This window comes from Scyliorhinus torazame, chromosome 6 (genome assembly GCF_047496885.1).
Source record: "Scyliorhinus torazame isolate Kashiwa2021f chromosome 6, sScyTor2.1, whole genome shotgun sequence".
Taxonomy (NCBI): domain Eukaryota; kingdom Metazoa; phylum Chordata; class Chondrichthyes; order Carcharhiniformes; family Scyliorhinidae; genus Scyliorhinus; species Scyliorhinus torazame.
In genome coordinates this window covers 79637809-79706378 of record NC_092712.1, presented here as the reverse complement: position 1 = coordinate 79706378, position 68570 = coordinate 79637809, and the positions used below count along the sequence as shown (strand labels likewise).

The 68570-nt window shown below is 47.4% G+C and overlaps 1 pseudogene; it reads right to left on the bottom strand.

Annotated features, from left to right (window-relative positions):
* Nucleotides 1-12462: 12462 nt before the first annotated feature.
* LOC140425716 (cell division cycle-associated 7-like protein pseudogene) lies at nucleotides 12463-13996 on the bottom strand (annotated as a pseudogene).
* Between the last annotated feature and the right edge of the window lie 54574 nt (nucleotides 13997-68570).

The following is a 68570-nucleotide window of genomic DNA, read 5'->3' as shown; positions in this document are numbered from 1 at the left end:
CAAATTTCATAAATGAAACATGGGAGCATACAAATGAGCAGCATTGTTTCCTGGATTACAAGTGTGGAAGGTTAAATTCAATCATATACTTGTCTATAAGAAAAACTTTAAAAAAACTAGAGGAACAAATGGATGGAACTGATAATATAGACATTCTATCATATTTGTCATTATATAATATTCATAACTTTAATTATTTCAGTTAAACAAAACTTGGAAGGGTGAGTATTGACCATATATGTATTATAGGTTGTCCTAGCATCAAACCTAGATTATGGGGGCGATTCTCAGGCATCGTTTCAATTGAGGGAGAGCACAAGGCCGGCGAATATTGGGAGAGGTCAAAAACGACATCGGCTCCAGGCGGCCGCCTCGGTTGGGGGTGGGCCGCCATTGAGGGCTGGGGGTATCGGGGTTGGGGAGGGTTCTGTTGGTGGGGGGGGGGGGGGGGGTTGGGCACTAATGGGGGTGAGGGATCAACCGTGCGCGAGTCCTCCATGCCAATCCCTGGACCGTGTGTTCCAGCTCTGGGGCAACCCTAGTCCCTGCGATCATCTATAACTCCCACTGACCACGGAGGCATATGGCCAGTGGAGATTGGCAATCGTGGTGAATTAAGCACTTCAGACATGTGATCCCCATGGGTGGGCGGGCCATGTAGCATGTGGGGCTCATTGCCTAGCATCCCATTCATACCCATTCACACCTTGATGCATGGACATTATGCTTGAACTCTGTGGGAGGCAGATTCACTGATGCAGCGACCAAAGTTCAATCACCCAGGGGATGGGCCCGGCCCCGGCACATGTCCACGGCCGGGTGTGCATGGGCAGGGGTTGTCAGATAAATGGCGGGGGTCATGTCTGTGTGGGATGGGGCATGGGATTGGTAGTCGGCCTGCATCGTGGAACAAAGAGCCAGAGGCATCATGCTGGTTGTGGTGAGGATATTTTAATGTTCATCGTACACGTGTTCACCACTTTCCCTCTCCCCACTTTCCCCACCCTCTCCCTCCTTACCCCCAAAATGATCCCCCCCCCCACTCCACTCCTTACCCGCCCCCCCCCCCCCCCCCCCACCTACCCTCACCCACCCACTGTCCTCTCAGCGATCCTCGACATGCTTGGCCTTCCTTGCTCTACTGCTACATCTAGGTGTAACCCCAGGATGCACATCAGAGGAGCAGGCAGCCAGCTGCTTACCTCATCCCATCGCCTTCGATGCCCCTGATGATCAGCCTCTGGGGGCTCTGGGGCCGGAGGGCCCCGGCGCATTTGACAGCGGGACATGCATAGCTGTGCCACCCTGTTCCGGGTGCTGGCTGCGAGATGCAGCCTCATCAGAGAGGTGGAACTCAGGGGAGCTGGTGCCACTGTCGCCAGTCCATAGGATGGGTCTGGGTTGCCACCCAGTGCCCCCTGCTCCTGCTCGGTGCCCATAGGGCCCTAGCGACAGAGAGGCAGCTGGATTGAGCCCTGGCTGCCCATGCATCATCTGGCTCTGCCAGTCCTGGTGGCTCCCCAGTGTCTTCACCTTGGTGTTGACACTCTTGACGATGCTTCTCAGTGATTGGGCCATGCTCTGCAGTGCCTTGGCAATGCCCACCTACGACTAGTGCAAGCTCTGCAGCGCCTTGGCCATTGTCATTGGAGACTGGGGCATGTCCCTCAGTGCCTCATCAATGTCAGCCTGGTACTGGGTCACGTCCACTCTGCCGGGGTTTATAAGATGATTATGTTTTGGGGTTGTATCTTTAAATTTAGAGTAAGGGAATGGAGTCTTGTGACCTGCTCCGTAGTTTCCCTGACAATAAGCCTGGAAGGTTTGTTTGTTATAGATCAAAGGAAAGCTTAGACTGTTTGCCTGAGAAGAAGGTACATTGGGGGCGATTCTCCGATATTGAGGCCAAGTGTTCTCCCGTGTTTTGGGTACAAAGAGCTCAGTTCTATACCTTCATGGAGGAGCTACCTGTGCACGACCACTCACACTATGGCCGCCAACAGAAGTAATATTCAGCCAGACCGAATGGATAATTGATCTCCATCTCCTCCCAGATGCCAGTCTTCAGCCAATTCAATTCACTCCACATGATATTAAAAAATGATGGAAGGCACTGGCGACTGCAAAGACTATGGACCCTGACAACTCCAGAACTAGACGTGCCCCTAACAATTGCCCGGGTGTGTTCTGTCCACAAGCAGAGACGATGGCATATTGGTAATGTCACTGAACTAGAAACCCAGTGCTCTAGGCTTATGCTCTGGGGGCACAGGTTCAAATCCTGCCATGGCAGATGGTTGAATATAAATGCAATTTTAAAAATCTGGAATTAAAGGCTGACCTTAGTACTGTGACTGTGAACTTGTCATAAAGACACATCTGATTCATTAATGTCATTTAGGGAAGGATAATCTGTCATCCTTAGCCGTACTTGCCTGCATGTGACTCCAGCCACATGACAATCAGAGATGGGCGATAACTGCTGACCTTCCCTGCAACGTCAATATCCTGTGGAAGAATAAAGAAAACAAACTAGACCAATCCAACATGGTCAATCAGCCTACTCTCAATCATCAGCAGTCTGATGGAAGCTGTCGTCCGCAGTGCAATCAAACAGTACTTACTCAGCAATGGTCTGCTGCCTGACACTCAGTTTGGATTCTGCCAGGGAAACCCAGCTCCTGACCTCATTACAGCCTTGGTCCATGCATGGACAAAAGAGCTGAACTCCAGAGGTGACATGGCTGTTCTTGACACCAAGATGGCATTTGACTGAGTGTGGCATCAAGGAGTCCCAGCAAAACTGAAGTCAATTGGAATCAGGGGAAATCTCTTTGCTGGTTGGAATCACATCAATACAAAGGGAGATGGTTGTGGTTGTTGGAGTTTAATCATCTCAGCTCCAGCACACCACTACAAGAGTTCTTCACGTTAGTGTTCTAAACTCAAACATCTTCAACTGCTTCATCAATGACCTTCCTTCCATCATCAGGTCAGAAGTGGAGATGTTTGCTGATGATTCCATAATGTTCAGCACCATTCATGATTCCTTAGATATTGAAGCAGTTTGTGTCCATATGCAGCAATACCTGGACAATATCCAGGATTGGGCTGGCAATTGGCAATAGCATTCACACCAGCCAAGTACCAGGCAATGACCATTGCCAACAAGAGAGAATCTAACTATCACCCCTTGACATTCAATGGCATCACCATCGCTGAATCCCCCATTATCAACATCCTGGGGTTTACCATTGACCAGAAACTGAACTGGACTAGCCAGATCAATATTGTGGCTATAAGAGTAGGTCAGATGTTCTGCATAGAGTAACTCACCTCCTGACACCCTCCACCCAAAGCCTGTCCACCATAAACAAGGCACAAGTCAGGAATGTAATGGAATACTCTCCACTTGCCTGGATGAGTCCAGCTCCAACAATACTCAAGAAGCTTGATGCCATCCAGAACAAAGCAGCCTGCTTGATTGGCATCTCATCCAACACCTTAAACTTTCACTCTCTCCTCCATTGTGCACAGTGGCAGTAATGTGCATCATCTGCAAGATACATTGCAGCAACTCAGCAAGCCTCCGTGGATAGCACTTTCCAAACTCGACCTCTACCACTTAGAAGGGCATGGGTGGCAGTTGCATAGGAACACCACTACTTGCAAGTTTCCCTCCACGCCACTCACCACCCTGACTTTAAAATATTTCACCATTCCTTCCCTTTAGCTCGGTCAAAGTCTTGGAACTTCCAAATGAACAGGATTGAGGGTGTACCCACACCAAGTAGGCAGCAGCAGTTCAAGAAGGCAACTCATCACCTTCTCAATGACAATTAGGGATGGGCAACAAGTCCTGGCCTAGCCAATGATGCCAACATCTCGTGAAGGGATAAAAGAGAATGGACTGAGACTACTTGGATATTGCTGCTATTTTCAGCTTTGTGCAACTAACACCTTCTTTCAGAAGAAACCATACTACAAGGTGTCCAGGACATTGGTACCAGATGGACCTGATCATCACCAAACTCTCTGTACAGTGGCACAAGTGGTTAGCATTGCTGGCTCACAGTGCCAGGTTCGATTCAGGCCTGGGTCACTATCCGTGTGGAGTTTGCACTTTTTCCCTGTGTCTGCACGAGTTTGCTCCGGGTGCTTCAGTTTCGTCCCACAGTCCAAAGATGTGCAGGTTAGGTGGATTGGCTATGCTAAATTGCCCCTTAGTGTCCAAGGATGTGCAGGTTAGGTGGACTGGCCATGCTAAATTGCCCCTCAGTGTCCAAGGATGTGCAGGTTAGGTGGAGGAGTGTGTCTGGATGGAGTGCTCCTTTGAAGGTGTGCTGCCTCCTTCTGCACTGCAGCGCTTGTATGGAAGTAAGATATACACAATACACGCATCTCCCACAGTGCTGGCTGTGATCACCCCCTGGTCTGCACTAGGATTGAGATGAAGTTTTTTCATTCGAACCAGAAAAACCATCCTCGTATCAACGTTATCCATACTGCCAATCCAGATAAATCTTTACTCAATTGAAAAGTTGCTCTCCAGCTTTCCCACACAGAATGCAGAAACGAAATGGAACACATTTTGAGACACCATCTACAATACCACACTCAAAAAGTATGGGAAGCAGGTGTGGAAAAATGCTGACTGGAGCTCGTCATTGAAGCCAAGTGGTTTGCAGGTGGACTGGGAAAATCAGGTTGGTAGTGGATCCCAAGAAAAGGAATTTGTGGAATGTTTAAGAGATTTCTTTTTGGAGCAGCTTGTGGTAGAGCCCACTAGGGAACAGTCAATTCTGGATTTGGTGATGTGTAATGAGGCAGGCTTGATTAGGGATCTTAAGGTGAAGAAACCCTTAAGGAGCAGTGACCACAACATGATAGAATTTACCCTGCAGTTTGAGAGAACTTACCCTGCAGTTTGAGAGGGAGAAGCTGGAATCAGATGTAACGGTATTACAATTAAATAAAGGTAATGACAAAGACATGAGGGAAGAGCTGGCCAGTGTTGATGGAAAAGGAGCCTAGCAGGGAAGACAGAAGCAATGGCAGGAGTTTTTTGGGTTATTCGGGAGACACAACGGAAATTCATCCCAAGGAAATGAAATGAAAATCGCTTATTGTCACAAGTAGGCTTCAAATGAAGTTACTGTGAAAAGCCCCTAGTCACCACATTCCGGCGCCTGTACGGGGAGGCTAGTACGGGAATTGAACCGTGCTGCTGGCCTGCCTTGGTCAAATACAGGATGCATCGGCGCACAGCAAAATATGAGATTTTGACAATGTCACAGGTTGTGCTTGGTAGGATCCTGAGGTGTAGAAATTGAAGGTTATATGATCCTCACAGCCAATGCTCGGAGCATCCTTGTCTTACTCTGCTGCTAAAGCTGAGGTTGGAGTGATTGGCACAGTGAGTGACCACCTCCATAGTGAATTGTTGATACCTCAGACAATGCTCCTGGTTGAGGAAGAGGGAGAATTATTCACAGGATGGATTAAGGACGTCCCTTGAGAGCCATCTTCAACTCTACTGAACTCCCTTGGAATAGCCCAGGATCACTTCCTTCTGACCGCAACAATATTTGAGAGTTCTTCTAACAAGTCAGTGCACAGTAATGGCAAAAGAGAGTCTGAAGCACCTCACCTGAAAGTCCCATGCTGAGCCCCTTAAATAATGCTAGTGGCCCCTAGTGTAGCTAAACACACGTTCAACAAGGAGTGTTTATGAGGGTGTTAACAGGACCTGCAAAGGTTGGGCTACATTAAGATCTGCCCAATCTGCAAGACTCTGGCACACATACACCATGTCCACTCTGGCACTTTTCCAGACATGCCATGCTGCACAGGCCACGCCAGAAGTGGATCAGGCAGCATTATCAGCACCTCCGACACCAGCAGTGCCATTCAGCCCAATTTTACAACCTGAAAATGACTGGTCTAAGTGGTAATTCAAGTTGATTCAACATTTGTTACAAAGTTACGAGATTTATTTTCTCACTGAGCTGATCTATACACAATTGAACAATTATGCACAATGTCTACTTTTATCAACCCAAATCTGATGTGTTCCTTAGCTTTACACAAAGAGCTCCACGCACCTCACTTCAATGAAATACTATTTGTAATCTTTATTCCACTCAGTTGAATGCAATTTTATTACTTAATGTAAAAAGCTTAAATATTCAAATATCAGGACGTTATGCAGTCCGACACTGATTAAAATATGAATACTTTAACAGTCAGGATTTTTTTATATTACCCATTTTTGGAATGATGATTTCATTTTCCATGACAAAAATCATTCCTCCTTTGAAATGTATTTCATTTTCTGTTGCAGGATATGTTGTGCACATGAATATTTGCAATGGCATTTGTGCTTCAGGCATCCAACAAAGTGATAGAGTAGTTCATTGGTCTTACAATGGATAGACATCATAAATAGATAATACTTGGCATTGTTTAACTCCTTTGCTGCACACATTTACTGATTAAAGTTATTTCTATTAACCTAAAGCAACATGAGCTAAGTGTCACGAGCACCAGTTATCAAGGCTATCAAGGTCCATCACCCCTACATTGAAACGAGGAAGACATTTATTAACAATATAGTAAATGTAATCAAGTTACTCTTAACTGGCAGCTATTTAGCATATGGTGACTCCAATTATATCAAAACACACCAGCAGGTTTATCAATATTTCTTATCTGAGAATAGAACTAATATTACATCGAAAACTATCTGAGCCCCAGTACAACTCAGTACAATAGCAAAATATTGAATTGATGGCCATGTACTCCAGAGGGTACTATGGTCCTTTGTTGCTGGGCCAAGGTAAAGGAAAATAAATAAAGAACAAACTTGCATTTAAATTGCACCTTTCATGACCCATAAGATGCTCCAAGACACTTCACAGCCAATTACATTTGGGTGCAGTTCCTGTTGTAAGAGGGGGGCATTGTTGAAGGACATCATGACAGCTTTGCATAGTGTAGATGTGGGAATAGTTTAATACAGAAGAGCTTTGCTTGAGCAACTTTAAGGATCTTTAATAATAATAATCTTTATTAGTGTCACAAGTAGGCTCACATTAACACTGCAATGAAGTTACTGTGAAAATCCCCTAGTCTCCACACTCCGGCACCTGTTCGAGTACACAGAGGAAACATTTAGAATGTCCAATTCACCTAACAAGCACGACTTTTGAGAGGAAACTGGTGCGCCCGGAGGAAACCCACGCAGACACGGGGAGAATGTGCAGACTCCGCACAGACAGCGATCTGAAGTGTAAGTGCAAAACTTGTCCTCAGGAGCTTTGGGGGCAAATTCGCCAATAAGTGCACTCTGAATGGAATGCACCCAGTAAAAGGTGGGGCAGTTGAGGTGGAGTACAAATAGTGGCACTGTTTTTCATAATCAAAGTCCTTTCGAAAGCAACATCCCATTGACCACAGGATTGGTAACTTTAACTTTGTATCAGATGGATAAAGTCTATGACAGAATAAGTTGTACTACTGAAGGAGTGTGTCTTTTGAGCCTAATTAACCTTTCTTTATAATAGGTATGATATGGAGTACTTAACACAACGAAGGCTATATATGCCATGTGGTTTAGTCACAAGTGGGCATTTATGGCATTAAATTTAGGAAGTTGTGAAGGTTTCTTAAAATAATTTTATTCGCAAAATATTACTTTAGTAATCAATTCACAGCGCATGAGCATCATTGACAAGGCCAATGTTTTTTTGCCCATCCCTAACTTCCCTTAAAAAGGCAGTGGTGTTTTGTCTTCTTGAACCGCTGCAGTCGATATGGTGTAGGCACACGCACAGTGCGATTAGGGAGGGAGTTCCAGGATTTTGACTCAATGACAAGTGAAGGAACAGTGATATATTTCTTAATTAGGATGATGCGAACCTCGGAGAGGAACTTGCAGGTTGTAGCATTCCAATGCTACCCTGATCCTTTGAGATATTTGTGGTGGCAGGTTTGGGAAGTGCTGTCAAAGACACCTGGGGCGAAATTCTCCGGAAACGGAGCGATGTCCGCCGACTGGCGCCCAAAACGGCGCAAATCAGTCGGGCATCGCGCCGCCCCAAAGGTGCGGAATCCTCCGCATCTTTGGGAGCCGAGCACCAACCTTAAGGGGCTAGGCCCGCGCCGGACGAATTTCCGCCCCGCCAGCTGGCGGAAAAGGCCTTTGGTGCCCCGCCAGCTGGCGCGGAAATGACATGTCCGTGCGGCGCATGCGCAGGAGCGATAGCGGCCGCTTATGGCATTCCCGCGCATGCGCAGTGGAGGGAGTCTCTTCCGCCTCCGCCATGGTGGAGACCGTTGGGAAGGTGGAAGGGAAAGAGTGCCCCCACAGCACAGGCCCACCCGCGGATCGGTGGGCCCCGAGCACGGGCCAGGCCACCGTGGGGGCACCCCCTGGGACCAGATCGCCCCATGCCCCCCCCAGGACCCCGGAGCCCGCCTGTGCCGCCTTGTCCCACCGGTAAGAGAGGTGGTTTAATCTACGCCGGCGGGACAGGCATTTTAGCGGCGGAACTTCGGCCCATCCGGGCTGGAGAATTGCGGGGGGGGGGGGCCCGCCAACCGGCGCGGCGCGATTCCCGCCCCAGCCGAATATCTGGTGGTGGAGAATTCGGCAACCGGCGGGGCGGGATTCACGCCAGCCCCCGGCGATTCTCCGACCCAGAGGGGGGTCGGAGTATCTCGCCCCAGATATCTCAGGCCCTTTTTTGCCTGTCCCAGTGATTCAGTTGTACTATTTAAAATGGCAATTCAAAAATAAATCGCCAAGGGTAGAGGCCGCATTATACACTTGACTAACAGCAACATAAACAATCTAACTGGCTGTTTATCTTGATAATGTTAGTAGGAACTTGCTGTGTAACAAAATAGCTTAAGCATTTGTCTACATAGCAACAGCCGCTGCATTTCATTCACAAAACAATTGATCCATCCATTTATGCAAAATATTTGGCCCATTCACTTCTGTGAAACACTTGGTCCATTCACGTACAACAGCAATGACACAACAACATATTTATATACATCCTTTATTGATCGCTTAAATGCCCCAAGATACCTCACAGCAGCATTATCAAACATAATTTAACGTTAAACCATATAACGTATTACACAGAACACAGAACATACAGTGCAGAAGGAGGCCATTCAGCCCATCGAGTCTGCACCGACCCACTTAAGCCCTCACTTCCACCCTATCCCCGTAACCCAATAACCTCTCCTAACCTTTTTGGACACTAAGGGCAATTTAGCATGGCCAATCCACCTAACCTGCACGTCTTTGGACTGTGGGAGGAAACCGGAGCACCTGGAGGAAACCCACGCAGACACGGGGAGAACGTGCAGACTCTGCACAGACAGTGACCCAGCGGGGAATCGAACCTGGGACCCTGGCGCTGTGAAGCCACAGTGCTATCCAAATTGAGGCAGGTGCACAAAGGTTTCACAGAATCATAGAAAAGTTACAGCACCAAAGGAGGCCATTCGGCCCATCTTGTCCATGCCAGCTCGAGGACACCCAGGTACCCTTTCTAATCCCACCTTCCTGCACCTGTAGCTTAGCGCACTTAAGGTGCAGATCCAGGTACTTGTTAAAAGAGTTTAGGGTCTCCACCACCAACTCAAGCAGTGAATTTCAGGTACCCACTGCCCTCTTTTTAAAAACTTCTTCCTCATGTCCCCTCTACATCTTTTTTCTTTTTCTTTTTTTCCACTGCAACAAGTTTATTTTTAACAGTTTTAATCAAAGATTGTGCATATATATTGGTATTTTCTTCCATGAAATGTCAACAGAAATTCTAACTTCCATGCAGCATTTTAAATTTTTTTTAAATCCTAAATTTTCTGTTTATTAATTTCTTTAGTCAAAAAGCACTAATGCTTGCAAGGATTCTTGAATAAACAGAGAATGGATTACCAAAACTAAATGTAAAACCATGCATCAACACCCGTTTGCTTGACCTATCTCCTTGTGCTTACATTGTATGCAACGAGACACAAAACAGCAGTTTGCATCTGCGCCGCTGCAGGGTAACACACTAGAAAAAGATTTAGTGTTAATGTGGTCCATGTAAACACGACATTACCTTAGAATAGCAACAATAAAAAATACTTGCAATATGTGTGATCCCTGACATTGCAATTAACATGGAATCATCCATTTGTGTAGAATAGATTCTTTGAGGTTTAGAACAAACAAACAAAGAACAAAGAAATGTACAGCACAGGAACAGGCCCTTCGGCCCTCCAAGCCCGTGCCGACCATACTGCCCGACTAAACTACAATCTTCTACACTTCCTGGGTCCGTATCCTTCTATTCCCATCCTATTCATATATTTGTCAAGATGCCCCTTAAATGTCCCTATCGTCCCTGCCTCCACTACCTCCTCCGGTAGTGAGTTCCAGGCACCCACTACCCTCTGCGTAAAAAACTTGCCTCGTACATCTACTCTAAACTTTGCCCCTCTCACCTTAAACCTATGCCCCCTAGTAATTGACCCCTCTACCCTGGGGAAAAGCCTCTGACTATCCACTCTGTCTATGCCCCTCATAATTTTGTATACCTCTATCAGGTCGCCCCTCAACCTCCTTCGTTCCAGTGAGAACAAACCGAGTTTATTCAATCGCTCCTCATAGCTTATGCCCTCCATACCAGGCAACATTCTGGTAAATCTCTTCTGCACCCTCTCTAAAGCCTCCACATCCTTCTGGTAGTGTGGCGACCAGAATTGAACACTATACTCCAAGTGTGGCCTAACTAAGGTTCTATACAGCTGCAACATGACTTGCCAATTCTTATACTCAATGCCCCGGCCAATGAAGGCAAGCATGCCGTATGCCTTCTTGACTACCTTCTCCACCTGTGTAGCCCCTTTCAGTGATCTGTGGACCTGTACTCCTAGATCTCTTTGACTTTCAATACTCTTGAGGGTTCTACCATTCACTGTATATTCCCTACCTGCATTAGCCCTTCCAAAATGCATTACCTCACATTTGTCCAGGTTAAACTCCATCTGCCATCTCTCCGCCCAAGTCTCCAGACAATCTAAATCCTGCTGTATCCTCAGACAGTCCTCATCGCTATCCGCAATTCCACCAACCTTTGTGTCGTCTGCAAACTTACTAATCAGACCAGTTACATTTTCCTCCAAATCATTTATATATACTACAAAGAGCAAAGGTCCCAGCACTGATCCCTGTGGAACACCACTGGTCACAGCCCTCCAATTAGAAAAGCATCCCTCCATTGCTACCCTCTGCCTTCTATGGCCTAGCCAGTTCTGTATCCACCTTGCCAGTTCACCCCTGATCCCGTGTGACTTCACCTTTTGTACTAGTCTACCATGAGGGACCTTGTCAAAGGCCTTACTGAAGTCCATATAGACAACATCTACTGCCCTACCTGCATCAATCATCTTAGTGACCTCCTCGAAAAACTCTATCAAGTTAGTGAGACACGACCTCCCCTTCACAAAACCGTGCTGCCTCTCACTAATACGTCCATTTGCTTCCAAATGGGAGTAGATCCTGTCTCGAAGAATTCTCTCCAGTAATTTCCCTACCACTGAAGTAAGGCTCACCGGCCTGTAGTTCCCGGGATTATCCCTGCCACCCTTCTTAAACAGAGGAACAACATTGGCTATTCTCCAGTCCTCCGGGACATCCCCTGAAGACAGCGAGGATCCAAAGATTTCTGTCAAGGCCTCAGCAATTTCCTCTCCAGCCTCCTTCAGTATTCTGGGGTAGATCCCATCCGGCCCTGGGGACTTATCTACCTTAATATTTTTTAAGACACCCAACACCTCGTCTTTTTGGATCACAATGTGACCCAGGCTATCTACACCCCCTTCTCCAGACTCAACATCTACCAATTCCTTCTCTTTGGTGAATACTGATGCAAAGTATTCATTTAGTACCTCGCCCATTTCCTCTGGCTCCACACATAGATTCCCTTGCCTATCCTTCAGTGGGCCAACCCTTTCCCTGGCTACCCTCTTGCTTTTTATGTAAGTGTAAAAAGCCTTGGGATTTTCCTTAACCCTATTTGCCAATGACTTTTCATGACCCCTTCTAGCCCTCCTGACTCCTTGCTTAAGTTCCTTCCTACTTTCCTTATATGCCACACAGGCTTCGTCTGTTCCCAGCCTTTTAGCCCTGACAAATGCCTCCTTTTTCTTTTTGACGAGGCCTACAATATCACTCGTCATCCAAGGTTCCCGAAAATTGCCGTATTTATCTTTCTTCCTCACAGGAACATGCCTGTCCTGTATTCCTTTCAACTGACACTTGAAAGCCTCCCACATGTCAGATGTTGATTTGCCCTCAAACATCCGCCCCCAACTAAGGATTTGAATGAACAAACAGCCAAAACCCAAACGTTTCAATTATTATGAAGTTTCTTTGAAAAACTTTACATCTCACTACAGACCGCATTTACATTATTTTTGCTGATTATTTCCAAGTTCTGGTAATTACCAGTAATTGTAATATTTAAATAAAATGTGCTTTTTATACATGTTGCTTAAAAAAAATTCAACGGTCATTTTACTGAACGAGCTGCAAGAGGCTTCTTAATTCTTTAAACCTGTTTACAGATCCCAGTAGTTGCTGTTTCAATCTTCAGCTCATTGCTTCTGTCAGCTTTCCAAATTGGCTTGAACATTGTCATACCCATAACATTTTGCCAGATGAACAGGGCTGCCAGTAGCACAGCGTCCATCCCGACGACGACAGAAGCTGCAGGTACAGATCCCTCTCCAAGGAGGGCAGACCCAGTCAGGGTTCAGAAGGGCTGACCTCACATTTTCACCATACCGATGGCGCAGACAGGGTCCACAGAATTGTCCTTTCACGCCATAGCAATCTTGACTACGGCATCTTGTTTTTGTATTGATTGTTTTCTGTCGGCACTGAAGGCAGGTGCTGCACAAACAACCATCATAAATGTTATCTTTAACGGCGATGGCAACATTTTCCAAATCCTCTTTGGTTATGTCATTGGCAGGCCTTGGCTTGCCTTTTGGAGATCTTCATCTCCCCTTGCTCAAATTTCCATCCTCAACAAAACAGTTTGTTAGATCAGCTCTCATGCGGAACTTTTTCACTCGGTTCATAAGTTTGGTTGGAGAAATTGCAAACTTGTCGACAGAGAAACCCTCAGGGGGGCCTTGCATTTCTGGTTGGATTGACACGGCGTTCAATCTTGCCTTCAGACAACGTCCTCTTTGGAGTGCGTTTTGGTTTCGGAGGTGATGATGAAGTGCATACTTTCATTGGAAAGAGTCCAGGCATTGTTTTTAATTCTGCCATTAGTTTAGCAAGCATTTCTTTATTTTCTTTGAAGTCCATGCCCCTCTTCAGTAATCCATTAGAGTTTTTCTTTCTGGACCCTAAATCATCATCTGATTCAGACTCAGAATCCTGGATCTCTTGCTCTTTTCTTTTCACTGGTCGCCTTGTAGAAAATTTAAATGCCACACACAGTCCAAAATGGCCTTTCTGTGGTGTTGCTTCCATCTCACTTTCTACAGAAGATTCACCACCTTCATCATATTCAGTGAAGCCTTCATCTTCAGTCTCCGTTTCCGAACTCTCAGACTTCAAATCCGTATTGCCATTAGATTCAACAGTACATTCAGGGAACCCTTCAACAACATAATCAGTTGACCAACCAACTTCAGTGAAAATTTCAATAAGCTCTTCTGTAATAAACTTGGACTGGAAGCTGGGAGCACCCGTGCTCTGGTTCAGTTCATCAGCATCATCATAAGGTGTTTTGGATTCAAGATCTTGAAAACCCCAAAATTCATCATCACTTGGTGCCTCAAAGGTGTCTGCTATTAATTTTGGTATATATTTAAGATGGTCACACTTATTCCTAAAATCAGCTTCTTGAAAACCCATAAATTCTTCATCATTACCCTGAGCATTAAAGATATCTGCAACCAATTTTGACATCCTCACGACCACCGCCGCTTCTGGTGCTCAGAGGCTGCAACAATCAGGGACACCTGTATTGCCTTCACTCCGATCCCCTCTACACCTTCTGCCTCTTATCTTGAATCGATGTCCGCTGGTTCTACAATTTACCACCAAGGGAAACAATTTTATCCTGTCCACCCTATCTCTTCCCCTCATAATTTCGTACACCTCAATTAAGTCACTCCTCAGCCTTCGTTGTTCCAAGGAAAATAACTCCAATCTAATCCCTAATAGTAGCTACACTTTTCTAGCCCTGGCAACATTCTTGTAAACCTCTTCTGCACTCTCTCCAGAACAATAACATCCTTATGTGTGGTTGAACAGGGGGATTTTGAGGAGTATCATAAAGGAGATAAGACGACGGAGAGACTTCGAGAGGGAATTACATCTTAGGACCTGGTTCAGCTAAAGGATACCTTTACCAATGGTAGAGAATCAAAATCAGAAATATGCAAAAGACCAGGGGCGAAATTCTCCGGAAACTGCGCGATGTCTGCCGACTGGCGCCCAAAACGGCGCAAATCAGTCGGGCATCACGCCGCCCCAAAGGTGCGGAATGCTCCGCATCTTTGGGGGCCGAGCCCCAACCTTAAGGGGCTAGGTCGGCGCCGGACGAATTTCCGCCCCACCAGCTGGCGGAAAAGGCCTTTGGTGCCCCGCCAGCTGGCGCGGAAATGACATCGCCGGGCGGCGCATGCGCGGGAGCGTTAGCGGCCACTGACGGCATTCCTGCGCATGCGCAGTGGAAAGAGTCTCTTCCGCCTCCGCCATGGTGGAGACCGTGGCGAAGGCAGAAGGGAAAGAGTGCCCCCACGGCACAGGCCCGCCCGCGGATCGGTGGGCCCCGGTCGCGGGCCAGGCCACCGTGGGGGCACCCCCCGGGGCCAGATCGCCCCGCGCCCCCCCCCAGGACCCCGGAGCCCGCCCGCGCCGCCTTGTCCCGCCGGTAAGGTAGGTGGTTTAATTTACGCCGGCGGGACAGGCATTTTAGCGGCGGGACTTCGACCCATTCGGGCCGGAGAATCGCGGGGGGTGACCCGCCAACCGGCGCGGCGCGATTCCCGCCCCCGCCGAATATCCGGTGGTGGAGAATTCGGCAACCGGTGGGGGCGGGATTCACGCCAGGCCCCGGCGATTCTCGCCCCAGAATTGGAGGAGTTCAGATATCTTGGAGGGTTTGGGGTAGGAGGAGGCTATAGATATATGGAGGGGTAAAGCCACGGAGGGAATTGAATTTTAAGATCAGTGCATTGCTTTTTGGGAGCCAATGGGCTAGATTCTCCAACCTTCCAGCCACTTGTTTATCCGCAGCAGGAGGCAGCACGCCATTCGATGGCGGTAGGAGTCTCTGTTCCCACCACTGTTAGTGACAATTTCCACTGAAGTTACTCAACGCTGCTGGGATACCCACAGCAGGGGTGCACAGTCAGCGGAACCAGAGAATCCCGCCACCAACAAACGGCTGGAGAATTCCGGCCAATGTAGTTCAGCGAGAATATGGCTGATGGGTGACTGGGATTTTGTGAGCATAAGGTCATGACATTTTATAATAGGTGAAACATTTGGTTTGTTCATGTGTTATGGATCCAGACCGGAACCCCAATTTGGGTTAAGATCCCAGATTAGGACCCAACTATATGGTAAAACTGTGAGGAAATGTTATTGCACCACAGGAGTAATAATATTGACCAGTACACAGCTTTTATATTAAAACAAACTTTAGTTAAGCACATTAGCAAAAAAGAAGTAGCATTACAATTAACAGGCACAACATCTTAACTTGCTTCCTGGAACCTGCCTCTACATTCCAATTAAGCGATCCACATATTTCAAATACCACTTTTGTGTAAAGTTGACAACCGGATTTTACTTGCTTAACTTGGTGCAGAGTCCTTGGAGGGATAAACCTTTGTTTCGGTCCAAGCTGAAAACCTGCTCAGCTCAGAGTCCTAGAAGCAACTGCTTTGGCTAAACAGACCTAGCCTCTCCAATTAGTTACATCAACCGCACTCAAACCACACAGCATTCTTTTGTCTCTTGTTACAAGATGTGCCTTGATTTGTTTAGCCAGGCTCAGGCTGTTACAACATTACATTAGCTTGTTATCTGCAAACAGGTAAAATGGCTTTTAGCAAATCACTTCACCTGAAAAATCACTGACCACCTCACTTTTAATCGTAGCTCTAGCAGACATACTGTCTGTACGTATTCTAACCTAGGTTTTAATAATATTACTGCAAAAATACAAACAATAAATAGTGGCAATTTATTATATTCATATGTAAGTGAAACATTTGGGAATCGATTGAGAAATACAATAAGGTGAGGCTTAAAGGAGTCTTTCTGTTCTTTTCCTCAGTTTTAGTTGCAAAATTTATCTCAGTTTTCTTCCTCTAGGTCAAAAACAGTTGTGTCATGAAAAACAAAATGTTTCTGCAAGATTCAGATTTTGGAGGGGTTTCCTTTCTGTTTTTGACCTGCACTTTAAAGAAACTTCCCAACGCTTAGCAGCTCGAAGCTATCAGGTCATTTTTATGATTACTCCACTTGCTCAGGAGGATCTGCCAAGGAGGTGGGTGCATAAAATAATTTAGTTAACTTACAACAAATCTTCTGCTTGAGGATATTCAGATTCATACAGGGTTGCTTCCACCATTAACCCATAAAAAAAACATAAATCAATATTGGTTAAGGAATCAAACAAGTTATTTATGCAATTGCTGCTTGCAGACAGAAACCTGAGACACTGGCAGATCTGTGGCCACACAAGCGTGACAAGCATGATCTACTTAACAAAGCATCCCCAGAAATTTTAATACTTTAAAAAGGTTATGCACAAGCTTTTCTGGTTTTATTTTGAGAATCTAATCCAGACATTTGGGAAAATTTTAGCCCCCCAAGGGCTGGTGTGTGGGAAGATACAATTAGCTAAGATCTCAAGCTCTCTTCCAAACCGCCAACTTAATGGAGGCGAGTCAGTATGGGCACAGAGGGTAATCAATCTGCCCTCAGGAGACAGATCGGATAATGTCAAGAACATGAAATGAAAATCGCTTATTGTCACGAGTAGGCTTCAATGAAGTTACTGTGAAAAGCCCCTAGTCGCCACATTCCGGCGCCTGTTCAGGGAGGCGGGTACAGGAATTGAACCGTGCTGCTGGCCTGCCTTGGTCTGCTTTAAAAGCCTGCGATTTAGCCCAGTGAGCTAAACCTGCCCCTTGTGGAACATGTGGTTAGATATGATATATTTTAAGGACAACTGTTTTAAAAGCACATTTCTGTTCTCAAACCTTTACACTGAGTTTAAAAAGCCGCTTTCAAATTAGAAGCATGTACAGTCGACACGGCATCTTAGAACATAAGAGCATAAGAACTAGGAGCAGGAGTAGACCACCTGGCCCCTCCTTTCAATAAGAATCATGGCTGATCTTTTTGTGGAGTCAGCTCCACCTACCCACCCCCTCACTGTGACCTTTTATTCCTTTACTGTTCAAAAATCTATCCACCTTTGCCTGAAAAACATTTAACGATGTAGCCTCAACTGCTTCACTGGGCAAGAAATTCCACATTCACCACCCTTTGGGTGAAGAAGTTCCTCCTCAACTCAGTCCTAAATCTGCTCCCCTTATTTTGAGGCTATGCCCCCTAGTTCTGCTTTCACCAGCCAGTGGAAACAACCTCCCTGCTTCTATCCTATCTATTACCTTCATAATTTTATATGTTTCTACAAGATCCCCCCTCATTCTTCTAAATTCCAATGAGTATAGTCCCAGTCTACATACTCTCTCCTCATAAGCTAATCCTCTCAACTCCGGAATCAACCTAGTGAATCTCCTCTGCACCCTCTCCAGTGCCAGTGCATTCCTTTCTCAAGTAAGGAGACCAAACTGTACACCGTACTCCAGGTGTGGCCTCACCAGCACCCTATACAGCTGCAGCATAACCTCCCTGCTTTTAAATTCCATCCCGATAGCAATGAAGGACAAATTTCCATTTGCTTTCTTAATTACCTGCTGCACCTGCAAACCAACTTTTTGCGATACATGCACAAGGATACCCAGGTCCCTGAGGCACACCACTAGCCACTGATCGCCAACCAGACAAGTACCCATTTATCCCCATTCTTTGCTCTCTGTCAGTTAACCAATCTCTATCCATGCTAATACATTACCTGTAATACCAGGCACCTTTATCTTATGCAGCAGCCTTTTGTCCAGCACCTTGTCAAATGCGTTCTATAAATGATGTTTACTCAAACCTTGTAAGACTCACATCTCTAGAACTGGCTATGAAGAGTTATTAAATATGCAGAAAGACCCCTCCAGGGATAGCTTCTGATTCCAAAAAGCTGTGAACAACCTTTTTATTTCTGAGGGAACAGAAAGGGTCCTCAAAGGACCTCAACATAATTAAATTATTTACTTGATGAAACAGTGGGTGCAGCCTCACCACATCTTTTCAAAGTGTCAGGCTCAGACTGAAAACTGGCGTGTACTTCCCCAGTTTGAACAGACCAGTTTCCGCTCCAGATCTTGAGCCTCTTTAAAGAAAATAATGAGCAGGCATTGTTTACGCCATCACTCTAGTAGGGCAGGGCCTGATAGAGCCAGCACATGGCTTCACATAGATCGGGCCACCATCTTTAAGGGATACCCTGATAAGAACAGAAGTGTTAATACACTATTACACCCCCGCCGCTCCCCACCATGGAGGTATAGGGGGCTCGCCTCACCGGACAAGCATTGGGCACGCCACACCATAGAAATATCGCCGGTGTTTCCCCCCTCACTGCCTGCACTCCCCCTCACCCATGGGGATCCCACCCCCGGAGGCATCAACTCGACTGATTAATGTTTTTAAAAAGCTGTTGTAAACCTCACCTGCTTTCAGCCCAGGCACTGGCATCCTCATACACAGCACTGTACGTTTACAGTGTTTGGAGTATACAACAGCACCAATTGTTAAACTGGCTATACAAGATGGCGGGGGTCGCCCGAGGCTTGTCTTCCTGGAACTGTCCAGTGCCACAAATGCAACACTCTTCAAAAGCTTATCGCGTTGCTCCATTGCACTTAGTTTCATCATTGCCGTGGAGAAATGCTATGCTGTGAGCGAGGGGTTAAACCCAGGAGATCAATTAGTGCCAGTTTGCATGATTAGTGTCACCTGAATCCACATGATTGCTTCAGTTTGGTGAATTCCTGCAATGCCATTGAGAGTCCAGTAATGTCTCTCAGCTGTGCTTGTCTGCTCACATGGAAATGCACAGTTCGGTCAGGAGGCCCTTTAATTGCCCCTCGCCCCCATCCCCCCACCACCACCCTACCAGCTTCGCCCTACCAGCCCTTGCTCTACAGCCTCCGAACCTGCCTGAGACCACTTCCCCCTTTGCCAAGCCCCAGTCCTCACCCTGCAGCCACTGGTCTGGTGGGATCGGAGTTTCGAGACATTCCCCCCTGAAACCGATGCTGCCATCAAAGCCTAACACTGAATCACATGAGCGCTGCCCAGACAACATGGGCCTCGAATGGAGGAGCAAGGTGCAGGTTGTCAGGCCCAGCTGCCTTATATACCATTGTGAAACACGTCAGTGTGCACAGCCTCATGATCCAGCATCGGGGCATGGTACCAGTGAGCAGGGGTTATAATTCGATGCAGGTTAATGGAAATGACAATCCAAATGTTCACGAGTGGGAAACCCGCCCCACCATCAGCAAGAGGTATGGACTATGGCAAACTGAGTTTTACGAGGACGTAAAATAAATGTTCTTGATCTTGCAAGATTTTCCGCTTCTGCCCGTCGTGATAACCGCTGCAAACGGGAATGGAAGATCCTGGCCTAAAGCTTGTCTGCTCGATTAGTTTTAAACCGAGCCACTCATAAATTAAAAGGGGGCTACATAGTGTAGTAATAGGGGCTGGTACAATTGCGCGCCGTATCATTTTGAAAATCCCACCAAAAACTAGTCAGCGCGGAAAGTTCCAGTGTTCAGCAGTGAACAGCAATCCCATTTGAGAAGTCTGTCATCTCTTAAAGCTGTGTGGTAGTCACCACTGTTGTATTATACTGTATATATATGGGTATTACGGTAAGGCCCCTGTACTACAGGTACGGGGGTAGATCCCTGCCTGCTGGCTCCGCCCAGTACGCGGAGTATAAATGTGTGTGCTCTCCGTGCAGCAGCCATTTCGTCAGTTGCTGTAGGAGGCTACACATCTCTGTGTAATAAAGCCTCGATTACATTCTACTCTCGTCATAATTGATAGTGCATCAAGCTGTACCCACACTTTTAAAAATCCTGAAAATGGATCACAATTTTACATTTCCAGCTTCACTGTCTTTGGAGGAATTTTAAGATACAGCATTGCTACAGGTCTAAATGCAAGTCAGTACACTCCTTTACTTGAGAGGGGCAATTGCAAATGACATCATTGCATGACAAGCTATTGATGAGTCATCTGCCAAATTTAATGATGGTTTAAAATCCTTCAACCTGAGATCCAATAAAATATTGGAGAGTCAAATTTTTTTTTTAAATATATATTTATTAAAGTTTTTTAACACAATTTTTCTCCCTTACAAACAATAACCCCCCCCCCTCGTAACAAAAAAAAACGAGAAATCGCGCAGAGCAAGATATATACATGGCAAAATGATATATTTACACAGCTTTGTACACTGGCCCTCACCTGTACGTGCCAGTTTCCCCAACCCTTCATGTTATCTCTTGCTCATCCACCCTCCCAGGCAGTCCCCCCTTTTCCCCCCCCTCCCCCCCCTCCCAGGGCATCCCCATCCCCCCCCCCACCCCCCAAGGTTGCTGCTGCTGCTGACCGACCTTCCTCTAACGCTCCGCGAGATAGTCTAGGAACGGTTGCCACCGCCTGTAGATCCCCTGCGCAGACGCTCTCAAGGCAAACTTAATCTTCTCCAACTTTATGAACCCAGCCATATCATTTATCCAGGCCTCCAGGCTGGGGGGCTTCGCCTCCTTCCACATTAGCAAGATCCTTCGCTGGGCTACTAGGGACGCAAAGGCCAGAATGCCGGCCTCTTTCGTCTCCTGCACTCCCGGTTCGTCCTCTACTCCAAATATTGCTAGCCCCCAGCTTGGCTTGTGGAGAGTCAAATTTAATAAGAGAGTCCAACTGCCTGGGGAATTTATCAATTTCTTCATAAACAATCTCTACAGGCTGGCAGAGGGATGTGAATGTGGCAATTTAAAGTCTGGGCTCACCTGAGATAAAATCGTGATGTATGTTGCAGACTAATTATTCCTTGACCCACAAAAGCTAAAGATGATCTTACCAAGGGCAGCACGGTGGCACAGTGGTAGCACTGCAGTCTCACGGCGCCGAGGTCCCAGGTTCAATCCCGGCTCTGGGTCATTGTCCGTGTGGAGTTTGTTCATTCTCCCCATCTTTGCGTGGGTTTCACCCCCACAACCCAAAGATGTGCAAGGTAGGTGGATTGAACACGCTAAATTGCCCCTTAATTGGAAAAAATTAATTGGGTACTCTAAAATTTAAAAAAAAAAGAAAACAAAGATGATCTTACCCTAGACAAGGTAATCCAGCAAGTTAGACTGCCTGACATGTGTAAACAACACAGAACCATCCTAAGAGGAGGGAACACGACTTGGGTCAGAAACCAACCCTCAGTCCATCGTATCAGGTTACAGAAATGGAGGAATAATCCAAGTCAAGGAAAACAATTCCTGAGCGGCCCAGCAAATCTACCTTGCCAGCACTGCAATGTGAAATAGGTAAAGATCAGTGTCCTGTGAGCACTGCCCAATATTTCCACTTCAACAGACAGGGATGTTATATTACAGAGATGTAATATATATATTACTCATTTATCTTGCCGAGTTGTATTTAATTTGATAATAAACAGTCAAAGTCTTCCAGTTGATGACAAATTATTTATTGAGTAACAAAATAATATACTTGTGAGTTATTTTACTTTAATACTTTGACTAGTAATAGAATTAACTAAGATTAGATTAAATTACCAATTAATATGTTACACTGCACTCTGAGCTGGTCATGTCTATCCTCTAGCTGCAAAACACACATACTAACACTAAGAAAGAGTGGGAAACTCCTTTTATAGTTCCTATTAGTGTTGCCATCTAGTGAGCATCTGACTGTACTGACTGCACATTAATTAATCATGTATTAACATATACAGAGATCACTACAAGGGACACTTGGGTAAAGTGCGCAAGTCAAAACTCCCCCTCTGAACAGACATCCCAAAGGTAATCCATGAGGTTGAGACAAAAAACCCTGAAGATACACAGCCATGTTTCTTGGCTGACATCCAGAGAATGCGCCTCTTCAATTTGTAATACTGACATCCTAGTAAATGGTAATCTAGCAAATTTTAAATCAAATTTAGGTGTCAATATGACAATCTTGTCAGATGAGATACAATGGCTCCAAGGCCTTTGGATTCGAATGATGGACACTTCACTTTATGGAGCAGTAGGAGTACGACTCCCAGTTACCGCCTTGATCCGCGAACGACTGAGGTATGGCAACAAGCAGATCTTTGAGCTGATGTATGTTGTCCAGCCGTTCTCTTTTCTGAGCAGGGATGCTGAGTAGCACTGAATCTCCTCCAGACAGCAGAAGAGGTCAAGACTATCACTATCGTTAGCCAGTCAAAACAGCACAGTCCTGAGTCCTCAAACATTAAGGAGTATTCAGACTCGGATTTAACTGCAGCAATATCTCTTTTTCTGGAGCAGGTTTGTCCATCATCATTCCAGGTCCTGGAAAGTCCCAGTGGGCAGAGACCAACTCCCGCACATAAGATTACCATAGCAACGCCAGTGGAAGTGGTATCAGAAAATGATCAACAGTCTGAGAAACCTCCAACTACGATGGTACAGTTGGAAGACACACTCACCAGCTTTTAACCAACATGCCAGAACCAAGAGACATGTCATTGGCTTTTGCGATGGGAAGGATCCCTGATCCAGTCTTGGTGCTATGATGTCAACACTCACCAACCTCAGTGGCTGATTGATGGTGCTTTTCAAAAAATTCATCCAAGGAGAGATTCAGAATTAAAGCTTCAACTTCCTAGGACAGACATCTTCAGGATCTAGGGGTTGATGTACCGCCACGCCCATGATAACAGATCAGGACCCGGCACGCGAGTCATGTCTCTGGGTTACTCCAGTTTCTGTTTTTGATATTTGGATGAGATCATTGCTTGGCCACATTGAATCAGGCACACAGGATCAGACATCTTTAATTGCTAAGCCCTGTGAAACTGGATAACCAGAATGGTTTTCCGTTTGTTGAAGCACACACAGCCAAAGCTGACGCTAGACGTCTAATACTCGGGATTTATTGCTTAACAATATCCCCAAGCGAATTTCTGTTGATGATGGCTGAGCTTTGTATGAATCATTAGGTAATGTAATCTATCGCCCCAGGGACTGGAATATGAAAGTGAGGCAGATATGCTTCAGTTGTACAGAGCCTTGGTCAGACCCTGTCTGAAAACTGTGCAATTTTGGGCACCTCATCACTGGAAGAATATACCGATCTTGGAGGGGATGCAACGCAGATTCACTGGAATGACACCAAGGTTTAGAGGGGCAAATTAGGAGGACAGGTTGCATAAACATGACTTGAATTCCCTCGAGTACAAAAGACTAAAAGGCGATCTGATAAGAGTGATAAAATGTTTGAAGGATTTGATTGGGTAGATAGGCTAATTATTCCCTCTGAGGTAAAACCAAAAACATGGGGGCATAATTTTAGAATTAGAACTCGGCAATTTCAGGGGGGATATATGGAAGTAGAGAAGGCCTGTACTCTGTCCCTGCGTCATGTGGGCAGACATCACCTGATCCACCACGGACCAATTTACTAAAATCTTGGCTGCTACATGTGCAATGAATATTGCTTTATTCTTGAATTAGGCAGCGCTCCAAACACAAATAATAGTTTGTGATTTGAAGCCTAGTTGACAGCTGGTATGATAACGAGTTGAGAAGGGGATTGTACAAAAAAAACTGACAAATAAAGACAATATTATGAAGCCTAAACTTCTTTCTGATTAAAAACTGCTGAAAGCATGTGGAAATAATCACGGCACTTGAAAGCTGTTGTGAGAAAAACAAAACAAAACCTTTTAAGGAAAAATATTTAACAGTGTTAAACCAATCTTGATGTATTGAATTGTCAGATACCATGAAAGAAAGGAAGAGAGACTTGCATTTATATCATGCTTTTCGCGACCATGGATGACCATGGGGTAACACGAACTGCAACTGGATGCAGTTGGATTTGAAAGTAGACTCCAAACTGTGATGTTGGTCCCGTACCAGCCTCCCCGAACAGGCACCAGAATGTGGCGACTAGGGGCTTTTCACAGTAACTTCATTGAAGCCTACTCGTGACAGTAAGCGATTTTCAAATGCTTTATTGAACTTGTTAAGCAGTGCACACAGTTCGCTGTGGGTTTGACACTCTACTAATCTAAGTGTGCTTACTATAACTAACTCGACCAGACTAGCTCTGAGCCACGTGTAGAAGGTGCTAATTGATATATACACCCTGACTGTCACTACAGTTGTCACCAGTGGAAAGAGGCAGAGTGTTGATGCCTCGTGTGTTTTATAGTGGGAGACCACCCTCTAGTGTTCTGCCTGGTGATTGGTTGTGTTCTGTCCTGTGTGTTGATTGGCTGTACTGGGTGTCTGTCACTGCCTGTCTGTATCTCATTATGTGCATGAGTGCATATCATGACATCACCCCTTTTTTAAAAAAATGTTGGTTGCTTGGAGCACATGCGACTGTATTTACATGTGTAACTATTTACATTGAATGCCGAGTGGATGAATATATACATAACAGGCGTCTAGCGTGCAGATACAGAACAAAATTCACAAGATAAATGTCTATAAGTCCAATCTTTGGGGCTTGCGTCTGATCCTTGTCGACCGCCTGAGAGGTGGAGGTGGGGACAACAGCGCCTTGACAGGCGGGATTGCTGCCAGATTGGTGGCCTCATGGAGTGAGGTGTTCGGAGGAGGCATAGCAACATATGGAAAAGTAAGATCTGGTGGTGGGCAGGCAACTTTGCGCAGTGCTCTTCTGTTGCGCCTGACAATGGAGCCATCAGCCATACGAACTACAAACGATCTGGGAGCAGTCTGTCAAACAACAACAGCTGGAGCTGACCAGCCTCCATCAATTATCAGCTCCTTGCCTGATGTGTATACAAACTCAAAATCGTACCTTCGGAGTCGAAGGAGAATACGCTCAAGCCTGGGCGTCATGAAATTCAGGTCCTTATGAATGATATGGACCAAGGGTCTGTGGTCAGTCTCCACTGTGAATGTTGGTAGACTGTAGACGTAGTCATGGAACTTTACAATGCCGGTTAGGAGGCCCAGGCACTCTTTTTCTATCTGGGTGTATCTCTGTTCAGTAGGAGTCATGGCCCTTGACGCATAAGCAACTGGGGCCCAGGACGAGGAGTCATCCCTCTGGAGGAGCACCACACCACACACCACACGGACGGTTTGCGTCCGTGGAGATTTTTGTTTCCCTGTCCGGGTCAAAAAATGCTAGGACCGGAGCAGTAGTGAGCTTTGATTTGAGCTCGAGCCACTCTGCTTGATGTGTGGGTAGACACTGGAATGCAGTGGATTTCTTCACCAGATGCCTGAGAGCCATGGTGTGTGATGCCAGGTTGGGAATGAATTTTCCCAAGAAGTTCACCATTCCAAGGAAGCGTAGTACCGCCTTTTTGTCTTCCGGGGTCTTCATGGCGTTAATGGCCTTGACCTTGTCCGAATCTGGTCGCACATCCTGCTGGGATATCTGGTCGCCCAAGAACTTGATGGAAGACATGCCAAAGGAGCACTTGGCCTTGTTCAGCTTGAGGCCATTTGCATGGACACGTCAAAAGATTTGTTTGAGACGAGATATGTGTTCCTCGGGGGTTGTGGACCATATGATTACATCATCTACGTAGACACGCACACCCTCAATGCCCTCCATCATCTGCTCCATTATCCTATGGAAGATTTCAGAGGCTGAGACAATGCCGAACGGCATACGGTTATAACAGTACCTGTCAAATGGTGTGTTGAATGTGCAGAGATTCCTGCTGGACTCGTCCAGTTGTATCTGCCAGAAACCACGCGATGCATCTAGCTTCGTGAAGAATTTGGCATGTGCCATCTCACTGGTCAGGTCCTCCCACTTCGGGATCGGGTAGTGTTCCCGCATTATGTTCTGGTTAAGATCTTTGGGATCTATGCATATCCGCAACTCTCCTGAGGTCTTCTTCACACAGACCATCGAGCTGACCCAGTCAGCCGGTTCCGTCACTTTGGATATGATGCCCTGGTCTTGGAACTCCTGTAGCTGTGCCTTTAAACGTTCCTTCAGGGGAGCCGGCACCCGGCGTGGTGCATGGATTACAGGCGTGGCATCAGGCCTGAGTAGGATCTTGTAGCAATATGGCAGCGTACCCATTTACTAAACACATCCTGATATTGAGCAAGGATGTCATCAATGTCAGCCTGAAGATCCACATTGGAAGAAGACATGGCATGGACTCGCTGTACGAGGTTGAGTAGCTGGCATGCATGGGCACCAAGCAGGGATGCCTTATCAGGCTTGCTGATTTCAAATCACAGTGTGGCATTGACGGGCTTGTTGGAGATGAAGAGATGACAGGATCCTAGTGCAGTTGTGGCATTGCCATTATAATCGAGGAGCTGGCAGGCTGGCAGAAGAATTTTGGGTTGCTTTTTAATGCGGTCAAAATCAGCTTGAGAGATGAGATTGACAGAAGCACCAGTGTCCATCTTGAACTGTATGCTGCATTGATTTACGTGTATGACAGCACGCCATTCATCCGCGGAACCCACATTGAGGATAGATAGGCGTCTTGCTGAATTTGAGGAGGCATACTCCCACGTAGTGATGATGCCCACATGATAGGGAGACACCAGGCAGTCGTCCTCTGGATCCATAGTGCTACCAGGATCAGAATCTGTACACATCGAAAGTGCTTGAGTTGAAATTGGGATCACTGGCCCTTGACTGGTGGTGCAGACCTGCACAAGGCTGCATAATGTCCAGGCTTCCCGCAATTTAAACATTGCCTGCCTTTTGCAGGGCATTGCTGCTTTAAGTGGGCGGTGCCACCCCCATCCAAAACCCCTGTAGTGCCGGGCATGACCAAAACATATGGGTATGATTCGCTGGGCTTCTCAAGCACCTCGCACACCTATCCTCCACCCCAAAAAATTTACTGAGCCGTGCTCCAGTCATATGTGCCCTGTGTAATACCTTAAACTGAATCTGGCTTAGCCTGGCACACGAGGACGACGGGTTTACCCTGCTTAGGGCATCTGCCCACAGCCCCTCCTCGATCTCCTCCCCCAGCTCTTCTTCCCATTTCCCTTTTAGTTCATCTACCATAGTCTCCCCTTCGTCCCTCATTTCCCTATATATATCTGACACCTTACTATCCCCCACCCATGTCTTTGAGATCACTCTGTCCTGCACCTCTTGTGTCGGGAGCTGCGGGAATTCCCTCACCTGTTGCCTCGCAAAAGCCCTCAGTTGCATATACCTGAATGCATTCCCTTGGGGCAACCCATATTTCTCGGTCAGCGCTCCCAGACTCGCGAACTTCCCATCCACAAACAGATCTTTCAGTTGCGTTATTCCTGCTCTTTGCCACATTCCATATCCCCCATCCATTCCCCCCGGGGCAAACCTATGGTTGTTTCTTATCGGGGACCCCCCCAAGGCTCCAGTCTTTCCCCTATGCCGTCTCCACTGTCCCCAAATCTTCAGTGTAGCCACCACCACTGGGCTTGTGGTGTAGTTCCTCGGTGAGAACGGCAATGGGGCTGTCACCATAGCCTGTAGGCTAGTCCCCCTACAGGACGCCCTCTCTAATCTCTTCCACGCCGCTCCCTCCTCCTCTCCCATCCACTTACTCACCATTGAAATATTAGCGGCCCAATAATACTCACTTAGGCTCGGTAGTGCCAGCCCCCCCTATCCCTGCTACGCTGTAAGAATCCCTTCCTCACTCTCGGGGTCTTCCCGGCCCACACAAAACCCATGATGCTCTTTTCAATCCTTTTAAAAAAAGCCTTCGTAATCAGAAGGAGGTTGAGGGGCGACCTGATAGAGGTATACAAAATTATGAGGGGCATAGACAGAGTGGATAGTCAGAGGCTTTTCCCCAGGGTAGAGGGGTCAATTACTAGGGGGCATAGGTTTAAGGTGAGAGGGGCAAAGTTTAGAGTAGATGTACGAGGCAAGTTTTTTACGCAGAGGGTAGTGGGTGCCTGGAACTCACTACCGGAGGAGGTAGTGGAAGCAGGGACGATAGGGACATTTAAGGGGCATCTTGACAAATATATGAATAGGATGGGAATAGAAGGATACGGACCCAGGAAGTGTAGAAGATTGTAGTTTAGTCGGGCAGTATGGTCGGCACGGGCTTGGAGGGCCGAAGGGCCTGTTCCTGTGCTGTACATTTCTTTGTTCTTTGTTCTTTGTTATCACCACCGGGAGGCACTGAAACACAAAGAGGAATCTCGGGAGGACCACCATCTTAACCGCCTGCACCCTCCCTGCCATTGACAGGGATACCATATCCCATCTCTTGAAATCCTCCTCCATCTGTTCCACCAACCGCGTTAAATTTAACCTATGCAATGTGCCCCAATTCTTAGCTATCTGGATCCCCAGGTAACGAAAGTCCCTTGTTACCTTCCTCAACGGTAGCTCCTCTATTTCTCTACTCTGCTCCCCTGGATGCATCACAAACAACTCACTTTTCCCCATGTTCAATTTATACCCTGAAAAATCCCCAAACTCCCCAAGTATCCGCATTATTTCTGGCATCCCCTCCGCCGGGTCCGCCACGTATAGTAGCAAATCGTCCGCATACAAAGATACCCGGTGCTCTTCTCCTCCCCTAAGTACTCCCCTCCACTTCTTGGAACCCCTCAACGCTATCGCCAGGGGCTCAATCGCCAGTGCAAACAATAATGGGGACAGAGGGCATCCCTGCCTTGTCCCTCTATGGAGCCGAAAATATGCAGATCCCCGTCCATTCGTGACCACGCTCGCCACTGGGGCCCTATACAACAGCTGCACCCATCTAACATACCCCTCTCCAAAACCAAATCTCCTCAACACCTCCCACAAATAATCCCACTCCACTCTATCAAATGCTTTCTCGGCATCCATCGCCACTACTATCTCCGTTTCTCCCTCTGGTGGGGCCATCATCATTATCCCTAACAACCTCCGTATATTCGTGTTCAGCTGTCTCCCCTTCACAAACCCAGTTTGGTCCTCGTGGACCACCCCCGGGACACATTCCTCTATTCTCATTGCCATTACCTTGGCCAGGACCTTGGCATCTACATTTAGGAGGGAAATAGGTCTATAGGACCCGCATTGTAGCGGGTCCTTTTCCTTCTTTAAGAGAAGCGATATCGTTGCTTCAGACATAGTCGGGGGCAGTTGTCCCCTTTCCTTTGCCTCATTAAAGGTCCTCGTCAGTACCGGGGCGAGCAAGTCCACATATTTTCTATAGAATTCGACTGGGAATCCATCCGGTCCCGGGGCCTTTCCCGCCTGCATGCTCCTAATTCCTTTCGCCACTTCTTCTACCTCGATCTGTGCTCCCAGTCCCACCCTTTCCTGCTCTTCCACCTTGGGAAATTCCAGCCGATCCAAGAAGCCCATCATTCTCTCCCTCCCATCCGGGGGTTGAGCTTCATATAATTTTTTATAAAATGTCTTGAACACTCCATTCACTCTCTCCGCTCCCCGCTCCATCTCTCCTTCCTCATCCCTCACTCCCCCTATTTCCCTCGCTGCTCCCCTTTTCCTCAATTGGTGTGCCAGCAACCTGCTCGCCTTCTCCCCATATTCGTACTGTACACCCTGTGCCTTCCTCCATTGTGCCTCTGCAGTGCCTGTAGTCAGCAAGTCAAATTCTACATGTAGCCTTTGCCTTTCCCTGTACAGTCCCTCCTCCGGTGCTTCCGCATATTGTCTGTCCACCCTCAAAAGTTCTTGCAGCAACCGCTCCCGTTCCTTACTCTCCTGCTTCCCTTTATGTGCCCTTATTGATATCAGCTCCCCTCTAACCACCGCCTTCAACGCCTCCCAGAGCACTCCCACCTGGACCTCCCCATTATCATTGAGTTCCAAGTACTTTTCAATGCACCCCCTCAACCTTAGACACACCCCCTCATCTGCCATTAGTCCCATGTCCATTCTCCAGGGTGGGCGCCCTCCTGTTTCCTCCCCTATCTCCAAGTCCACCCAGTGTGGAGCGTGATCCGAAATGGCTATAGCCGTATACTCCGTTCCCCTCACCTTCGGGATCAATGCCCTACCCAGCACAAAAAAGTCTATTCGCGAGTAGACTTTATGGACATAGGAGAAAAACGAGAACTCCTTACTCCTAGGTCTGCTAAATCTCCACGGGTCTACACCTCCCATCTTCTCCATAAAATCTTTAAGTACCTTGGCTGCTGCCGGCCTCCTTCCAGTCCTGGACTTCGACCTATCCAGCCCTGGTTCCAACACCGTATTGAAATCTCCCCCCATTATCAGCTTTCCCATCTCTAGGTCCGGAATGCGTCCTAGCATCCGCCTCATAAAATTGGCATCATCCCAGTTCGGGGCATATACGTTTACCAAAACCACCGTCTCCCCCTGTAGTTTGCCACTCACCATCACGTATCTGCCCCCGTTATCCGCCACTATAGTCTTTGCCTCGAACATTACCCGCTTCCCCACTAATATAGCAACCCCCTGTTTTTCGCATCTAGCCCCGAATGGAACACCTGCCCCACCCATCCTTTGCGTAGCCTAACCTGGTCGATCAGTTTCAGGTGCGTTTCCTGTAACATAACCACATCTGCCTTAAGTTTCTTAAGGTGTGCGAGTACACGTGCCCTCTTTATCGGCCCGTTCAGCCCTCTCACGTTCCACGTGATCAGCCGAGTTGGGGGGCTTCCTACCCCCCCCCCCTTGTCGATTAGCCATCACCTTTTTCCAGCTCCTCACCCGGTTCCCACGCAGCTGTATCTCCCCCAGGCGGTGCCCCCCCGCCCATCCTCTCCCATACCAGCTCCCCCCTCTCCCCAGCAGCAGCAACCCAGTAATTCCCCCCTCCCACCCCCCCCCCGCTAGATCCCCCGCTAGCGTAATTACTCCCCCCATGTTGCTCCCAGAAGTCAGCAAACTCTGGCTGACCTCGGCTTCCCCCCGTGACCTCGGCTCGCACCGTGCGATGCCCCCTCCTTCCTGCTTCTCTATTCCCGCCATGATTATCATAGCGCGGGAACCAAGCCCGCGCTTCTCCCTTGGCCCCGCTCCCAATGGCCAACGCCCCATCTCCTCCACCTCCCCTCCTCCCCCCATCACCACCTGTGGGAGAGAGAAAAGTTACCACATCGCAGGATTAGTACATAAAACCCCTCTTTGCCCCCCACATTCGCCCCACCACTTTGTTCGAACGTTCTTTTTAATAACCCGCTCATTCCAGTTTTTCTTCCACAATAAAAGTCCACGCTTCATCCGCCGTCTCAAAGTAGTGGTGCCTCTCTCGATATGTGACCCACAGTCTTGCCGGTTGCAGCATTCCAAATTTTATCTTCTTTTTATGAAGCACCGCCTTGGCCCGATTAAAGCTCGCCCTCCTTCTCGCCACCTCCGCACTCCAGTCTTGATAAACGCGGATCACCGCGTTCTCCCATTTACTACTCCGAGTTTTCTTCGCCCATCTAAGGACCATTTCTCTATCCTTAAAACGGAGGAATCTCACCACTATGGCTCTGGGAATTTCTCCTGCTCTCGGTCCTCGCGCCATCACTCGGTATGCTCCCTCCACCTCCAACGGACCTGCCGGGGCCTCCGCTCCCATTAACGAGTGCAGCATCGTGCTCACATATGCCCCGACGTCCGCTCCCTCCACACCTTCAGGAAGACCAAGAATCCTCAGGTTGTTCCTCCTTGCGTTGTTTTCCAGTGCCTCCAACCTTTCCACACATCGTTTCTGATGTGCCTCCTGCGTCTCCGTCTTCACCACCAGGCCCTGTATATCGTCCTCATTCTCGGCTGCCTTTGCCTTCACGACCCGAAGCTCCCGCTCCTGGGTCTTTTGTTCCTCCTTTAGCCCTTCGATCGCCTGTAGTATCGGGGCCAACAGCTCTTTCTTCATTTCCTTTTTGATCTCTTCCACACAGCATTTCAAGAACTCTTGTTGTTCAGGGCCCCATGTTAAACTGCCACCTTCCGACGCCATCTTGGTTTTTGCTTGCCTTCCTTGCCGCTGTTCTAAAGGATCCACTGCAATCTGGCCACTTCCCTCTCCTTTTTCCATCCGTATCCAGGGGGGATTCCCTTCTGGTTTACCGCACAGTGTTTTTAGCCGTCAAAATTGCCGTTGGGGCTCCTATCAAGAGCCCAAAAGTCCGTTTCACAGGGAGCTGCCGAAACGTGCGACTCAGCTGGTCATCGCCGCACCCGGAAGTCGACTTTCAATACTCTTGAGGGTTCTACCATTCACTGTATATTCCCTACCTGCATTAGACCTTCCAAAATGCATTACCTCACATTTGTCCGGATTAAACTCCATCTGCCATCTCTCCGCCCAAGTCTCCAGACAATCTAAATCCTGCTGTATCCTCCGACAGTCCTCATCGCTATCCGCAATTCCACCAACCTTTGTGTCGTCTGCAAACTTACTAACCAGACCAGTTACATTTTCCTCCAAATCATTTATATATACTACAAAGAGCAAAGGTCCCAGCACTGATCCCTGTGGAACACCACTGGTCACAGCCCTCCAATTAGAAAAGCATCCCTCCATTGCTACTCTCTGCCTTCTATGGCCTAGCCAGTTCTGTATCCACCTTGCCAGCTCACCCCTGATCCCGTGTGACTTCACCTTTTGTAATAGTCTACCATGAGGGACCTTGTCAAAGGCCTTACTGAAGACTGCCTGCAGTTCAGGAGAAGTCTTTGTTTGGATGGGGGAGGGTAAGGTCAACAGGGAGTCTTCCTCCTTGAGCTGAGGAGTGGGGTGTATAGGGAGAGGTCATTGGAGAGTGCGTTTGGGCAGGGGCTGCTGCGCTAGCAGGTTATACTGGTGAACGGAAGTGAGGTGGTGGGGAGAAGGCCGAGAGGGATGGCAGGGGGAGGCGGGAAGCGGAAGGGGGGACTGGGGGGAGGGAAAGGGGGGTGGTTGTTGCGACGTGGCAGGGGGTGAGAGATGATATGATTATGGGCGGAGAAAGGGGCCATCTGGATGGGCTAGGTACAGGGTGGAATTAAAGGGGCGGGAGTTAAGTGAGGAAGACATCAGAGAGTGTGAAGTCCCATTAAGCCCCTGAGCCACCACTGAATTCCAGCCTCAGGGATAAGTGGTGTCAAGTAAATCATTAATGAGCTTAATTGACATCCCGCCATTAGGGACAATTTACCTCACCCAGATGGGGCCTCGGTTTAACATCTCATCTGAAAGATGGCACATCCAGCCTCCAACAATGCAGCACTCCCTCAGTACTGCACTGGAGTGTCAGCCTTGATGAGGCAAGACTTCAACCATCTAACCAACGGCTAACATGCAACTGGTATTTTCTTTGTCCTATCCCCCTGTGTTTGGAAATACTGTAGCTGTTGTGTTAGTTTCCCTCTTCTTGAAAACTCACATTCACATACACAATACAGGACAGTTCGACGAACACATGTAACCTTGGGATTCAACACATATGACACATGTGCACACATATGCATGCATATGTACACACACATGCATGTGTGCACATGCACACACACCCAACAGGCAGCTAGTCACATGCTGCCTATATCCCGCTTCAGCGATATGTGTACACAATCTGTATATTCTCTAAAAGTTGTATTGCAATAATAAGCTGTACCTTAAGGCATCTGGATAGCTTTTGAGATATGTTCAGTCAATTGAAGAAGAAAGGACCATTGATCACATCGTTTGCCACCACCCTGAGTCTTGATGTCCAGTTTAAACCGGAACTGATTTTTAAACTCCATATCCTCTCAACTACCAGGATTACCTACTTTCATCTGATACCTCATCTAACTTAGTGGCTTTTGACATCCCTAAACACTTAATTATTTCATAGCCCTCCCACATGATCTTCCATGATGGGCGGCATGGTGGCACAGTGGTTAGCACTGCTGCCAGGGTCCCAGGTTCGATTCCTGCCTCGGGTGACTGTGTGGAGTTTGCACGTTTTCCCCATGTCTGCGTGAGTTTCCTCCGGGTGCTCCGATTTCCTTCCACAGTCAAAAGATGTGCAGATTAGGTGGGGTTACAGGGATAGGGCAGAGGAATGGGCCTAGGTAGGATGCTCTTTCAAAGGGTCGTTGCAGATTCAATGGGCCGAATGGCCTCCTTCTGCACTGTAGGCTTTCTGTGGATTCTGCAGGAGATTGGTCAAGCTCCCATGTGATTTCTGGCCAAATAATCCAACAACAATAGGAGTAATTCTACCCATGAACTCCATTCCCATGAGTCTTTCATTCTTGTTTTCCACATTATAACACAGCCATGTAATGCAGTTTGTTGCAGGCCAAAGAGAGGGCATCTCATATAATTTTTCGAATAATAATGGTGCAGTTTTAGTATGCATCGTATAAGCTTGAGACCTGCATATTGGGTTTGTGTTAAGATTGTGGGTTACATGTAATCGGTGCTGTATGTACAGATACAAACTGTAACTTTTACCCGGACACAAGTGTAGTGGAAGCCAGCATTAAAATATATGGAATTATTCATAGTTTGTGAGAAGTGCATTTATAACTTCAAATTGTCTTTTATTCTGTGTAATCATCTCCACATATCCATTATCCTGTAATGTCAGTAATCAACTATCCATTGCTATGGAACTGGCAAAACATTAAACTTGTTTATGAACAGGAAAATGCTGCAAATGGAAATCTCTGATCTGACTAATCACATTGAGTAAAGGATACAGCAAAGTAAGGCAAACACGTAATATTTGGGACAATAAGAACTCACTTCCCTTTTATATCAATCAGAAGACTTCCAAAAGACAATGGTGTTAAAAGAATGGAACTCATTTTCTAAGTCAATTTCCTTATCTACTTCCTTCATACTCCTTGGAATTACACATTATAACAGAACCAGCAACGGTGCAATAAAACATTTTGCCACAGGCTGTAATTGCTGCTGCACATTCAGTTTATAAACACTGAGAGACACATTGAATGTCTTATCTAAGCGAATGCAGTGTGCGCTATGACTCAACACGATGTGCATCAGCTGACCAGTGAATGTAATGTAAATTCTAACCATCTATAGTTCTTTGAAAGGAGAAAACAATTACAAAATGCGTAGGGCTGGTTAAGATCACTGAGATTTGTTGAACAAAATTAATCCAGGGATACGATTCGCTGCAAAATGAGCTCTGGTCTAACCCTCCAGTTTAAGAAGGGGATTTTGCCACGATTATTATGTCATTTGGCAGATTTCCAGAACTGCTCAAAGTCAACATATCTTGTTTTGTGTCAGATTACATATCGTGTTCAGCACGTGCTGCTCTAATTCAACGAAAGCAAAACACAAGAGAATTAAAATTTGAAAACTCTTTAAATGTTGCAGTACATGTTTTGTTTACCATTGTGTGAGAAAATATTACAAAGGAAATTAGATTTATTTTTGAAACCTCCAAAACGAGACTTTCTGATAACAGTTTAGCTTAACTATTACAAAAGTTCAATATAACAGAAAGATGCAATACAGACCACGTGAACGATGCAACGGCATAACTGAGTAATGTTAAGCTGTCACTAAGTACTTGTTCTTGCTATATACAGCCCCAATGTCAGTGTGACTTACACAACTATTGGGACCATATAAGGTATCTGAGCAGACACTGCCAGGGCCACCAGATGAGCTGTGGCACAAAGATGCCAAAATGCATATCAGAGGCCATATCATTCCAGCCACTGAAGAGAATATCTAGTTCCAAAATCATACCAATTAATGAATGGTTAATTTTATGCATTGTAAAAGTATTTTCAGGTAGAAGGGGTGAAATGGGCTATGTTGCCAGCTTTTCTTTCCCCATTATTATGCTGTGCACCCTCACCCAGGCTGCAGCCAGGCAGAGTTTTCAATATTCGAATTCCATTCCACACAGACTTGTGCTCATTCAAATATTGGCTACCCACATCTTAACTCACTCCAAAAACCTCAGACACCTATCACTTTCATGCCTGCTGACTTTCACTGGTCTCCATCCAAGAGCAGCTCAATTTTAAAATTCGCACCCTTGTTGTTAAATCCCTCCACAGTTGCGCTGCTCCCAATTTGTGGAGCTTCTTCGTCCCATGACACTTCGAGGTCTCTGCACTCCTTCAGTTGTGGCCTCCTGTGAATTCCTTGTTTTATTCCTTTATACGTTTGTTATTATTTATGTATTACTATTTCTTTCAGCTGCCTTGGCACTAAGCACAGGAATTCCTCTTTGTGCCTCCCTACCTCTCTATCCCCTTTTCAGACGCTCTTAAATAACTGGCTCAGATGTTTTGGCATCCTTCCTGATTTCTCCTTCAAAAAAATGTCAAAAATGTTTTATTGATATTGCTCGTATTAAGCGCCTTGGGATGTTTTACTACGTTGGCTGTGCCAGATAAATGTAGGTTGTTGTTATATATCTGTAATAGAGGGAGCTGTCTGTCCCTGAGCTACTGCATTACAACTCGGCACCACTGCGTACTGGCTAGGCTCTGAGTTGCTTATTCAAACCGATTCCCACTAATTCCTGGCCAACTGACTTCCCTTCCTAGCTCCAAGTTAGCTAATATTGTTAATAGTTCTCTCCCTTCAGGTCATCATCCCCCTCCTCAAAGAAAATCCATGACCCTCACTCCTTCCATACCACTTGCCATCTCCAACCCTGGTCTGATGTTTGATCCAAACGGGATTCCAACAACATTATTATTTCTTGCAGAATCCAACGGAGGAGACGCAGGAATGCACGGGTAGGATAGGAATGAACAAAGGTTTATTTTGGTAGATACAATAATTACAAAGCAAACAACTTCTCTCCCCAAAGGGCCACCCTCCCCAACCTGAACCCCGGTCAGGATTTTTATCCTGAGAGGTTCCCCTTATAGAACATAGAACAATACAGCGCAGTACAGGCCCTTCGGCCCACGATGTTGCACCGAAACAAAAGCCATCTAACCTACACTATGCCATTATCATCCATATGTTTATCCAATAAACTTTTAAATGCCCTCAATGTTGGCGAGTTCACTACTGTAGCAGGTAGGGCATTCCACGGCCTCACTACTCTTTGCGTAAAGAACCTACCTCTGACCTCTGTCCTATATCTATTACCCCTCAGTTTAAAGTTATGTCCCCTCGTGCCAGCCATATCCATCCGCGGGAGAAGGCTCTCACTGTCCACCCTATCCAACCCCCTGATCATTTTGTATGCCTCTATTAAGTCTCCTCTTAACCTTCTTCTCTCCAACGAAAACAACCTCAAGTCCATCAGCCTTTCCTCATAAGATTTTCCCTCCATACCAGGCAACATCCTGGTAAATCTCCTCTGCACCCGCTCCAAAGCCTCCACGTCCTTCCTATAATGCGGTGACCAGAACTGTACGCAATACTCTAAATGCGGCCGTACCAGAGTTCTGTACAGCTGCAACATGACCTCCCGACTCCGGAACTCAATCCCTCTACCAATAAAGGCGAACACTCCATAGGCCTTCTTCACAACCCTATCAACCTGGGTGGCAACTTTCAGGGATCCATGTACATGGACACCTCGATCCCTCTGCTCATCCACACTTTCAAGAACTTTACCATTAGCCAAATATTCCGCATTCCTGTTATTCCTTCCAAAGTGAATCACCTCACACTTCTCTACATTAAACTCCATTTGCCACCTCTCAGCCCAGCTCTGCAGCTTATCTATATCCCTCTGTAACCTGCTACATCCTTCCACACTATCGACAACAGCACCGACTTTAGTATCGTCTGCAAATTTACTCACCCACCCTTCTGTGCCTTCCTCTAGGTCATTGATAAAAATGACAAACAGCAACGGCCCCAGAACAGATCCTTGTGGTACTCCACTTGTGACTGTACTCCATTCTGAACATTTCCCATCAACCACCACCCTCTGTCTTCTTTCAGCTAGCCAATTTCTGATCCACGTCTCTAAATCACCCTCAATCCCCAGTCTCTGTATTTTTTGCAATAGCCTACCGTGGGGAACCTTATCAAACGCTTTGCTGAAATCCATATACACCACATCAACTGCTCTACCCTCGTCTACCTGTTCAGTCACCTTCTCAAAGAACTCAATAAGGTTTGTGAGGCATGACCTACCCTTCACAAAGCCATGCTGACTATCCCTGATCATATTATTCCTATCTAGATGATTATAAATCTTGTCTCTTATAATCCCCTCCAAGACTTTACCCACTACAGACGTGAGGCTCACCGGTCTATAGTTGCCGGGGTTGTCTCTGCTCCCCTTTTTGAACAAAGGGACCACATTTGCTGTCCTCCAGTCCTCTGGCACTATTCCTGTAGCCAATGATGACATAAAAATCAAAGCCAAAGGTCCAGCAATCTCTTCCCTGGCCTCCCAGAGAATCCTAGGATAAATCCCATCAGGTCCCGGGGACTTATCTATTTTCAACCTGTCCAGAATTGCCAACACCTCTTCCCTACGTACCTCAATGCCATCTATTCTATTAGCCTGGGGCTCAGCATTCTCCTCCACAACATTATCTTTTTCCTGAGTGAATACTGACGAAAAATATTCATTTAGTATCTCGCCTATCTCTTCAGACTCCACACACAATTTCCCATCCCTGTCCTTGACTGGTCCTACTCTTTCCCTAGTCATTCGCTTATTCCTGACATACCTATAGAAAGCTTTTGGGTTTTCCTTGATCCTTCCTGCCAAATACTTCTCATGTCCCCTCCTTGCTCGTCTTAGCTCTCTCTTTAGATCCTTCCTCGCTACCTTGTAACTATCCATCGCCCCAACCGAAACTTCACACCTCATCTTCACATAGGCCTCCTTCTTCCTCTTAACAAGAGATTCCACTTCCTTGGTAAACCACGGTTCCCTCGCTCGACGCCTTCCTCCCTGTCTGACCGGTACATACTTATCAAGAACACGCAGTAGCTGATCCTTGAACAAGCCCCACTTATCCAGTGTGCCCAACACTTGCAGCCTACTTCTCCACCTTATCCCCCCCATGTCACGTCTAATGGCATCATAATTGCCCTTCCCCCAGCTATAACTCTTGCCCTGCGGTGTATACTTATCCCTTTCCATCATTAACGTAAACGTCACCGAATTGTGATCACTGTCCCCAAAGTGCTCTCCTACCTCCAAATCCAACACCTGGCCTGGTTCATTACCCAAAACCAAATCCAACGTGGCCTCGCCTCTTGTTGGCCTGTCAACATATTGTTTCAGGAAACCTTCCTGCACACACTGTACAAAAAACGACCCATCTATTGTACTCGAACTATATCTTTTCCAGTCAATATTTGGAAAGTTAAAGTCTCCCATAATAACTACCCTGTTACTTTCGCTCTTATCCAGAATCATCTTCGCCATCCTTTCCTCTACATCCCTAGAACTATTAGGAGGCCTATAAAAAACTCCCAACAGGGTGACCTCTCCTTTCCTGTTTCTAACTTCAGCCCATACTACCTCGGAAGAAGAGTCCCCATCTAGCATCCTCTCCGCCACCGTAATACTGCTCTTGACTAGCAGCGCCACACCTCCCCCTCTTTTGCCTCCTTCTCTGAGCTTACTAAAACACCTAAACCCCGGAACCTGCAACATCCATTCCTGTCCCTGCTCTATCCATGTCTCCGAAATGGCCACAACATCGAAGTCCCAGGTACCAACCCATGTTGCCAGTTCCCCTACCTTGTTTCGTATACTCCTGGCATTGAAGTAGACACACTTCAAACCACCTACCTGAACACTGGCCCCCTCCTGCGACGTCAAATCTGTGCTCCTGACCTCTATACTCTCATTCTCCCTTACCCTAAAACTACAATCCAGGTTCCCATGCCCCTGCTGCATTAGTTTAAACCCCCCCAAAGAGCACTAACAAATCTCCCCCCCAGGATATTTGTGCCCCTCAGGTTCAGATGTAGACCATCCTGTCTGTAGAGGTCCCACCTTCCCCAGAAAGAGCCCCAGTTATCCAGAAATCTGAATCCCTCCCGCCTGAACCATCCATGTAGCCACGTGTTTAAATGCTCTCTCTCCCTATTCCTCATCTCACTATCACGTGGCACGGGCAACAACCCAGAGATAACAACTCTGTTTGTTCTAGTTCTGAGCTTCCATCCTAGCTCCCTGAAAGCCTGCCTGACATCCTTGTCCCCTTTCCTACCTATGTCGTTAGTGCCAATGTGGACCACGACTTGGGGCTGCTCCCCCTCCCCCTAAGGACCCGGAAAACACGATCCGAGACATCACGTACCCTTGCACCTGGGAGGCAACATACCAAACGTGAGTCTCTCACGCTCCCACAAAATCTCCTATCTGTGCCCCTGACTATAGAGTCCCCAATTACTAATGCTCTGCTCCTCTCCCCCCTTCCCTTCTGAGCAACAGGGACAGACTCCGTGCCAGAGGCCCGTACCCCATGGCTTACCCCTGGTAAGTCGTCCCCCCCACAAGTATCCAAAGCGGTATACTTGTTTCTCAGGGGAACGACCGCAGGGGATCCCTGCACCGACTGCTTTTTCCCAGTCCCTCTTACAGTTACCCACCTATCTCCAATCTTTGGTGTAACTAATTCCCTGAAGCTGCTATCTATGACCCCTTCTGCCTCCCGAATGATCCAAAGTTCTTCCAACTCCAGCTCCAGTTCCCTAACTCGGTCTTGGAGGAGCTGGAGATGGCAGCACTTCCTGCAGGTAAAGTTGTTAAGTGGAAACCCTGCCCCCAATTACCAGTGGAGTTCATACTCTGTGGTAAAGACGGGGAATCCTATTGAGCAAAGTCCTTGGCCCCCAAGAGGGTCGTAACATTACTAAGAGGACCTAACATCTGCGATTCTGTTGCTGTTGCAGCTCATTTTCCACTGAAACCATCATCATGTTTTGGTTGTCTCTGACTAGATGATTCCAATGTACTCCAGATGGGCCTCCCATGTTCTACCCATCGTAAACTTCAGCTCATCATAAACTCTGCGACCATGTCCAGTTCACCCATTGCCCCTGTGCTAATTTACATTGGCTCCAGTTCAAGCAACTCCTCAATATTAACATTCTCATCCCTGTCTTCAAATATGGCAGGACCTTGTTCTACCCTACCTCTGTAATCTTTCCCATCCCTCCAAAATATCAGGGCTTATCTAAATCTGTACTCTTAAGCATCACCAGTTTTAACCATCCCCATTGGTGGCTGTGCCTTCAGCTGCCTAAGACCTAAGCTCTAAGGCTGAAGGTTAGTTGGTGGGGGAAGGGGGTTGGGGGGGGGGAGGGGAAGGAGCAGTAGTAGGAGGGGGGGGGGCGGGTGAGGACTGAACATTGAAACATTTTATTATATTAAAGGTGCAAGTTGTTATTGTATTGTGACTTGTCAGAATGTGTGTGTGGCACCAGTCCCAAGCTAAACAGCAGTCTGGGCCCTATTTACATCACACAACCCCAATTTACAAATTAGAAGGTGCCTATCATTTCAAGTAGGCATGGTGGTAGGCTGCTTTCAAAAAGCAGTGATCAGCAACCCCAAACCAACTTGAACAGAACTACAATATCACTGACCCCAAACATGCAAAATATGAAGCCATAGATGGTCAAGATTAACTTGCCTATGAGTCTCTGGGTTCTTTTACACAGGAGCCTACTTATCTTGGACTATAAAAAAAGGTATCCATTAGCACACCCATGGTAGCCACACTGCTAAAATGTTCTCCCTTATCACATCGCAGAACTATCTACTCATAAAGGACCACATTTTTCAACTCTGCCTCTGTGGTAGTTTAAATGCCTGCCCTGAGGGACTCCATGACAGCCCAGCATTATGCCCACCGGAGCATTGACTGCATGCTGAACTGTGTATATTTGGGCTAAAGATAAGTCTGCATCTATTTATGGGGATGGGGTCGCAATCTGCAATCCACTCATTTCCTTTGAGGAAGGCAGCCAAGCAGGACCCACACTGCTGGCAGGCTACACATTCAACAATGGCCTAATAAATGGTTCAATGAAGGGTGCAGGAGAGCATGCCAGGGGCAACACCAGGCACGCCTAAAATAAGGTGTCAAATTGGTAAAGCTACAACTCAGGACTACTTGCATGCCAATATATGCAGCAAGTAACAGACAAAGCTAAGCGATTTCACAACTAACAGATCAGGTTTAAGTTTTGTAATCCTGCCACATCCAGTCATGACTGGTGGTGGACAATTAAACAACTCACTGCAAGAGGAATCAACACAAATATCCCCATCCTCAATGACGGAGGAGCCCAGCACATCAATGCAAAAGATAAGACTGAAGCATTTGCGACAATTTTCAGTTCAGCATGCAGTCAATGCTCAGATGGGCATAATGCTGAGCTCTCATGGAGCCCCTCAGGGCAGGCATTTGTACTACAACAGAGACAGAGTTGAAACTCAGTCCTTCTGCATTGTAAATTCTATGATATTCTATGACTGAGGTCCCCAGCATCACAGATGCCAGTCTTCAGCCAATTCAATTCACTCTATGTGATATCAAGAAATGGCTGAAGGCATTGGTTACTGCAAAGGCTATGGGCCCTGACAGCATTCCAGCAATTGTACTGAAGACTTGTGCTTCAAAATTTGCTGTGTCTCCAGCCAAGCTGTTCCAGTATAGCTACAATACTGGCATGTACCCAGCAATGTGAAAAATTGCCCAGGTATGTCCTGTACACAAAAAGCAGGACACATCCAATCCAGCCAATTACCACCCTATCAGTCTACTCCCAATCATCAGCAAATTGTTGGACGGGGTCATCAACAGCACTGTCAAGTGGCACTTTATTAGCAGCAATCAGTTTGGGTTTCACCAAGGCCACTCAGCTCCTGGTCTCATTCCAGGCTTGGTTGAAACACAGACAAAAGAGCTGAACTCCAGAGGTGAGGTGAGAATGACTGCCCTTGACATCAAGGCAGCATTTGACCGAGTGTTACATCAAGAAGCACTAGCAAAACTAGAATCAATGGGAATCAGAGGGGAAAATCTCCGTTAGTTGGAGTCACACATAACACAAAGGAAGAAGGTTGTGGTTGCTGGGGGACAATCATCACAATTCCAAGACATCACTACAGGACTTCCTCAGGGTAGTGTCCTATACCCAACCATCTTCAGCTGCTTCATCAACAACTTGCCAGTCATAATAAGATTAGAAGTGAGAACCACGTAGTTTCCAGAGTGTGGGTGGGAGAAGGGAGGGTTTCGGACATTTATAAGGAGCTTACGGGGTCAGAGGAAACACAGACTGAGGAGCTGAAACACAAATGGGAAGAGGAGTTAGGTGGAGAGATAGAGGACGGTCTCTGGGAGGATGCGTTGAGCAGAGTCAACGCGTCCGCAACATCAGCCTGATACAACTTAAGGTTGTTCACCGGGCCCACATGACAGTGGCCTGGATGAGCAGGTTCTTTGGGGTGGAAGATAGGTGCGCAAGGTGTGCGGGAGGACCAGCGAACCATGTTCATATGTTCTGGGAATGCCCGAAGCTTAGAGGATTCTGGCAGCGGTTTGCGGATGTCATGTCCAAAGTATTGAAAACGAGGGTGGTGCCGAGTCCAGAGGTGGCGATTTTCGGAGTGTCGGAAGACCTGGGTATCCAGAAGGAGAAAGAGACAGACGTTCTGGCCTTTGCTTCCCTGGTAGCCCGGAGACGGATATTATTAGCTTGGAGGGACTCAAAGCCGCCAAAATCGGAGACCTGGCTATCGGACATGGCTAGCTTTCTCTGTCTGGAGAAAATTAAGTTCGCCTTGAGAGGGTCACTGTTAGGGTTCGTTTGGAGGTAGCAGCCGTTCGTTGACTTCTTTAGGGAAAATTAACTGTCAGCAGAACGGGGGGAGAGGGGGGGGCGTGGGGGTAATTTAGTGTAGAGTAGGTGGGACCTGGGAGAGAGGAAGACGGCTTTTGCACTATGTTTATATTTATATATACACTGTTTCTTCTGTTACTGTTATAAAGCCACTGAAGACAATGTTCAGCACCATTTGTAACTCTTCAGATACTGAAGCACTCCATGTTCAAATGCAGCAAGACATGGACAATAACCAAACATGGGCTGGCAATAACATTTGCACCATGCAAGTGCAAGGCAATGACCATCTCCTATAAGAGAGGGTCTAACCATCGCCCCTTAACATTCAATGGCATTCCCATCATTGAATCCCCCACTATCAACATTCTGGGGATTACCATTATGCAGAAACAGAACTGAACTAGCCATGTAAATACTGTGGCTACAAGAGCAGGTCAGAAGCTAGGAATCCTGTGGTGAGTATCTGACCTCTTGACTCTCCAAAGTCTGTCAACATCTATAAGGCACCAGTCAGGAGTGAGATGGAATACTCTCCACTTGTCTGGATGAGTGCAGCTCCAACAACACTCAAGAAGCTTGACACCATCCAGGACAAAACAGCTGCTTGATTGGCACCACATTCACCGTCACTGGGTCAAGATCCTGGAACTCCCTCCCGAACAGCACTATGGGTGCACATGGACTGTAGTGGTTCAAGAGGACAGCGCACCACCACATTCTCAAGGATAATTGGGGATGGGTAATAAATATTGGCTGAGCCAGCAATGCCCACATCCTGTAAAATGAATTTTAAAAATTAAACACTTTTAAACAGCATGCAAGGCTAGCTGCAACACCTGTTGCAGTGGCACATCTGTTCCAGCTAGTCTTCAGTTCTTAAAGACAATCTGTCCCTCTTAAATAAAAACTGCACTGAATCATTGGGCGCTGCTACTCTTGAACAATATTGCTACAATTCTACAGAAAAAAAGGAAACACTAAAGAGAGGGCTCCACGGTTTGCCTCTGTGGCACTGAAGGCAGTAGTCATGAAGGAAGACCGAAGAAGAGCCATATTTGCATGGGGTGCTAGAAAAACCATCACGACAATCCTCGCAATGGGAATGGGAAAAGTGGCAAGGGATGTCAATGCCCAGAATCTGGCGCCAAGGATCTGGCAGTGGTATCATAAAATGGTTAATGACATCACACAAGTGGTCATGATCAGTGAATATATCTTCACAGCTATTTCAGTCCCACTAAACTACCATCAGGCTCTCATGCTGCTCAATCCACCACATCCACATCACTCACCCAGCTGCAATGCCGAGCACTCTGGGCTTACAACTAACATTCAAATACTCCACTCATTCAGCTATGACAGGCATATCGCATAATGCAACACAATCACTGTCTTTCTGCTTTCGCCCGTAGAATCCTGGAAAGGATACAGCACAGAAGGAGGCCATTCAGCCTGTCATGACTGTACTAGCTCTCTGCAAGAACAACTCACCTCGTCTTACTGACCCGGCTTTTCCATGTAGCCCTGAAAATTTCTTCTGTTCAGATAATTATCCAATTTTCTTTTGAAGACCCTGATTGAATCTATCTTCTTCAGACCCAGGCAATGCATTCAGATCCTAAAGACACACTGTGTAAAGACTTTCCTCAAGCAGCCATTACTTCTTTTGCCAATCATCTTAAATCGGTATTCTTGTGTTCTCAATCCTTGCACCAATCAGGACAGTTTCTTTCTATCTACTCTGTCCAGATCTGCCATGATTTGGAACACCTCTAGCAAACCTCTTCTGAATGGTCATTTGGTAGGACAGAACTTGAGCATTGTTGAAAAAATATACATTTTTGTTAAATTTTTATATCTTTCGCTCAGCAGGACAATTGGCAAGAATACAAAATGTAAAGGGAACAACAATGTGTCCTGTATTAGAAGAGTCACCGCCACTGGTGCATTCCCCATGGCAACGCCTCTACCAATCAGAGTCTACTTCTCAATTAATCAGCACTCCGTTCTCTGACAGGGTAAACTGTTGTTTGCTTTACATTTGGTATTATTGCAAATTGTACTGATTATCATAGATTATCATAGAATTTACAGTGCAGAAGGAGGCCATTCGGCCCATCGAGTCTGCACCGGCTCTTGGAAAGAGCACCCTACTCAAGGTCAACACCTCCACCCTATCCCCATAACCCAGTAACCCCACCCAACACTAAGGGCAATTTTGGACACTAAGGGCAATTTATCATGGTCAATCCACCTAACCTGCACATCTTTGGACTGTGGGAGGAAACCGGAACACCCGGAGGAAACCCACGCACACACGGGGAGGATGTGCAGACTCCGCACAGACAGTGACCCAAGCCGGAATCGAACCTGGGACCCTGGAGCTGTGAAGCAATTGTGCTATCCACAATGCTACCGTGCTGCCCTCAAATGCGTGCAAGACGAAAAGCTTTGACAAAAAATCTGTCTTTTTTATCTTCTTTGTCTTCTCTTCTTGAAGGAGAACAGCACCAGTTACTAAATCTCTCTCCATAACTGAAGTTCCTTATCCCTGGAATCATTCTCATGATTCATTCTACATCCACTCTAATACCTTCACAAAACTGAATTAAAAGGTCCATTTTAGGCCAAACGCATGTTCTAAATGTCACTTGCTCTTGTTTGGAATAAACTGATGGCATAGAGATTTAAACGTCACTGAACAGTGACCACTTCATGACCACTGAAAAGCCTTGTCCCACCGGTGCTGGGACTGCTTCCAAGACAGAGGCCAGTGCCAATTGCCCATCCTGCCAAGTCAAATCTGGTGTACTTGTGGCCAGGCAAAGGGTGGGGGGAGGTATCCCCTTTTCACATCCCTTATGCAATGGAGACCCCACCAAAGGCAGTTCTGCATAGAGGTTTCCCATCACCCACTCCATCACAAGAGCCTGCCAGCCTGGTCCAGACGAACTCCGGACTTACCTTCTTAAATACAGCTTCATCGCTTCTGGGACAAGACAGCTGCAGGCCATTTGGTTGATTGGCAGCACTCAGGTGCAGGACTCTCTCCCGTCCTGATGGCTATTAAATGGCTGCAGGGCGATCTGACCAGGTGGAGGTCGGTTAGCCATCGATTTTTAAATTGCAGGACAGGAACCCTTGCCCTTGTGTAAAATTCAGCCTTTGGCATACAGGCCCTTCTGTGAAGTGCCCTCCGGCTCCTTATTCACAAAGCTTCCATTGTCTGCAATGTTGACTCCATTTGACAGTCACGTCTTAGAATCACTGCAACCACAGCACCCAGTCACCAAATCCTGTGCCCTCCCTGATTGAAGACACTTTAGGGGCTAAAGGTGAACAAGTCACCAGGACCCGATGAACTGCACGCTGGGGTGTAGACCCATTGTTTCAAATTTTTGGTAACTCATTAAATTCGGGGAGGGTACTGGAAGATTGGAACACAGCCAATGTGACTCCCTTGTTCAAAAAGGGAGTAGGGCAGCACGGTGGCACAGTGGTTAACACTTCTGCCTCACGGCGCCGAAGTCCCAGTTTCGATCACGGCTCTGGGTCACTGTCCGTGTGGAGTTTGCACATTCTCCCAGTGTTTGTGTGGGTTTCGCCCCCACAACCCAAAGATGTGCAAGGTAGGTGGATTGGCCACAATAAATTGCCCCTTAATTGGAAACAATGAATTGGGTTTCTAAATTTAAAAAAAAAGGAGAAAGGCAGAAGGCAGGGAACTATAAAACAGTTAGTTTAACATCTATAAAACTAACAGATGTTAAACTAAATGTGGGTAATACGGTAGCATAGTGGTTAGCACTATGGCTTCACAGCGCCAGGGTCCCAGATTCGATTCCCTTCTTGGGTCACTGTCTGTGCGGAATCTAAACATTCTTCCCGTGTCTGCGTGGGTTTCCTCCGGGTGCTCTGGTTTCCTCTCACAAGTCCCGAAAGACGTGCTGTTAGGTAATTTGGACATTCTGAATTCTCCCTCTGTGCACCCGAACAGGCGCCAGAATGTGGCGACTGGGGGCTTTTCACAGTAACTTCATTGCAGTGTTAATGTAAGCCTACTTGTGACAATAAAGATTATTGTTATCATTGGCAAGACGTTGGAGTTCATAATCAAAGAGGAAATAGCTAATCATTTAGGAATGCTGAATATAATCCAACCTAGTCAACATGGTTTTATGAAAGGTAAATCATGTTTGATAAATTTGCTCAAATTCTTTGAGGATGTAACAGAGAGTAGATAGAGAGGAGCCTGTACATGTATTGTACTTAGATTATGTTGTATCTGCTAAATCTCAGATACTTCGAACAGTATATCAATCAAAGTTTTACCTAGGTGCCCTTAGTTGCACGATTTACAAAGGACAAACACAGCCTCGACCTGTGCATTCCCGTATCAGCCTCCACGAACAGGCGCCGGAATGTGGCGACTAGGGGCTTTTCACAGTAATTTCATTGAAGCCTACTTGTGACAATAAGCGATTATTATTATTATTATTACAAGTAAAGGTTCAATAAGTTTATTAATAATAATACTATTAACCCTTAAATTACCGACTTAAAACTTCTGAGGCTAGATAAGGCTCTGGTCAGACCCCATTCGGAGTATTGTGAGCAGTTATGGGCCCCGTATCTAAGGAAGGATGTGCTGGCCTTGGAAAGGGTCCAGAGGAGGTTCACAAGAATGATCCCTGGAATGAAGAGCTTGTCGTATGAGGAACGGTTGAGGACTCTGGGTCTGTACTCGTTGGAGTTTAGAAGGATGAGGGGGAAATCTTATTGAAACTTACAGGATACTGCGTGGCCTGCATAGAGTGGAAGTGGAGAGGATTTTTCCACTTGTAGGAAAAACTAGAAGCAGAGGACACACTCTCAGACTAAAGAGATGATCCTTTAAAACAGAGATGAGGAGGAATTTCTTCAGCCAGAGGGTGGTGAATCTGTGGAACTCTTTGCCGCAGAAGGCTGTGGAGGCCAAATAACTGAGTGTCTTTAAGACAGAGTTGGATAGGTTTTTGATCAATATGGGGATCAGGGATTATGGGGAGAAGGCAGGGGAGTGGGAATGAGAAAAATATCAGCCATAATTGAATGGTGGAGCTGACTCAGCGGGCCGAGTGGCCTAATTTTGCTCCTATGTCTTATGGTCTTAAAGCAAGAAAATACCTCAGATTCAAATACCCGCAAAGATGGCTTGCTAAGCTGTGGATCTGATCACTGACATTCCTCTGGCCCGTCTTCACAAAGGTGGTTCTCGTTGGTGGTCTTGTCCTTGCTTCCTTCCTTCCTTAGGTTTGGTCAAGGTCATCTCACACACCGAGTCTTTGCTGCTGGTGTGTCTGAGATGTGTATGCTTGACTCCCTCTCTCCCCCCCCCTTTCCAGAAACTTCTCTGGCTTCCGGACAATGATGCCTCAGGAGCGGGTCTCAGCAGCCAGTGGTCCGGTTGATGACCGTTTGACAGGCCATCTGACCTTGCCCAGGTGTCCCATCTCTGGTGTTGTGGACTTCACATAACCTGTTCCCATATTTTTATTATTTTGTTTTAGAGTACCCAATCCATTTTTTTCCAATTAAGGGGCAATTTATCATGGCAAATCCACCAAACCTGCACATCTTTGGGTTGCGGGGGCAAAACCCACGCAAACACGGGGAGAATGTGCAAACTCCATACGGACAGTGACCTAGAGCCGGAATCGAACCTGGGACCTCGGTGCCGTGAGGCATCAGGGCTAACCCATTGCGCCACTGTGCTGCCCCTATCTGTTCCCATATAAGTTAACAGTAGAAATTCTGGGTGACGGAAAGTCTGGCTCGATCTGGGCTACGGAACATTGACCTGTGCATTTCAATGGGGTACGATGATCTCCTTCTAGGTCTCAGTAGAGTGCAATGATCTTTGATGGGTGATTGATGGGACAGGCCCAGACATGTTCTGGCAGCTTGGCTGTTGGTTGTGGATTTGACTTTGGTCAAGTCTGAATTCCAAACGCCTGCCTGAGGTTTGACGGCAGTATGATTTTAAAATGTTGATGCACTATCAATTACTACAAAGACAAGAGTAGTGAATAACCGAGGCTTTATTGAGCAAAGATGTTTGGCCTCCTGTAGCTGCTACCAGAATGGGAGCAGCTCCGGTGAGCACACACATTTATACGCCGCCTACTGGGTGGAGCCAGCAGGCAGGGGTTTACCCATGTACCTCTAGTACAGGAGCCTTACCGTACTACATCTAATATACAGTTAGTGGTGACTACCGCAAATGTCCAATTCTTTAATTTAGGATATCCTATTTAATCAGCCCTAAAACTAGGCCCTGATTATATTACCACAATTATCACAGGTATTTGACAAGGTGCAGCATAAGAGGCTGGTATATAAAGTAATAGTCCATGGAACGGGAAGAAGTGTGTTAGCATGGATTGGAAATGAGCTGTCACATTGAAAACAGTTTTGGAATAAATGGGTCTTTTTCAGAGTGGAAAGATGTAACTAATGGACTACTGCTGGGATCAGTACGTGGCCCACAATTGTTTACTGTTTGCATTAATGACCTGGATGAAGGAACAGAATGTAAGGTTTCCAAATTTGTCGATGATACGAAAGTAGGTGGTTGAGCATGTTGTGATGAGGATATTGTGATATTTGATATAGATAGATAAGGTGACTGTGCGTAAACCTGGCAAATGGAGTTGAGTGTGGTGAAATGTGAGGTCATGCACTTCTGTAGAAGGAATCAAAAGGCAGGTTATTATCTACATGGAGAGAGACTGCAGGTGAGTGAAGTACAGAGGGATCTATGTGTTCAGTGCATGAATCATAAAAAGCTGGCAGGCAGGTGGAACAAGTAGTTAAGAAGGCAAATGGCATTTTGGCCTTTACTGCAAAGGGTTTGGAGTTTAAAAATAGTGAGGTTTTGTTGCAATTGTACAGTGTGTTGATGAGGCCTCACCTGAAATACTGCGCACAGTTTTGTTCCCCTGACCTAAAAATGGAGGCAGTCCAAAGGAGAATCACCAGGCTAATTCCTGAGATGAGGGGGTTGTCCTATCATGATAGACTAAATAGTCTGCGCCTGTATTCCTTGAAGTTTAGAAGAGTGAGGGGTGGCCTTTGTCAAAAATATACGGTCTGAGAGGGCTTGGCAGGGTAGGTGGTGAGATGTTTCCACTAGTGGGAGAGTCTCGAACAAGAAGACACAGCTACAAGATAAAGGGCCGCTCATTTAAAACTGAGATGCGCAGAAATGTATTCTTGCAGAGGGTGGTGAATCTCTGGAACGCTCTGCCCTGGAGGGTGGAGGAGGCTGGATAATTAGAAGTATTTAAAATGGAGTGGATAAATATTTGATAGATCAAGGAATAGAGGGCTATGCGGAAATGGCACAGAATAGGAGTTGAGGCCGGCATAGATCAGCCATGATTGTACTAAATGGCGGGGCAGGCTTGAAGGACCTGGTGGCCTACTCCTGCTTCTAACTCTTGTTTTCTTGTGTCCAGGACAGCACAGTACTTTCACATCAGTAAAGATAAGTTAAAAGTACCTCACCTCCAAGTCTGTGCTTGGCCCTATAAAAATAAGACTAGTCGGAGAAGCGTTATGTTTGTGAATGTCAGTTCAATTGGGAGCATAGGCATTCGTTGAGCATGTGCAGACAATGTTCCTGTAATTAATGTCAAATCAGTTGGAACAGCTGTTTAATGTCATAATAGCCCCTCTCCTGACACTTGCAGTGCATTCACTGCACACCCGTGCCAACTCTCTTGAAAGCATTGGAGACCCGCAGTCTGATCCAGAAATACAGGCGTACAGGCGATGCCATTTTTTAAATACTGAAACAAAATAAGTTGCATTTTGTGCCCTCCTTGAGTACACTGGATGCTAATTTGGAAAATGGAGAACTAGGGCCGGAATTCTGCTCCACCCGTGGGTTTCCCGGCGGTGGGGGGTGGCTTCAATAAGAAATCCCATTGAGGATAGACTGGAAGAGCGAATCCTGCCACCAGCGAACGGCGCACCGTCGGGAAATCAGTGGACCGGAGAATCCCGCCCCAGGAATCAATTTTGTTCTCCTAATGTGAAGCCAGTGGGTATTGGGTAGGGTTGTAAAGAGTCGTGAGAGTCTCTTTAAGGGTTTTACTCAGGTTTAAAGCCGTACTCTGGATGTAACAGGAATGAATGACTATGACAAATAATGTGTTAAAACAACAATTTTATCGAATATTCAATAGTGAATATAATAATACTATGACAACTATAATTGGTAATATATATTTTAAAAAGTAATGAGAAGGAAAGATAGCTTTATTGAAAGGGAAAAAAACTGACAGGAATTTTCAGACCATTCACGCCAGCGGGGTTTTCCCGTCCCAAGGACGGTGCCATGTGTGTCCCCGCGGCGAGGGGTGAATTTAACGGGAAACCCGTGTTGTGATCTCTATATGTGCATGTATACTGTAATCAGTAGCACCACATGATCACTAGAGGGCCGGACCAACAGGGGTATAAAAGGCAACCACATTGGGTCTTGGGTTCTCTCGGGAGTGCACTGTGACCAGGGCAACAGCAGAGTAGTTCAGATGGCTAGTGAAGCTACATATGGTTACTGTAGTCAGATCTTGTTAACCTTATCACTAGTATCAAAGTTAAAGTAAAGAACTCATGTATTATTGTTATAGTTACTCAATAAACCTTTTGTTACTACTGGATGAGTTCAAGTCTTCTTCATCGAGATTCAGAAGACCTCTTCATTAGCCAAGGATAGAGTAGCACATGTTACCTACCACACAGGTAACAAAACACCCCGTTGACAACAGCGGGACCAATAGAACCTGCTGCCGGCCAATGGATGGCTGCCTCTGCCACCACAAAACACACGGCGGGTTGGGTGGGAAATCCCGTCCAAAATATATCAAAAGGAGAGAAAAAAGACATTTCAGCACAAACAATGACCCCAATTTGGTTTGCCCCACAACACGTTGCCGAGTAATCTTATCTGGTGTGGTGACCCGAAGCATCAGGAGATGGAGGTTAATTGATGGACATAACGCCTGATTGATAGCAGATGAGAAGACACCAGCAGCCGCTTCATAAATAACCTGGCAATCGCAAGGTCTGCTTCGCCTTGAAGTCCCTGTGAGAAGAGCTGATAAGGGCTGAGATTTGTTCTTCGAGACTGGAACGGAGCCAGAAATTCAACATAAATTGCTTCAGAATTCCGGTGTGGCAGCTGTAGTGGAACAGTCATCAACTGGGAGATGGGAGAAGGGGCCTGGGAGAGAGTGACTGACCTTAGCTCCCACCCATTGAGATTACTCAGCAACTTGATAATGTATGTACCCATTTTGGGGAGCTGTCATGGGGCAGTCCAAATTGGGGCTATTATTTGTGCTTAAACGCAAACATGCCTTTCTTCTCTTCTATCAGTATATCTAAAGTTTATTTTTCCTTTCAATAAAGTTATTGTTTTCCTTTTCCTTTTAAAAATATATATTGCCAATTATAATTGTCATATTATTATCATCATTATTCAAAACTCAATAACAATGTTTTAACACATTACGTGTCACAGCCATTCATTCCTGTTGCATCCAGAGTACGGCTTCAAACGTACAGGAGACTCTTAAAGGGACTCTCACGTGCCTTACCAATTTTGGCAAGTTGCCAGGAGCCCGAAGAGGAACATGGATGAGACTATAGAGAAGTAAGTTACCCCTGAAAGAGAAATGGATGGAACTCATCGAGCAGTCGGATGATCCAGTCTTTGAGGCAGAACTCTGGATGGGGGATGAGGGGGGGGGGGTCCGCATGTAAAACAGGGCTGCTTAAAACAGTCTTGCTGTTGGAAGTGCAAGAGAAATGCAGGAGATTAGAGAGTGAGAGGATGGAAATAAAAGTAAAGAGTAAGAGTCAGGAGCAAGAGTTGGAGGAGGGTGAAGGGGCTGGTTCAGCACAAGGGGCTGGTTTCGCACAGTGGGCTAAACAGCTGGCTTGTAATGCAGAACAATGCCAGCAGCATGGGTACAATTCCCGTACCGGCCTCCCAGAACAGGCGCCGGAATGTGACGACTCGGGGCTTTTCACAGTAACTTTGTTGAAGCCTACTTGTGACAATAAGCAATTATTATTATTAAACTAAATTTGCTGATTAAGAAACTAAAGGAGTAAAGCATGAAGAAGAATTAGTGAACCTTTTCAGAGAAAAGGAAGGGCAGTGTGCAGTTGCAGAACAAATTCTGGATCAGCTCCAAGAGAAGAGGAAAGAGAGAAAGGAGGATTGGGAAAAATATGCCACAGGAGTTGATCAATGGATGGGAAAGTTTGCATATATTATAAGCTGGCACGTGGAGACTTGTGAAAGGTGGGAAGCTTTGGAAAAGTCGGATAAGGACCTCCATCGAGACTGAGAGATTAAATAGGGAAAAGGAGGGTGTAAAGGCAGCATTTAGAGTGCTGCAGAATGAGAGAGAAGAACAGACGGATCATGTTGCTGGGAAGCGGGAGCTGGATTCAGTACAAAATTAACTGCAACAACGACGTGGGGTGGTATGTACATTAAAGACTTCAGACCCCCATGAATTGGATGATTGTGGGACTCTTGATGAGAAAGGAAGAGGATAGTGATGGTCAAATGACTGGTTACTTGACAGGGAGGACAGGAAAAATGACAACTGTGAGGCAGTCTACATACCAACCAGCCACTGCAGATACACCAGGAAGGGCATTTGGACCCTTGGACGGCAGCGTATTGCCCCATATACTTCACAAGATGGTTCGTAACAGCAGGAAATTGGAAAGAGGAGAAGAGCCTTATGGACACTTCCTGGAAATTGATCATCTTGCAGCATTATATGGATTAGGTGAGAATGAAAAGAACAAATTGTTCTTATTTACAAGGAGAGCTACATGAATGTTCAGTTGAAGGTATCTGGGTAACGTGGTCAGGTTTAAGACTTCCTAGCCAGCTGAGTGTTCAGCAGGCAGAGTTCACAGCTGTAGCTTATGTAGTTGTGAATCCACAATCCCCAGCTTGTCTCAAAACAACAATTGTGGAATTTCTAAGGGGCAGAGTGGTTTCAGACTCTGACACAAATGAAGTGAAGTCACCATAGTCCCATGACCATCGGCTGCTTTTCCCATTGAGGGGGAGAGCTGACCAGTGGTGATTTAACCTGAGGATCACCACGCCTCAGGCAAGGGGCAAGGTTGAGAAGGTGGGGCCTTCATGAATAACCTGAGCCGATATGGGAATTGAGCCTGCGCTGTTGGCCTTGCTCTGCATCACAAACCAGCTGTCCAGCTAACTGAGCTAAACTGGCCCGACATAAGTATCCTACATCAAATTTCTCAGATTAAACATACTCCTTTTCCTCCCTTAATTGGCCATACTCATTGTGCTCCTTGAAGAGAGCAACTGCCTGGGCAGTTTCCTTCAATTTCTCCATGGTATTTCCATATGTATACCCTCCCCTTCATGTCTCTCATACTTTCTACAGGAACCTTTCTTTGCCACGACAGTATCAATCCTTGCTTTCCATGCAGCCGATGGTTGTCCGAAAGTCTTCAGGAATGTATCTCTTTTCTGCTCTCACACTCCCTCTCAAAAGCTGCTATAAGCTCTCATAATTATTTCTCCCTCTTGGCCACATTCTTCCTTTCATTTCAAACACATGGTGAGGGGTGAAACAAATGAAATCCAACAATAAACTGCATCTATTTACCTAATCCATAAAATACATTATATATAGTGTATAACTAAACTTAAATTAAAGTTCATCATGTACTGTATTTATGACATTATTTGAATTCAAGTAGTCAAGTTTTACTGTTGTTTTCATTTGCTACTGAAAATTTAATCTCTTTTATTTAAATTTATAATTCAAATTGCCTGAATTTTATAAGTGTATTAGAAGAGAAATTGCACTGCCTTTAGCTTTAATATATATAACCATTATTGGTGGATTGTTTTGTCAAGATATGAATGCGATTAAGCCCAGGTATAAATATATTCCACACATAACGGTTCTTGTAGATTAAATAACACTTTGAAAAATGGTTTTCTTATGTATTGTTAAATTCCTGCTGAAATGTTAGATAAACATGACTGTTCTAATCTGTGTAAATAAATGTCTGAAGAACCAGGATTGCGAAGCTCTGGTGACTTTAGCTATTATGGCAATATTTGAGCTTGAGAAAAACCTTATAAGGAAATGATCTCCTGATTGGTCCATGTTGTAAACATGGACATGTGGTGGACTATTCGATAATAATTCTACAACAGTGTCATTTTGCCCAACCCATTAGCGTAAATATTATCAGGTCAGCCATTAGAAAAAAACAATAAGGGTCAGAGAGACATCCTGTGCACACAAGAGCAGCACTCAACCCTACTTGGAAATGGGCACTCACTTATTCACATACCTGTTGCCGTGTCAATTGGCTTCAAAAATATTTGCACTGTTCCAAAGTATTATTTTGGGATTGATACTGCTGGGAACCACCTTAAGCGAGTTTCACTAGCAGCATGGTTCTTTTTTTTGTGTTTTTATTGGTCGACATCCAACTTTCTTTAGCTGTGAAATCTGCCTCAATGATTCATCAACATTTATTGCATTAACAATTCCAAGGCAAAGTGCGGAGGGGGAAAAATATCTGGGCCAATAGGATAATATTAAAACGATAAAACACAATGTTTTATGCTAATGGTAGAGAATACATCTTCATTAGGAAATGATTTCTATGATTAGTGTTTCAATACTGTATTTGGTCTTTTTGATCAAGGGCTATTTTACATTCAGCACTGGGGAAAACTAGTACTTTTGTTTGTTAAGAATGGGCAGCATCGGACTTCCGGTGGCGGCGATGAGCGAGTAAGCCGCGCATTCGGTGGCTCTCACTCCGGCAGGATTTGTGGACCTGGTTTCCTGTTTTTTTCGGGACTTTTGAGCGCTGGAATAGACTGCCACAGAGGTGCTGATTAACGGGCAGAGCTGTATGGAACTGCAGGAGAGCAGAAAGCAGCGAAAACGGGAAAGGAAAGGACAAAGGCGAAGTGCAGTGGAAGCTGACCCGGGAGCAAAGATGGCTGACCTTCGAACCTCGGACCCGGCGATCCAGTTAGCGCTGGAAAACATGCTGCAGGTTATTAAAAGCAGTTTGAAGCGGGATAACTTGAACCCACTTCAGAAGGCAGTGGATCAGTTGAACCAGAGATTGGATGCCCAGGACAAAAACGTTAAGGAGCTGGGGGAGGCGGTGGAGGAGCAGGCGGATGTGCAGACAATTGCTACGCTAGAAGTCGATGGGTTGAAGGAGAGACAGAGGAGACTGCTGGACAGAGTAGAGGAGCTGGAAATTAGAGTCCGCAGACAAAATCTGAGGATCATCGGCCTCCCGGAGGAGGCGGAGGGAGCTGATGCCACAGCGTTTGTGGCTGACCTGTTGATGCAGCTGATGGGGGCTGAAGCCTGTCCCCGACCGCCGGAGCTGGAGGGGGCACACAGAGTACAGGCGTGGCAAATGCACCAGGGGGGTCCCCCCGTCCGTTGGTGATCAGGTTCACGGATAAGGAGCGTGTTCTGCAGTGGGCAAAGAGCGCTAAGAGCAGCACGTGGAATAACAGTGTTCTTCACATTTACCAGGACCTAAGCCAGGAGGTGGCCAGGCGTCGAGCAGCCTTTAAACAAATTAAGGAGGTTTTATTTAGAAAGGACGTGACGTTTGGTCTGCTCTTCCCGGTTTGTCTTTGGGTCACGCATCAGGGCCAACACCACTACTTCGTCGATCCCGAAGAAGCGATGGACTTCGCGAGGGATCAGGGCTGGTCCCACAAAAAGGACCCACGGTCTCAAGCTAGAGTCCGAGAGTTATTGTTTGGGGGGATGCCTACTGTGCCTGGACTGAAGGTCGACTGTTTACTGCTTTAAAGGTGCTTTGTGTTGTATCTTTGCCAGCTTTTGCCTACAGGGTGTGCGGGGTGGATGTGACCCCTCTCGCTTTCTTTTACCTTTTGTCGTGTTCTTTTTGTTTGTTGGGGCCTTCACTGTAACATAAAGGTGGCCGGTAAGCAATGAGGGTTAAAGTTTTTTTTTTTTTTTAAATGGGTAGGTGTTATACAGGTACTGTGTTACTTTGTTGTTACTTTATTAATGCTCAGAAAGGGACGTTTGTGAACACTCATCTGTTTACACAGCTGGAACTGTATTACACCTGGAGCAGCCTCACTTTGCTGTTTGATGTCCCCATCTCGTTTGATCTTTCCCATTCTAGTGAGACTGTCAGGGGATGGTGTATTAATGAGTGGAGAGAGAAGATCGGGGAAACAATGGGAGCGAGACAAGTGGGTGCCGGAGGGATGAGTCATCGGGCTAGCAGATTGGATAGCCAAGGGAGTCAGTTGGGGGGTGTGCATACAGCCAGTAGATGGCAGGGGCGGGGTTATAGGGAGATGTTGCTAGGGGGAGAAGGGGGGTAAGTTATTCTGCTGATGTGGGAAGGATCTGAAGTAGGTAATGCAGAGGAGGTCGGGGGTGGAAACTGCCAAGAGGCGAACCAAGAGAGGCGCGGCACATGGGCCGGGCCCAAGAAGGGTTATGATTGACCGGCGGGGGGGGGGGGGGCATGTGACCTCCAACCAGGCTGATCACCTGGAATGTCAGAGGACTAAACGGGCCAGTCAATAGGGCACGTGTGTTTGTGCACTTGCGGGCTCTAAAGGCGGACGTAATTATGCTGCAGGAGAAAACATTTGAAAGTGTCTGACCAGTTTAGACTAAGGAAGGGCTGGATCAGCCAGGTCTTCCACTCGGGCTTGGATTCTAAGTCCGGGGGGGGTAGCAATTATGATCAATAAACGGGTTCAATTTGAGGCGGAGGGCATAATCGCAAACGGAAGGGGCAGATTCCTTATGGTAAGGGGCAAGCTTGAGGGGAGGAGAGTGGTGCTGGTGAACATATATGCTCCGAATTGGGACAACGCTGACTTTATTAAAAGAGTACTGGGGAAAATCCCGGACCTAGACTCAAGCAAGTTGATTATGGGGGGGACTTCAATACGGTCCTCGACCCGGGTCCAGACCGGTCATCTCCCAGAACGGGTAGGCTCCCAGCAACGGCAAGGGAGCAGAAAGGGTTCATGGAGCAAATGGGGGCAATAGACCCATGGAGAGCCAGTCGGCCGACGGGAAGGGGATATTCGTTTTACTCACATGTTCACAGAGTATACTCGAGGATCGATTTTTTTATCATGAGCAGGGACTGTGTAGGGGAGGTAAAGAATACGGAATACTCGGCGAACACTATTTCGGACCATGCCCCACATTGGGGGGACATGCAGATCTGCGGGGAGAATTACCAACGCCCGCAATGGAGGTTAGACGTCGGATTGCTGTCAGAGGAGGGGATATGTGAGAGACTTCGGAAGTGTGTGCAAAATTACCTGCAGGTGAACAATACGGGGGAGGCTTCAGCAGCGACCCTGTGGGAGGCGCTGCAGGCAGTAGTGAGGGGGGAGCTGATCTCAATTCAGGCTCACAGCGTCAGGGCGGACAGAGCAGAAATGGATAGACTGGTTAAGGAGATCCACCGGATAGACCAGGAGCATGCAGGGTCCCCGGGGGAGGACCTACTCAGGGAGAGACGGAGACTGCAGGCGGAACTGGGAGTGCTATCCACAAGTAGAGCCGTGGAACAACTTAGGAAAGCAAGGGGAGTGGTGGATGAGCATGGGGAGAAGGCCATCAGATTGCTAGCGCAGCAACTCAGGAGGAGGGAGGAGGCCAGGGAAATAAGTAGGGTGGCAGACGGGAAAGGGAACAGAGTGGAGGACCCGCCGGGACTGTATAAGGTGTTTCAGGACTTTTATAGTAAGCTCTACACTTCAGAACCCCCGGAGGAGCCGGAGGAGATATTAATGCGGGACAAGGACCCGGAATCCTGCAGGTCATACAGGCCAATCTATCTGATTAATGTGGACGCCAAGCTCCTGGACAAGGTCCTGGCGATTAGAATTGAGGACTATGTACCGGAGGTGATTGGGAATGACCAAACAGGGTTTGTTAAAGGCAGACAGCTGACAGCCAACTTGAGAAGATTGCTTAATGTGATTATGATGCCCCCGACGGGCAAGGAGGTGGGGGCAGTGGACGCTGAGAAGGCCTTTGACCGGGTGGAGTGGGACTATTTGTGGGAGGTACTCGGACGATTCGGGTTCGGGGAGGGACTGGTTAATTGGGTCAGACTACTGTACCAGGCCCCAAAAGCTAGCATAAGGACGAACAGGACAACGTCAGACTATTTCAGACTATATCGCGGGACCAGACAGGGATGCCCACTCTCCCCGTTGCTGTTCGCGCTGAGCATAGAACCGTTGGCGATTGCTCTGAGAGCTGCAAAGGGGTGGAATGGAATGACTGGGGGGTGGGGGGGGTGGAGCACAAGGTCTCTCTCTATGCGGACGACCTGCTCCTGTACGTGTCGGACCCACTGGCTGGGATGGACAATATACTGGAAACATTGAGGACGTTCGACCGGTTCTGAGGGTACAAATTAAATATGACCAGGAGTGAGATGTTTGTAGTGCAGGCAAGGGGCCAGGAGAATAGACTGAAGGAGCTGCCATTTACGCTGGTTGGTGAAAGTTTCTGATACTTGGGGATACAGGTGGCACGAGACTGGGGCAGGTTACATAAGTTAAATTTGACTAGAGTGGTGGAACAAATGAAGTGGGAGTTTCGGAGATGGATGCACTCCCACTGTCACTTGCGGGGAGGGTGTAGACAGTAAAGATGACAATCCTCCCACGATTCCTGTTCATTATTCAGTGCCTCCCTATCTTTATCCGGCGGTCCTTCTTTAAAAGGACCAGCAAAATTATGAGCTTTGTCTGGGTGGGAAAATCCCCGCGGGTGAGGAAGGCGATGCTTGAAAGGAACTGCAGCGAGGGAGGACTGGCGTTGCCGAATCTGATCAACTATAGCCATGATAAGGAAATGGATGGTGGGTACGGGGTCTATTTGGGAGCGGGTGGAGGCGGCTTTGTGCAGGGCACCAGCCTGGCAGCCCTGGTCACGTCTCCCCTACCGCTTTCGCCGGCCAGGTACTACACCAGCCCGGTAGTGGAGGCGGCCCTGAGGAACATGGGCCCATGGAGGAAACATGTAGGGGAGGTGAGTGCATCGGTCTGGGTTCCAATATGTGATAACCATCGATTCGCCCCCGGGAACATGGATGGTGGGTTTCGAACATGGCGGGCGGGGGTGAGGAGGGTGGGCGATATGTTACTGGAGGGGAGCTTTGCGACCATGAGGGCTTTGGAGGAGAAATGTGGGCTGGTAAGGGGAAATGACTTGCGGGACTTTATATGCAGTCAGGTCCCATCCTTCCCACGCCTCCCGCCAATAGGGATCCAGGACAGAACAGTCTCTGGAGGAGAAGGAAGAGAGGATAGAGTCTCAGATATTTACAAAGTGCTCATGAAGGGGGAAGAGTCCCTGACGAAGGAACTGAAACTCAAATGGGAGGAGGAACTCGGCGGCGAGATGGAGGATGGGGTATGGGCGGAAGCCCTGAGTAGGGTAAACTCAACCGCAACATGTGCCAGGCTCGGCCTGATTCAATTTAAGGTCGTTCACCGGGCCCACATGACGGTAATTCGGATGAGCAAATTCTTTGGGGTAGAGGACAAGTGTGCTAGATGCGCGGGAGGACCAGCGAACCACGTCCACATGTTTTGGGCATGCCCTAAGTTTAGGGGGTACTGGGAGGGATTTGCGGGGGTCATGTCCCGGGTGCTGAGAACAAGGGTGGTGATGAGTCCAGAGGTGACAATTTTCGGGGTTTCGGAAGACCCGGGAGTCCAGGGGGAGAAAGAGGCCGATGTTCTGGCCATTGCTTTCCTGATAGCCTGGCGGCGAATACTGCTGGCATGGAGGGACTCAAAACACCCGAAGACCGAACTATGGCTTTCGGACATGTGGAGTTTTCTGGGTCTGGAAAAAAATCAAGTTTGCCTTGAGGGGATCTGTACTGGGGTTCACCCGAAGGTGGCGACCGTTCATCGACTTCTTCACAGGAGATTGAACGTCAGCAAGTGGGGGGGGGGGGGCGGAAGAGGGGGGGGAGGGGGGAGATTAGAGTAGAGTAGGAGGGATAAATAGGCGGGTAGTGTTTATGCGAGAGGAGCGGGTATGTGCAGTATGGTTCGGTTGAAGTGTTGGTTTGCTGTTGATGTTTGCAAATTTCTGTAATCTGTAACTGTTTACAATGTCAAAAAATACCTCAATAAAATTGTTTGTAAAAAAAAGAATGGGCAGCATCAAAGCTGATCTGTGTAGGTGGCTCGGTCTTCAAAGGAGCTTTTAGGGTGATTTCCATGCCCATCGGGATCTTGAGCGACTTTGAAAATAGTTTTTGGGTTCTTTCCTGCTGAGTGGCTTTTTTTAATCGATCAATTATATGCTTCTTTCACATTGAAGCTGATTTGGCTGATATCTTTCCTAGTCAATGAACTAGACTGGAAATTTGCCCAAAGGCCCTGTGTCACTTTACAGTTGGCATAATGTTTATGTGAAAGTGGTCTGAAGTGGCTGGCCCTTTGATTTTACATCCTCTCTGTGAGGAAATACCAATGTTTCCTCGCAATGCCACGAGAGGGATCAGGATCATAGCAGGGGAAGTTGAGGTCATTGTGTGCAAGCCTGCAAGCACAACCCTCCATCCTATCTCATTGCATTGTATGTTACAGAACAATAGGGAAATTAGGAGCTCGGAAAAAACAAATCAAAATGGAGATTTTGAGTTGATTTCTGTACAAAATCAAATTCATATCTAATCCCCTGTAGAATAGGTTTATTTCTATCTGTCATCGCCAGGAAAATCCCACTCATCTATTAATGGGAAGAGTGAAATATTTTGGAGGCACATATCTGCTGCTTAGCGGTGATGCAATGAAAAGAGACTCGTTCCCATGATGTTCACTTATATGAATCTTACTTTTGAAGGAGCCTGGAATATATCCTGGTTCATCTGTTTCATCTTAATGTATTTAATGTAGATGAACAGTGAAAGTCACTGATTATACAAAACAGAGCTGCAAAGTTAATCTTTGGAAAAATGGCATGTTTAGAAACCTTTGCAATTTGCTGCAAGTAATGTTTTCCACTATTGGGTGTTAGTTGAACTACGGAAGTGTTAGTAATGTCTAAAACCTTACGGGGAATTTTATCGATGCAGTGAGTCCTCTCACTGGATGCGGATTCCCCATTTTAACAGAGCTGCTTTTGGCGGTGGATGAGGCTGCGTTGGGATTTCAGCAGGGGCCTCATTAATAAATACAAATAACCCACTCCTAAACAGGTCCCCTCACAGGCATAGCTGTTGGGAAGCTGGCAAAGTCTGGTAAGTTTAAAAACCTACTGGCTTTGTCCGTTGGGAAGCTTGTTTGCCCAAAACCAGGAATGTTAAAATGGAGCAAGAACAGAGAAAGCTGGAAAAACTCAGCCGGTCTGCCAGCATCTATCAGGAGAGAAACTTTCTGTCAGGAAATGCTGGCAGATCGGTTGAGTTTTTCCAGCGTCCTCTGTTCTTGTTTCAGATTCCAGCATCCTCAGTATTTTAATGTTAAAATGGAGATTAGGTTGGGATCAGAGCAGAAACTGGAAACTCCCCATCTTAAATCCTTCCCCGAACTCTGCCGGAGATAAAAAATTAACGATTAATATTTAATTAGTGCGCAGCTGCAGGCCCAGATTTCAGTGTGGGGAGATAATAATGCAATTATTTTCTTATCTCTTCACCTTAGGCTGGGTCTGCATTCAAAATCTCCCCTGACTGTTACTGAAGAAGATAGGCTTCAGTCTGCCTTAGGTTGTACATTTCAGAAAAGCTTTGAGGTACCTTCAGATGCACGATCAATTACACTCAAGACAAAGTGATTTCATAACTGAAGGCTTTAACCGACTAGAACTTGTTCCCCAGCAGCTTCGGTACAGAAAGTGAAGGCTGCTGAGACGGCACCGGTTCTTATACTCCGCCTGTCAGGGCGGAGCTACGTATCAACAGCCAATGGTAAACTCCTAGGTTTAACCAATGGTCATCAGCCTCTTAGGTACCGCAATACCTGATAATACCACATTCACCCCCTGTTAGAAAAGAGTCCGGCGGGGGTGGTGGCCAATTGTAACAGTCGCCTTTAACATGGTATGATCAGCTATGGAGGTACCGTGATACCTCCTTACAGGGCTGTCAAGAATATTTACAAAGTGTTCGTTCGCGGTTAAAGTCACAGCGAAGCAATCAGTCGATCGGGTGGCCTGGCCGTCCTTCTGGATCGTCTGGGCTTTGGTGGTGATTCTGGTGGGGGTCCAGGTGGTTGCGACTCCGAGAGCGTGGTTTAGGCCTCCCAGGCAGCTTCGTCACCCCGAGGCGGCGCTGTTTGGGCAAACGGTTGACACGGTGGGGGGGGGGGGCGCCTGTAGGGGGCGTCGGTGGGTGGGCGGGCCTAGGCAGGAGCGTCGGGAGTACTGACCCTCCAATGAGGTGCTGTGGGGGGGGGGTAATGGTTCGGGTGCGCGTGCGGTTCCGGCGGGCGCCAGATCCCGTAGGGAGACCATATCTTGCCAGCCGTCACTGAATGCCTTGTAGGTGTACTGGGGGTTAGCGTGCAGCAGGTGGACCCTCTCGACCAACGGGTCCGACTTGTGCGGCCGCACGTCCTTCCGAAGCAGGATGGGTCCGGGTGTCGCTAGCCAGGTTGGGAGCGAGGTCCCGGAGGAGGACTTCCTGGGGAAAACAAGGAGACGTTCATGAGGTGTCTGATTGGTAGTTGTACAGAGCAGCGACCGGATGGCGTGGAGGACTTCTTGCCAGCGGGAGACTGGGAGATTCCTGGACCGTAGGGCCAGTAGAACAGTCTTCCAGACCGTTCCATTCTCCCTCTCCACCTGTCCGTTTCCCCGGGGGTTGCAACTGGTCGTCCTGCTTGAGGCAATGCCCCTGCTGAGCAGGAATTGACGCAGTTCGTCGCTCATACAGAAGGACCCCATATCACTGTGTATGTTCGCGGGGAAACCGAACAGTGTAAAGATACCCTGGAGGGCCTTGATGATGGTGGTTGTGGTCATGTCTGGGCAGGGGATGGTGAAAGGGAACCGGGAGAACTTGTCAATCACGTTCAGGAAATACGTGTTGCAGTCGGTGGAGGGGAGGGGGCCTTTGAAATCCATGCTGAGGCGTTCAAAGGGACGGGAAGCCTTTATCAGGTGCACCCTCTCTGGCCGGTAGAACTGCGGTTTGCACTCCGCGCAGACTTGGCAGTCCCTGGTGACTGTCCTGACCTCCTTGATGGAGTAGGGCAGGTTGCGGGTCTTGATGAAGTGGAAGAAACGAGTGACTCCCGGGTGGCAGAGGTCCTCGTGGAGGGCTCGGAGGCGGTCCACTTGTGCAATGGCACAAGTGCCGCGGGACAGGGCATCAGGAGGCTCGTTTAGCTTCCCCGGACGGTACAAGATCTCGTAGTTGTAGGTGGAGAGTTCGATCCTCCACCGCAGGATCTTGTCGTTTTTTTATCTTGCCCCGCTGTGCATTATCGAACATGAAAGCAACCGACCGTTGGTCCGTGAGGAGAGTGAATCTCCTGCCGGCCAGGTAATGCCTCCAATGTCTCACAGCTTCAATTATGGCTTGTGCCTCTTTTTCGACTGAGGAATGGTGAATTTCGGAAGCATAGAGGGTACGGGAGAAGAAGGCCACGTGCCTGCCCGCTTGGTTGAGGGTGGCCGCCAGAATTACGTCGGACGCATCGCTCACGACCTGGAAGGGGAGGGACTCGTTGATGGCGCGCATCGTGGCCTTTGCAATGCCTGCTTTGATGCGGCTGAAGGCCTGGCGGGCCTCCATCGACAGGGGGAAGGTTGTGGACTGGATTAGGGGTTGGGCTTTGTCTGCGTAGTTAGGGCCACACTGGGCGTAATAACTGAAAACCCCGAGGCAGCGCTTCAGGGCCTTGGGGCAGTGAGGGAGGGGGAACTCCATAAGGGGGCGCATGCGCTCAGGGTCGGGGCCTATAACTCCATTTCGCACTACGTAGCCTAGAATGGCTAGACGATCGGTGCTAAATACGCATTTATCCTTATTGTACGTTAAGTTAAGGATTTTCGCGGTCTGGAGAAATTTGCGGAGGTTGGTGTCGTGGTCCTGCTGGTCATGGCCGCAGGTGGTGACGTTATCCAGATACAGGAACATTGCGCGTAAGCCGTACCGGTCAACCATTCGGTCCATCTCTCGCTGGAACACCGAGACCCCATTAGCGACACCAAAGGGAACTCTTAAAAATTGATAGAGCCGCTCATCTGCTTCGAAGGCAGTGTACTTGCAGTCACTATTACAGAGGGGTAGCTGATGGTATGCGGACTTGAGAACCACCGTGGAGAAGACCTTGTATTGCGGGATCCTGTTTACCAGGTCGGCTATACGGGGGAGAGGGTACGCGTCCAGCTGCGTAAACCTGTTGATGGTCTGACTGTAGTCAATGACCATCCCATGTTTCTCCCCGGTCTTTACCACCACTACCTGAGCTCTCCAGGGACTGTTGCTCGCTTCGATGACCCCTTCCCTCAGCAGCCTTTGGACCTCTGACCTGATGAAGGTCCGGTCCTGGGCACTGTACCGCCTGCTCCTGGTGGCGACGGGTTTGCAATCCAGGGTGAGGTTCGCAAACAGGGAAGGCGGGTCGACCTTAAGGGTCGCGAGGCTGCAGACAGTAAGGGGGGGTATAGGGCCGCCGAATTTAAAGGTCAGGCTTTGCAAGTTACATTGGAAGTCCAACCCCAGGAGGGTAGCCGCGCAGAGGTGCGGCAGGGCATAAAGGTGGAAATTGTTGAATCTCCTGCCTTGGACAGTGAGGTTCGCTAGGCAGAACCTCTTTATTTCCACCGAGTGTGACCCGGAGGCCAGGGAGATCCTTTGGTTTACAGGGTGGGTAATAAATGAACAGCGCCTTACCGTGTCGGGGTGAACAAAGCTATCCGTGCTCCCAGAGATGATGAAGACCGTCGTTGTTGCTGTTGCGAGTGTCCGAGGTCGACTTTGGTCCAGTGTCACTGAGGCCAGATGAAGCAGTTGCGAGTTCTGATCGGGCAGCGTGTAGTCGGCCGTGCTGGGGGCCTGGGGCCCCATCCAAGTTGGTGTCTCCCATGGGTTGCACATGGTGGCCGGGGATGGACAAGATGGCAGCGGGGATGGACAAAATGGCAGCACCCACCCGTCCAGCGTGGTGTCCGGGGGGCAAGATGGCCGCGCCCGTGGGTCGCACGTGGCCCTAGGAAAGGGGGGTGGCGGTGAGCGCTGGCCGGTCGGGGCCTGAAGGGGGGTTGCCGCGGCGGTCCGGAGTCGCTGGAGACCGCGGCCACAGCGCGGGCCTGGCAGACCCCCACAAAGTGGCCCTTCTTGCCGCACCCTTTGCAGGTGGCGGTGCGGGGGCCGGGCAGCGCGGGCGGGGATGATTCGCCTGCCCGCAGAAGAAACAGCGGGGCCCGGCGGCATTAGCGGGCCGTCTCGCCACGCAGGCCTGCGGGGTCAGGGGGAAGGTCTGTGGGGCTGCCAATCCGGGGTGCCACACAGCCCAGGGGGCCGTCGCGTGGTCGGGCGCATAGGACTGCACGTTTTGGGAGGCTATGTCCATGGACCCTGCCAGGGCCCATGCCTCTCTACGTTCCAGGGTGTCCTTTTCTAGGAGTCTTTGGCGGATCACTGAGGAGCTCATACCTGCTACGAAGGCATCCCTGATTAAACGTTCCATGTGCTCGCTCCCTGAAACTTGCGGGCAGCCACAGTTTCGGCCTAGCACCAGTAGCGCCCGGTAGAAATCCTCCAACGATTCCCCGGGGCTTTGCCATCTAGTTGCAAGCAAGTGACGTGCGTAGACCTGATTTAGAGGGCGGATATAATGTTCTTTTAACAGTTCGATCGTGGCATCATAGTTCTCCGCCTCCTCGATAAGGGTGTAGATCCCAGGGCTGACCCTTGAGCACAGGAGATGCATTTTCTGTCCTTCTGAGGGGGTGCCTCCGGCCGTCTTGAGGTCGCCTTTAAAGCACGCCAGCCAGTGTTTAAATATTGCAGCCGAGTTCTCCGCGTGGGGGCTGAGTTGTAGGCACTCCGGTTTGATTCGGAGATCCATCCTTCCAGCTCAAGTCTAGTCGATTAAATTTATGCGCAATCAATTACACTCAAGACGAAGTGATTTCATAACTGAAGGCTTTAATCGACTAGAACTTGTTCCCCAGCAGCTTCGGTACAGAAAGTGAAGGCTGCTGGGACGGCACCGGTTCTTATACTCTGCCTGTCAGGACGGAGCTACGTATCAACAGCCAATGGTAAACTCCTAGGTTTAACCAATGGTCATCAGCCTCT